Genomic DNA, 72,089 nt, shown 5'->3' with positions numbered 1-72,089 from the left:
CTGACAGTTGGCCCTTCAGAGGTATAGGTTCCTTGTCTGTGGACTCAACCAGTTTTGAATAAAACAATACCATCCCCACAACTTAGATTCTGGAAAGTTTGAAAAAGGAAAGCTTTTATTTGCTGTGTGCTGAGCACCAGCTTAAATCCATGAGACTGCAGTGTTGTCCAGGCACACCCCGCTGTAGCCTCTTGCCATCTGATGGGTCCTCAGTGTTCCCTCAGCACCCATCATGTGAGTGTTGTTTGCTTTGTGTCTCATTTGTTTACTACGTAGAGGGGCCCACGATAGTTCTGTCTGTATTGGGCATGTACAGACTTCATTTCTTGTTAGTGTTTCCTATCTAACAACTATTTACATAACATTCCGATTTTATTAGATATTGTGAGTAATCTAGAGATGATTTAAAGTACACAAGAGGGTGTGCATGGTTGCCAGATCAATAATCATAGAGCATTTGTGCTGAAATAGCATTGCTTGAAATACGTTGAAAAATATCTGCTCAAAATCTGTATCCTGGCATTTAGAGTCATCTACAATCTTCCAACTTTATTTCCCTCCATCTCTTGAGTCAAATCTACTTTCCAGCCATATTGAACAACTTGATATCCTCATATTTTGCAAAATTATCCATTGTTACTTGGGCTCTTTTCTGTAGTGGTTTTTGGTCCTCTATGATTTAATTTTCCAAATTTACCTTTCCTTCAAATTCCCCTTTATATGTCATTTTGTTCACAAAATTTAATCTCTCTCATCTCTAAATCATCACAATACTGTATTATACTTTTGTTTTGAATATTATTTTCTCTCTTAAACTCATTATCTCATCTTCCTTATTAAATGGAAAATATTTTGAGAACAATAGATGGGTTTTTAAGTTTTCATTTATTTTTTAAATGCTTTGTATGTAGCATTAAGTAAGCCATACTAGGGAAAGGAATTGGGATTGAAGGCAAAGGATATGTGATATCCTTTGACAGTTTTTTAAAAAAAGATGCATTGATTTATTTGAAAAGTAGTGAAACAGAGAGAGAGAGCGAGCGAGTGAGCTTGACTGGATCAAGGAAAACCTAGAGACCTGGAAAAGGGTTATTTGGGATACATCTGTGGGAGTGTTACCAAATGAGATTAGCAAATGAGTCTGAGTAGACTAGGTAGCAAGACCCCACCTGGGTGTGGGTGGCACCATCAATTGCCTGGCCGTCTGGAGAGAATAAATACACAAGGCAAGCTGATCTGTCTCTGAGGCCTGGGATGTGCTTGACTCCCTACTGGAAATCAATTGCCGGACTTTGGACTCCAGGACGTACACTGACTTCTCTCTCCCCCTACACACTTCAGCCCCTGGTAGTAATCAGGCTTTCAGGCTTCTGCTGAGTTACACCTTCAGGTGCCTTGGGACTGAAACCCTTGGATGTGTACTGAGCCATGCTGCCAGGATCCCAGGGGCTTCAGCCTGCAGACCACCCATCCTGAGATTTCTCAGCTGTCACAATTATGTGAGCCAATTACTCTAATAAATTCCCTTTTACATACCTATGTACATAACCTATAGACTGTCTCTCTAGAGAACGGTGACTAATGCAGGAGCAACTTATTTGAATTTATTGGGAAAGCATACCAATCAGGCATTTGTCCTTTTATAGAAAAAAACTGTCCATCGAGACAAATAGTAAGCTTATTTAAGAGGTCCAAGGACTGATACAGTTCTGTGAAATATTCTGGTTCAACTTCCACATCACCTCTGGGTCAAGACAGAGGGAGATGTTTTAGAGCTTAAAATAGAAATACATAAGTCAGTGGAAAAATATATCCCATACTATTGCTATAAATTTATAGAAAGTGGAATTAGCATTTGCCTATAATAACTCAGCCATTACTAAGGCCAAACTTAAAACTGTAGCCTTGACTCCTTTTGATCATAGATAGCTATAGAAAGTAAATATTTATTAAAAATCATAAAGCCTGTCTCTTCCTCTACTCAAAGGGTAGGTTTCAAGGTTAGGGCTTACGGTGTGAACATTCAGCCCGGCAGTTCAGACTCTTCTGCCCTACATCAGAGTGCCTGAGCTTGGTTCCCGATTTCGACTCCTGGCTGCAGCTTCTGCTAGTGTGAATTCTCAGGCAGTGGTGATGGCTCAAGTTACTGGGTTCCTGCCACTCACATGGAGAAACCTGGATTGAATTCCTGGTTCCTGGCTCCAGTCCTGGCTCAGTCCCTGTCATGGTAGGTATTTGGTGAGTGAACCGGCAGCTGAGTCTGTCTATCTTCCTCTCAAAAAAAAACATTTTTTTTAAGACTCGAGTTGCTTCTTTACAGTAGTCTTCCAGATTCCAAAATTTGTGGGCATGCATTTTATACTATCACATTGTAAACACTGTAATGTGGATTTTGTTTATTTATTCTTTTTTTTTTTTGACAGGCAGAGTTAGACAGTGAGAGAGAGTGACAGAGAGAATGGTCTTCCTTCCATTGGTTCACCCTCCCCCTCCCCCTCCAAATGGCTGCTATGGCCGGTGCACTGTGTTGATCCGAAGCCAGGAGTCAGGTGCTTCCTCCTGGTCACCATGCGAGTGCAGGGCCCAAGCACTTGGGCCATCCTCCACAGCCTTCCTGGGCCACAGCAGAGAGCTGGACTGGAAGAGGAGCAACCGGGACAGAATCCGGCGCCCCAATCAGCACTAGAACCCGGGGTGCCAGCGCCGCAGGCAGAGGATTAGCCTAGTGAGCCACGGCACTGGCCTGTTTATTTATTCTTAACCTTTCTGTCTACTGCCTTTCTGTCTACTTTCACCATTCAAATACATAAACTTCCTATTATTTGTGAGATATGCCACTGTGTTGCTAGCTCTTCTCTGATGTTTATAAAACATGATAACACCCCATAGTGAATTCGCATTGTCTTGCTATCCTACTTACTCTCTCAAAGAAATAAAACAAATGCCCCCAAGCAAACAATCTAACTTGTTGCCTCTCAATAGCATTCTGGAGACAGAAAATCTGTCAGTAAGAGCTGAGCATCAAAAAATATACTGTCTTATCCCACACTGGGGGCTCTTCTTGGGGGGTATGAGCTCAGCAGTGGCCCCATCTCCTGCCCACCCCATCACTCTCCACCTGCACCATTCATCTGAATAAATTAGCCTCACAGGGAGGGGAATGGCAGTACAGAGTGCACTTGAAATGCAGTGTGACTGTGCAGCTTAGTAAGGGGTTGCAAAAAAAGCAGTTTTTAAAAACAGAGAACTGCCAAGGTTTGGCTCCACGTGAAATTTGCCTGTCAGAAGAGATGATGCACTGGGGCATACCATGCTCCCAGTTTCTTCTTCTGGAAGACTCCAAGCCCCACCCATGTTCAAGGCTTTCACCATTTTGCTGCAGCTTAGCCTTTTAATGGGGTTTTCCTCTCTCAGGTTTCTACACGGAACATTCCCTCAGAGAGGTGAGTGAGTGTGTTCAAAATGTCCGCTCAGGACTGGTTAGCACTAGGACCAGGTCACACAGGAGAGCAAGCCCTTCGAAGCCTCTGCCCTTGTTCTTGTCGCCCTCCCCTGTTTGCAGGGTAACATCACACCCACCCTCTATGTGTGTGGAATTGGAAGGGGTTTGATGGTGTTCAATAAGCCCCGGTCAGATTTGCTCACGTGGCAGTGGGCTTTTTCTGGGGTTTTCTGGGGTTGTGCATTTTGGAGGTTCAGGAAGGGCAAGGACAGGTGATAGGGAAGTGGTCATGGTGGACTGCGTGCGGGAGTTGCCTTGTCTCTAAAATCTTGAGGGACTTTTCTGTTTTTGATGAAGAGTGAGACATTAAAGCTGGAATATGATGAAATATTCACTCAGAAGTGATCAGTGGCAATGTCCTCATCACACTGACCTCCATTGTTTAGTGCTTCTGCCCTAAACCACAACTTGAGGAAGTCAGTCTTGCCATCTGCACTCTATAATGGTGCAGTGAAAGTGTAGGGATGTCACATTGGTGATGAGAGACAGAAGGACATGAAAGCTAGAGTCCTACTCTAGTTTCTAGACTTTTCTAGCATGGAATCTCTCAAGAGGGGTGTATTAACTTGTCAGCGCTATAATTATGATACCTAAGAAAAGCTGACTAACAAAGGAAAATGTTAGGAAAAGAGGCATAGAATTGGTGCTTCCTCACATGGGGCACCAAAAATTTTAGGAAACAGAACAGATTTACTTTTTCTCCCAGTTTTGGAGGTTCACAGTCCAAGTATTGTGGGCTGCATTGGCTTTGCAATCTGGAGAGGCAGGAAGGTGGTGGATGGAGTGTGTTTGGATAAATGAACATACAGGGAACCAGGAAGCAAAGCCAGAGAGTGAATTCCTTTGCCTCTGTGGGCTCTCCTTATAAATCCATCCGAATTCATCCATGGGGCTCCCCCACAGCAACCTAATCCAATCCAATCACCTCTGACTGGCCTGACATCAGTTACCATAATTGGATCAAGCATCCATCCTTAATCCACCAAACTACGATTTTGGGGTTAAACACCCCATGAGCTGGGGAACCAAATTATGTTCGAATCACAGCAGGGGAGAAATTCTGTCCCCAAAGTATCTTTGCTTGCTTTATCTGAAATAATGGATTATAAAGGGGATATATTTATACACAGAGGGGGAGAATGCTTCTTTAGCTTTGAAGTCTCTGGTATAAGCAGAGATACTATTTCAATATTATTTCATAGCTAAATGATACTTGTGAATGAAATAAAGGCCCCAATCCAAGATCTGTTGTCTAATTCCCTGCTGTAAGCTCTAAAACAAAGGAGCCTCATCATTAGCTTTAATAGGTTGAATTATATAGGGACCCAGAGACAGCACAATTCCAATTAAAAGAATATTGATTGCTCATAAATTAATGCTTTCCTTTCAAAATCAATGTTCACTGAACTTCTTTCAGTGATTTTTATTATGATTCCTCTTGGCTCTTAGGCTTTGCTTATTAAATGTTCCACTGTAATTGTATGCCCATTTAACATGGTGATTCTTTCTCTGTTACCATAGAGTTTTCCATTTTAGTCTAGTTAGCACTATAAGTCTTTGCAAATGAAAGTCAGTGGATTCTAACAAACTCAAATGCCTTTGCTCACTTGCTCCCAGAGATAATTTATGTATCCCTTGTTCCTTGGAGCCCCAAGCAGGTAAACATCTTCAGTTAAGCAGAACAGAAAAATAGACATTTTCTGTAATAGGAAGAAAACCAAATCAACCAACCAAATAAACAAGAACTCCAGGAAAGCAAGCCTAAAAGTGTCATAGGGAAGTTATAACTGGATCCACAGTGGCTATAATTTCATTGCTTATAAAAAAATATCTAATCTAGTATCCTGAGGGCCATGTGCTCCTGTCCCTCTGTGAGGCCTGTGGAGTCATCCAGAGCATTGAACTAATTAATTCTGAAAGGGAGACCTAGCTACCAGGTGTCAGACTGGCGTCTGGCAACCAAGTAAAGGGAGCTGGGAACACTCAAGGAACACACATTTCTGAAGACAGATGTGATCACTGTGTGAGATGTGGTTGAGAGTTGTCTTCTAGTCCAATGGCTGGCATGGGACTGTGAAGTAACCTGTGGCCAATAGGATATTCTTGTGACTAATGTGACTCCTCCAGACTCCTGGGACCTCATCCCACGTCTTTCCACTCGTGTCACAGCGAGAGTCCATTAAGAATAAGCAATCATGCAGAGTCTGCCCATGTGGGCACTTCCATTCTGAAAGGAATTGCTCATTTGGCTTCTGAAAGCAGCGTTGGCATGACAAGGGCAGATTCTATAAATGAAGAGTTTGAAATGCAAACGTTCCTTCAGTACCAGCATCTTCAGGTTCGAATCCAGCTCTGTCACAAATTAATTTCAGGATGTTTATTTTCTCTGTATTATTTCCTTCTCCATAAAGAAAGTTGTACCAAATAACCATCCCTTCCAGATTAATTTTTTTCTGCTGTAGGTTCCAGAATAGGATCCTCCAACTTTTTGCTCATGTACTTGGTAACAGAATTTTAAAAAGATGTATATGTTTTTAAGTCAGCATGGCATAAATATAATTTGTTACAAAGGATGTAGTTTCCAGTAATTTGTATACTGCATTAGGGTTTTTTTTTTGTTTTGTTTTGTTTTTTTTTTTTTGACAGGCAGAGTGGACAGTGAGAGAGAGAGACAGAGGAGACAGAGAGAAAGGTCTTCCTTTTTGCCTTTGGTTTACCCTCCAATGGCCGCCGCGGTAGGGGCGCTGCGGCCGGCACACCGCGCTGATCCGATGGCAGGAGCCAGGTGCTTCTCCTGGTCTCCCACGGGGTGCAGGGCCCAAGCACTTGGGCCATCCTCCACTGCACTCCCTGGCCACAGCAGAGGGCTGGCCTGGAAGAGGGGCAACCGGGACAGGATCGGTGCCCCGACCGGGACTAGAACCTGGTGTGCCAGCGCCGCAAGGCGGAGGATTAGCCTATTGAGCCGCGGCGCTGGCCATGCATTAGGGTTTTAAATATATATGTATTTAGCACATGGATTTAGCTGGTTCAGTTCATGCTACATGTTGTCACATGAACTGATTAATAAAGTAAAATTGTTCAGCTAAATCAGACTTCCTTTTGGTTGGAAAATGTCTGCCTTTATTTATTTTATTTTTTTGTATTAAATGACCTAACGTGCACCCTGCAGACAAACGTCTAATTGGAGGATAGACACTTAGAAAATTAGTTAGCCAGCTAGCTAAAGCAGGGGGTCTTGCCATGAGTAATTTCTTCATCATTTTTTAATGTGCACTGAGACAGCAACCTTCCAGAGCAATGTATTCTCCAATTGTTCCTTTGTTTAGTGACTTTGAGGTTTTCAGACTAGAGCACAAGGCACCAGGGCACAAGGCATCAGGGCACTAGGCACTCCCAGGAGGGTAAAAGGTTTTCTTTTTTTCTGTAATGTGACAGAAGAGTGATTACAAAATGGGCAGCTGGAAAGGGAACCAGCAGCATGCAAGCATGTTGTCAGGCAAATGTTAGAATTGCACATATGGAAATTGAGAATCTGGAGAGGCATTCATTTAAAACTGCCACAATGCATATGCCCTGGGATGTCTTTATGTAGCCCTACCTAGAAGCATGAGCAAAGAGGGCAATGGGCAGAATACTTGCAATTTTTTTTTTCCATGTCAAGCATAGCAGTTGGGCCAGAATGGCAAGGAGTACCCTTTGTAAATGTTGGTAAACCCCAAACCTGATGCATTGACCAAATGACTTTCTGTGATCAGATTCCTAGGTCTGTTTGTAAGGTATTGTCACCTTATCAGCTGTCTTATTTGTAGGTGTTTCTGTAGTTATAAAAGCAACTTAAGCAATGTATGGAGATTCAAGTCTTTGCCCAGAGTAAATATAGTAGCGATTAAAAGTAATGAGTTTAGAATTATTGTCCTAGGTTTGAATTCTGCCTCTTGTGTGATGGTGGCAGCTTCGATTTTCTCTTCTATTAAAGTGGGGAAGGTGAAACCTCTCTTACCATGTTGTTGTCTCTGTTTTCCCTCTTTCCCCCACTCCCAGATCCATGTTTCATCTCTGCTAGTATCCATATCTGGAGAAGCAGATCCTAGCAGCATATCACTAGGGTGCCTTGACTGTCAGTTGGCTTCCAGTTGTCGCCAAAGACTGGCACCAGGTGAAAGAGAGGTGAGATAGCTCTTCTAGGTTCTTTTCCCTCTCTGTTCATATTTTATGGGATGAATTAAGCTTCCTTAACTTTAGCTTTTTTGATAGTCTTGCCTTTACCTTTGAAATCTACTTCTGTCTATTACCATCCCCACCTCTTATGCCTTTAGATCTAGGGGTAGTAAAGATTTTCCACTATTTCTGATCTCTGACAGTATCACAAGAAGATAGTTATGGTGTATTAGAGTGTCCCTTCCAAGGAGTAGTTCTGCCATTTACTCAATAGGTTCTGGGTCTGAAAAAGGCTCATGTCTGGGAATTGGGCATGGGATCCCCATTTTATAGTGGACTCGCTGCTGTTTCAGCTTTCTGAGCATCCTGAGTGGGAGGGAGAAGAACGACCCTCTTAGGCTGCTCATGTCTTTTGCCTCTGTGACAACATGTTTATTTGGCTTTCGAGTATGTTGATTCTCTTATGTTGATTCCGACATTTCCACTTCACCTAATGTGGGGCTACTGTTATGTCTAAGCTTCCAAGAGCCAACCCAGACTAGATGAGCATTATTTCAGAGAGTCTTTGTCAGACTGCGAAATCTGTATTCTGAGAGACTGCTCCTTTATGGATAAACTTTCTCAAGTTCAACTTCACATACCTGTCCTTGCCACCTCAGTCTAGCCCTCTCCTAGTATCTGTGTTGTAGATATACTCTCCAAGTTCCTGCCACATCTTGTAGCACCATAGGCGCTCTTTATTCAGTCATTATTATATCTTTTCATGACCCAATGGCACTCAACGGCTACCCAATTCCATCCTTATGGTTATCTTTCATGTCTCAAAAGGCATATATAGGTGTATTGAATCACCTAGTGCTTTCCTTTCCACTAGTATCCCATTCCAGGACATTTTACCATTCCATCAAGGAAATTTTGATAATTACATCACTAGAGCATGGTAGGTTCTAACACTCCACTCTGTCACTAATAGTGGGGCCTCATTGCCAATCATCAAGCAAGTGATCTAGCTTCAAAATCATGATTTAGGATTTTCTCCCAGGCATTGCTCCCAGCGTAAACTTGCTTATACTGAGTTCCTTGGGAAATTCTTCTGAGATAAGAGGTTGCAGGTAGCAATAGAAGATTTATTGGAGAGCACACACTAAAAAAGAAGTCAGACTAACAGGATTGGGAAGACCAAGAAGCTGATCTGAAATTCAGTTACAAATTAATGTTCAGCTAATGCCAAGGAGAGCTCTCGAGCTAGGATGGACTTTTAAGTTCTCCCAAATGGAAGCAGGAGGGATATGCGTTTATGGATGCACAGTAGCTAGTCATTAGCTGTGGGACCATCTGTTCCAGGAAGTGGCAGAGGCAATTTCCAGTGTGAGATAAAGCCATGAACCCCCTAACATAATTGGGGATTGGGTAGATCTGTTCTTTAGTAAGAGTCCAGAAAGCCTATAGTAGCACTGTATCTACATTGTAGCCCAACTCTCAGGCCTTAATACCATGGGTAAGATGACCTAGAGTTTATTTAACACATTTTTTTCCCTGCATGTCAGTTTTCAATACAGTCTGGAGGTTTCCAATAGCAACAAAGGCATTCCAACAGTGGTCACAGCAATGGTAAAATTGAATATTTAAATAAACGATTAATAAATACAAAATGTAAAAAAAGTTTAAAAATTGAATTTTTTGACAGTTTTATCTGCATTTAGGAAACATAATGTTTATGTTTGTTATTTGTCATAGCTCCTGCTGTTTCTCAGAGTATTTCAGAATCTGTTTATTTAATTGACTTTCTGTGCCATTTTTATTTCATTTGTTCCACCATGTTTACTTTTCTGAAATTAGCTGATAATATCAATAGAAGCAGAAGACTCAGAAATCTATCCCAAGCTCAGATTAGTGATTTCAAATACCATGACTTCTGCATTACATTTCTCTCCCTTATATTCCTAAAGAGGCTTACCTGCTTTGGATTTTGGAAATAGTCTAGGTGGAAAAATTTCAGCTACTCTCGTCTCAGAGAGTGGTGAAGCAAAAACTATTATCCATTGTCAAGTGAACACAAAGTCGACTAGATAACAGAGAAGCTGTAAGTTTCACCCAAAATGAAAGCTCTATTTGAACTAATGAACTACTGATTATATCATGCTTTTATTTTTGATTTTTTTTCTTTTTACCAATAGAAGAACACTATTTCTTGAAATAGTTTTTTGATTGAATTGGAATTTTAAATGACAGAAAATGCTTAAAATGAAAGACCAATCTTTTTCTATTGAATGTTGGTGAACCTGTTACTATTTAGGATATAACCAACTGGGAAACACTGCTGGTCTATGATCTGCGACTTCCCATTTACTTGCTCCTTTTAAAATGAATAGGATGTTTTTCCTGCCTAGGGCTTTGCTGCTTAGCTACACCACCCTCCAAAACATGTGCTGTGTGTCCCAGATGCTTCAAGACAGGTATTCTATTATACATGGCAGGTAGATCGTAGTCATTGGCATCTAAGTGAATGATGAGTTCTGCTTCATGATAAATAACTCGAATATTCATAAGCTAGCCTACTTAAGATTCTAGAAACTTCCTATTCATAGATATGATATGAATATCACCTATATCTCATGAATGTCATCTAAACCCTCTAATTTCACTCTCAGTATTATAGTTTAAAAAAAAAAACAATTTCCTCCAGTTGTATTACTCTATAATAGATAAAGAATTCTACCAACTTCTATACAACATAAATAATTTTCAAACATTCCACATAGCAACTGAAGCATGAATTTAGAAGTCAATCAGCATTGAAAAATACCTGTAAATTCATGTCTAGAACAGTGGGCAAGATCATGAAAGAAGACAAATTCGCTTCATCGTAACTTGTCAATCCTAGATAAGAATAGCTACAGTTCTACGTTTTAAAATCATTGTTAGTGGCCACCACATGTTTCTTAGGAATAGCCATAGGGGATCTCCAAAAAGTTCATGGAAAGTGTGTATGATTAAAAAAAAAAAACTATGCGTGTATTCCAATATATTTTTGCTGCAAAAATTTATCTTTTTAATTCCACTTTCTGTAAACTTTTTGAGCTATCCTAATGGTCTCTGTTTAGGAATTCTTACTTTTAAAAGAAAGTCCATAGGAGGTGGACCACAGCTGCTTTACTCCCATTAAACCAGAATTCTCACAGCCAGGGAGCACAGCGAACCCTGAAACACAAGAGGGATTGAATATAAGCAGTATTTCAGAGGCTGTTCTCAAATGCATCATTTTTGTTTTTTTCTTTACTTCAATAATTTGTAAGCAGGCTTTCTCCTTTATTAACAGACCCACAGGAAAGCAAGAAACCGTATGAGTTATTGCATTCCTACTGCCTGGGACTTGGAAGACAACATCAATTTTAATGCATTGAAATATAGTAGTAATTTTGAGGGAATTCCATTTGAAATGAGACAACTGGAAAATCCAGGGCTATTTTAGGCAATGTGGAGAGATACTCATTTCATGACACTTTAAATTGCCTGGATTCCCATGGGTGAGCATTATAGTTGCAAAGCAAATGTTATTTCTTAGATTTGAGCTGATGTTTTTCAGCAAGATTTGGGGAATAGATATGTGAATCGAAGTCAAATAAGTTGTTTAATGCTCTTACTATGAACATTACTTGTTTCATACACAATTATGGTGAAGGGTCCAGGTTGAGCCCATGCTATACTCATCCTTGGATTCCTATGTATACCATGAGTCCAGAGAGAAACATTTGAGAGGGTAATAGGGTTCCATGTAGCATGTGTCTATCACTTGTGTTCTGGATGGGATATTTGACATTATCTTAGGCCCCTTGAAGAGGTACTACAATAAAAGAACTAAATGTAAGAGAGTTATTTTCTAAAATCTTTGTTAGGTGTCCAATACACAACAGCAGTACCCTGAGAGTCTATGGTGGAGCATAGCCAGGACTCCTAGAACTTACGAGGAAATGCTGGAAAGGTGACATCCATACTGTGTAGGCAATGACACCCTGAGTGTCAGAGTGAAAGACACGGTGCCCTTTAGGCAAATGCTTGACAGCATCTGGCAGCTTTTGTGTGTTTTCTCCATGACCAGGGTTTCTCAACGAGAGGGAATTTTGCCTGCGAGGTGACATCTGGCAATGTCCAGAAACATTTTTTTTTTTTTTTTACCCAGAAACCTTTTATTTAAGCTATACAAACTTCATGCATTTCATAAAAACAACTTTAGGAACACAGTGATTTTTCCCACCCTACCTGCCCTCCCACCCGAACTCCCATCCTTAAGCATCTTTTGTCAGGCTGGGCAAGTGGTGACAAATTATTTCAATTCCTGTTTGTTTTGGAAGGTCTTTATTTCAAAATGAGAGATTTGCAGGGTACAGTGTTCTGAGTTGACAGTTTTTTTTCTCTTAAGACTTGGAATATATCTTGGCATTCAGGGACATTTTTAGTTACCACAACTTGGAATGGGTGGATGGGGATAAGTTTTGCTTTATGAAGGGTTGCATTTGCTCAGCGCTCTTGGTTTTCTTATAGCATGGAAATTGGATTTTAAGAGCAAAGTCCCAGAGTCAGTGCTGTGGTGTAGTAGGTTAAGCCTCCTCCTCTGATGCTGGCATCCCATATAGGTACCAGTTAGAGTCCCGGCTGCTCCACTTCCTATCCAGCTCTCTACTAATGGCCTGGGAAAGCAGTGAAAGATGGCCCAAGTTGTTGGGCCCCTAAACCAATGTGGAAGAGCTGAAAGAACCTCCTGGCTCCTGGCTTTGGATCAGTCCAGCCTTGGCTGTTGCCACCATTTGGGGAGTAAACCAGCAGATGGAAGACCCACAACCCACCCCCTATCCCCGTCTCTCTCTCTCTCTCTGTAGCTGTGCCTCTCAACTAACTAACTAACTAAATCTTAAAAAAGAGTAAAGTCTCAAGAGGATAAGGCCAAAGTGTATGACATTTTTGTGATGAAACCTTGAAAGGCACAATGAGTCAATTTTTGTCATACTCTTTTGAACAATTACAAGGGTCCAATGAATTTAAAAAAAAAACAGTGGACATAGATCCACATTTTATGGTGGAGGAGAGATGTTAACATAATGTTGTGAGAATAACAAATAAGAAGGCAATTTTCAGAAAATACAATCTCTTGTAATATAAAAATAAACCAACATTAATTAAAATTTAATCACTCTTCTCTTTTGAACTAAATAAAAAACTAAAGAAATGTAGAGGCAGAATTTAGGATATTAATAATGTTAAATCAACATGAGGCTGGCGCTGCAGCTCACTAGGCTAATCCTCCGCCTGCAGCGCTGGCACCCCCGGTTCTAGTCCCGGTCGGGGTGCTGGATTGCCCCTCTTCCAGGCCAGCTCTCTGCTGTGGCCCGGGAGTGCAGTGGAGGATGGCCCAAATTCTTGGGCCCTGCATGGGAGACTGGGAGAAGCACTTGGCTCCTGCCTTCAGATCAGCGTGGCGCGCCGGCCATGGCGGCCATTGGAGGGTGAACCAACAGCAAAGGAAGACCTTTCTCTCTCTCTCTCTCTCTCTGTCCACTCTGCCTGTCAAAAAAATTAAAAAAAAAATCAACATGAAGCATGTTAAAAGTTATAGATTCTAGGGAACATAGCTGGTGGATGCAATAGTAATTTTTTAATCTTAGCTTCAGACTTTGGATTCTTTGGGAAATTGTTCAAGTTCATTTAGACTTCAATTGTGTAGGTCTATCAGGATTTCATAGTTGTCTAAAAATAGTTTTCTGAAAATGGGCTTTGTTGTTAGAACAATTATATATTTTTGATCCATTTAAAAATGTTGTCTAATTGATCATTTTATTTTTCCTGTTTTAGGAAAGAACAGAACATGATCAATGTAAAGCTAGACAAGAGACTCAGGTGTTGGTTGGTAACAGAAAAAACTCCTTGCCATGGAGCATATCTTATTTTGATGTCATCCATCTCCATTTATTACAGTGAAAAGTTCTCTACATACAAATCTTTCAAAATATTTTTTCATTTATTTGGAAGGCAGAGTGACAGGGAGACAGAAAGAGTCACACAGAGGGAGGGTGAGAGGGGCAGAGAAAGAGAGATAGACATATTCACACACACACACACACACACACAGAGATACCTTTTATTTGCTAGTTTGCTGCCCAAGTGCCTGCAACAGATGAGGTTCGCCCAGGCTGAAGCCAGGAGCCATCCAGGTCTGGATGCGAGTAGGAGGGACCCATGTGCTTAAGTCATTATCTGCAGCTTCTTTACATACACATTAGCAGGAAGCTGATTTGAAGGCAGAGGTAGGACTAGAACCTGGTACTCCAATATGGGAAGTTGGAGTCCAAAGTGGGGGCTTATCCACTGTACCACAATGCCAAAATGAGGTACTCTGAAGCACATGTGTACTCCTAAAAAGTTGGGGGGAAAGCATTGTTTTCTAGAAAAATGTTATCCCAATTCACCTGGTATGAATTTTATGATTGTTGAAATAAGTGTCAATAGAACTGTTCTCAAAAGATCGTTGTAAAGAGAGTTGAATTTTGTCAGTTAAGTCAATGGTCCAGTAAAGTCATGAGAACACATTTCGTAAACTTCATTGTGTCAGAGTTAATGTTTTAGAGATTTCTTAGATGTCATCTTGTGTGCTGACGTTACAATAAAGTTCTTCAATGGCAGCCTTTGGCTAAAGCAACGTTTATAATTATATTGATCTGAGAATATATCCTTGCCACTGTGTCTGTGCCTATATATCACAGAAACACAATTATTGTTCATTATGTGAAGACAGGACTATGCCATGTTGGTCTGCAGCAGATAGGAATACCTACAGACTCCTCTTGTTAAATAATTGTAGCAGGAAAGTTCCCCAGGAAGCAGACTCTAAACAATGCTTTGTGCGCTGGTTTATTGGGGGAGTGCTCTTGGGATCAGTACCTCTGGAAGAATGAAGGAAGTGGGATTTGGCAGAGGGAAAAGTTTGACTTTGGTGCAGTTGCAAGAAAGGCCTCAGCTGATTCCTTGGGGTGTGGTGGAGCTGGAATGCAAAGGAGTCAAGGTCTTGCACCCTGACACTGACTGCCAGTGGATGTTGACTGACCCAGACAAAGGGTCAGAACCTTGGGTGAAGTGAGTCCCTTGAGGCATAGGCAGTGTCAGCAGAGGCGCTCCGCTGAGAAGTCTCAGCAATTGAGGCTTACAGTCTCCAGAGGTATAATTGCCTCAGTTCTGAAGGGGGCGCATCTTAGCATCTACCACATCTACCACCATTTTAACTACTGGGCGATACAGCATGATCAACACAGAAACTAGGTTTCAAATGAACTCGTGCAAGGTGAAGGAATACTTGTTTTGAGAGAGTAAATTACCATTCAAATCCAGCAGAATAAGTTGCTAATCAAAGCCTGTCAATTAAACATACCAATTAACATAACTAGATAATAGTTTAATTCACAACAGTTGTCCTACTTAGTGTGCGTGCAAGATAGAGATGAAAGCATTCTGGATTTTTTTGTTAATATAAAATATTAAACATTAATTTATTAAATAAATAAATAAATTATTAATTAATTTATATTAAATACTAATATAAAAATATTAAATGTTAAATCATCAAAGACGTTGGTGCTTCTTCCAGAGGCTAAACTGGCTAACCAGGAGCTAGAGCTACAAGGCTGTGTTGTGAAAGTACTGTTGTACTTCTACATGAGCAGTTCTGACCTGTCATCTCAAGAGGACCGTTGCAAATGTGTCTTAGGAAGCAGCTGGTTCTCATTTTGTAGGAATCAAAAGCTAGGCAATAGTATCGTCAGTCTGGCCTGATTACAGAATCTCATCCGTAGGAGGCACTTTCTATAGCTAAATGATGGACTGCTCTATGCATTCTTTGCTTGGAAAAATGAAGTGCTCTGTTTTCCAGTTTTCTTATTTGTAAAATATGTGCATTGATTGGCCGGCGCTGTGGCTCAATAGGCTAATCCTCCGCCTTGCGGCGCCGGCACACCGGGTTCTAGTACCGGTCAGGGCACCGATCCTGTCCCAGTTGCCCCTCTTCCAGGCCAGCTCTCTGCTGTGGCCAGGGAGTGCAGTGGAGGATGGCCCAAGTACTTGGGCCCTGCACCCCATGGGAGACCAGGAAAAACACCTGGCTCCTGCCATCGGATCAGCGCGGTGCGCCGGCTGCAGCGCGCCAGCTGCGGCGGCCATTGGAGGGTGAACCAACGGCAAAAAGGAAGACCTTTCTCTCTGTCTCTGTCTCTCACTGTCCACTCTGCCTGTCAAAAAAAAAAAACTAAAAAAAAAAAAATGTGCATTGATAATAATAGCACCTCTCTCATAGGTTGCTAAAAATTAAATGACTAACAAATGTGCATGTCAAAGAGTAAGTACTTGATGGGTATTATTATAAAGCTCAGTTTTTAAAGAAAAATATTAGGATTCAGTTTTGCACTAAATTATTGTAGCATTTTTAATGCTGGGAATGTGTCTTTTGCTGAAAGGAAAAATAAATTAAATAATGCTGATTGTAACCAAAAGCTTTGTCTTTGAATAACTTTGAAGTTGACATTGGAAGATTTCCTTCAACACTCTCCATATGGATCAGGGAGACTTAAAAGAAAAATATCTTGTTCTAGATCTTTGCTGAAAGAAGGTGAGATTGGAAATTTACTTTAAATAAAGACTTATGTTTCACATTTTGATATATTATCTTACTTAATCTTCAGAACAATCCCATGAGGTTGGCACTGTAATTGTCTCTTTCCTATATTTGGAAGAAAACAAGATCACAGGATGGTAGAAGCAGGACTCGGGTTTAGGATCTGAAAGTAAGTAAGTGACATGTTACTGCATTGCTACTGAGGTAGCCCCCTGCATTGGACTTAAAGATTGTGTGCACGTGGGATACAGATGAGCTATGTCCTTTCCACATGATGACCAGCTGCAAAGATGTTTCTCCTGGGTGACCTCAGACAGAAGAAACATTAGCTTTACTTTTTCTGAGATCTTCTGTCTTTGGTTTGGTTATTTATTTCAGTAGAAAAAAATATATGAAAGGTCCTTTGGCCATGTAATTACCAAATTACTTGGTATTTGTCTCCTCAAGAATATAAGACAAAGCCATTCTTGCAAAATAGCATGTTTTTGGTGTGTGTTTTGCTGGTTAAAGTTCTAGTTATAAGCAAGAAGAGGTATTAATATCTCGGATGGACCTCTGGGAAATGAGATCTTTTTATCGTTGGGCACACTGTGTATTGTAATTCTCTCTGAATATTTAGAGAAAGAGGAAATGACTTTGGTGGTGGAAATTGTGTTCCTAATCCATTCTGCTGTAGAACTTTATGTTGATTTAGTGCATTAGCTTTTGCTTTTTAAAAACTATGGTTTAGACTAGAACTACATTTAAATCAAAGAGAAAAAGATGTGTATGTGGTAAAATCCTACATTTGAATAGTTCTACCATTGCCCAATTACTATATTTTATTTTTCTTTAAGTCAGATAACTTGCAATATTTTTTTTTCTGTTCCAGGAAATCTCAAAACTATCTCTGAAGAGTAAATCTTGAGAGAAAAAGAAAGCAACATTTATTTCTGGGAATTTGTGAAAAAGGATATTAAATTATTTGAAAATAGGCAGATACTAAAATTTGTGTATTAGTTAGTTTTTCATTACTTTAAAATACCTTAGAGGAGCTAACTTACCAAGGAAAAAGTTTATTTAAGTTTATAGTTTTAGAGCTTCACAGTCCAAGATCAGGCAGCCCCACTGGTTCAGGTATGGGATAAAGGCAGGACAGGTGCCGATGGATGCGCATATAGAAAAACGGGAAGAAGGGAGAGTTGCTCGATTCAAATTGGTTTTTTTTTTATTTTTTTATTTTTTTATTTTTTATTTTTTTTAACTTTTATTTAATGAATATAAATTTCCAGTGTACAGCTTATGGATTACAATGGCTTCCCCCCCCCCAATAACTTCCCTCCCACCCGCAACCCTCCCCCCTCCCGCTCCCTCTCCCCTTCCATGTGCATCAAGATTCATTTTCAATTCTCTTTATATACAGAAGATCAATTTAGTATAAAGATTTCAACAGTTTGCACCCACATAGAAACACAAAGTGAAACATACTGTTGGAGTACTAGTTATAGCATTAAATCACAATGTACAGCACATTAAGGACAGAGATCCCACATGAGGAGCAAGTGCACAGTGGCTCCTGTTGTTGACCCAACAAATTGACACTCTAGTTTATGGCGCCAGTAACCATCCTAGGCTGTCGTCATGAGTTGCCAAGGCTATGGAAGCCTTCCAAGTTTACCGACTCTGATCATATTTAGACAAGGTCATAAAAGACAGAGTGAGGATAGTAACCAATGATCCTAAGAGTGGCATTTACCAGGTTTGAACAATTATACAGCATTAAGTGGGGAAGAGGACCATCAGTACACACAGGTTGGGAGTAGAGCCATTGGTGGTAGAGTAGAGGTTATGATTACAAAGGAATGAGGCCCAAGTGCACTAGACAGGGCCTAGAACAAAGGACAGAGTCATTATTAGAGGAGCTAAGAAAGGTGCTGTCTAAGCTACAATGAAGTTTTCTGATTGAGAGGCAAATAGAACCTGATAGAAGGGGCTTGATAATAATCTGGTGGGCTTTAGGCCTTGTAAATTCAGAGGCCCAGACCTATCTATCTCTTCACATGGGGTATATCCTAAGGGAGGTGTGAACCTCCTAGGGGAAGGCACTCTGTTGACTTTCATTACTTGGCTGGCCTGGGAGGAGAGCTGGCCAGGTAAAGGCAGGGGGCATCTCTAACAAGAAATTTACAGTTCTGCCTGCAATGTTGCTGACCCTACTTGACCATCCCCTCAGCTGCAGTGGTCCCTTTGGAAGTTGGGCTGAGTGAAGGGCTTTTCAGCTTCGAGCCAATAAGATCTGTGGCTCTGACCTGGGCATCCTTCGACTCCAGGGCAGGTCCATTTTCAGTGATCAAACTCTTGGCAGAGCTGCCAGGGCTCTTCATAAGCTGACTTCTGCTGAAGCCCAGGCTTACCACATTGAAAGCCACTGCAGTGGACTGGCCTGTTGGGTCTCCTTGAGGGCAGATCACTGTACAGATCAGCCATTAATAGGCCTGCCACCCATTGCTTCTGATGCCGAGCTTTCTTTTCCTCCTGGTTTGTGTTAAAGCAGACCAGAGGATGCAAGTCAAGGGAGTGCCCGTGTCCCATCTCTAATCTTCGGTGGCCTGAACTACAAGTCTATAGTCACAGGCATGTTCTGTAGTAGTTTTTCTAAGGTAGACAATGCCCATGAGGAAAATTATATTCTCACTTTAAAACTTTCTTTCCCTTTGGTCTGAAAGGGAGGTTTTTTCTACTTACTGTATACTTGGCTGATGGCGAAGTAAATCTAGCTATGAGATTATTATTTGAGTTCTTATTTTGGCTATGCTATTGCAGAAAAATGTTAGCCATCTCTTTTATAAGGTCTAAAGATTAAATTGTGCATCCTACAGATTCCTTCATAATAGAATTAGTTTCCTACCTTGAAGAGAATAGAGAAATGAAAGAACAAGTTGGGCTTAGAATAGAGAAATGAGGGAGCAAGTCCTAGATCGCTTGCTGACAATAGCAATATCACATGAATACTTAGCAAACCGTTTCAACCATTAGATAACAACTTAAGAAAACATTTACCAGAAGGTCCAATGCCTTCTATAAACTTTAAGAATCATGTATTTGAAAACACCTCTTAAATATCTAACATGGTGTAGTTTGTTTAGCCAGTAAACTTAAGCACAACCATCTAATATGTTTTTAGTTTCTTTCTACCAACAAGTCTAAAACATATGATACACAGATTCAGGTCCCACAAATTAAAATGTATCCTTGATTGATTTTAGCAGCTTAAATTTATGGACAATCTTATCTATAAGCCATTTAAAATAAAACTCTTAATAAAATTTCCCCATGTGGACATACAATATGTACACACATATAATATAGCATAATAGACCAATACATCAATTTTAATAATAGCTTTTAAAATCTTTAACTCTTTTTGTAGATTGCCAATTGATTTGAATTGCTTTTTCTTTTTAGTAACCTCAGTTAACCATACTTTCTCTCAGTTGGTACTGTTAATACATTATTGGCTTCATCTGTTTACAGAGCCATCCCAAAGTACTGAATACAATAAAAGTGGCTGGAAAAAGTCCATAGGAACCTATAGGAGGACAGCTAAACACAGAACCAACAACGCTTTAGTTTTATGAGCAGCAGATATTCAAATTTTTGAAAAAAGCACATATTTAAATAACCCATAGCTCTTAATAAAAATTCAGCTGTTTTTGAACAATTAGAATTTAACAGACATCAAGAGAACATAATAGATTACTTTAACACATTGATTTAACAGAGCATCAGAGTTTAATTCTATGTCAAAGAGAAATTGAGCTTCCTGTGATCTTTTGCTGTGAGGTTTCCTTCCTTTACCTTCTTTCATATTGGTGACCATGTTTCTGTGTTTCTGTGTGTAACACATCTTTAAGCATCTTTTGCAGGGCAGGATGAGTGGCAACAAATTCTTTCAGTTTCTGTTTGCTGTGAAAAGTCTTAATTTCACCTTCATTCACAAATGAGAGCTTTGCAGGATATAATATTCTGGGCTGGCAGTTTTTCTCTCTTAGTACCTGGGCTATGTCTCGCCATTCCCTTCTAGCTTGTAGGGTTTCTGATGAGAAGTCTGCTGTGAGTCTAATTGGAGATCCTCTAAGAGTGATCCGACGTTTCTCTCTTGCACCTTTTAGGATCTTTTCTTTATGTTTCACTGTGGTGAGTTTGATTACAACATGTCGTGGTGAGGATCTCTTTTGGTCATGTTTATTAGGGGTTCTATGAGCTTCCTGTACTAAGATGCCTCTGTCCTTCTCCAAACCTGGGAAATTTTCTGCTAGTATCTCACTGAAAATGCCTTCTAATCCTTTCTCCCTCTCCATGCCTTCAGGAACTCCTAGAACCCGAATGTTGGGTTTTTTAATAGTATCCTGTAAATTCCTGACAATATTTTTTAGATTTCTAATTTCTACTTCTTTTCTTTGGTTTGCCTGTTTCCTTTCCTGTTCTCTGTCTTCTAAGTCTGATATTCTCTCTTCTGCTTCGCCCATTCTGTTTTCAAGGCTCTCTAATGTGTTTGTCATTTGATCTATTGAGTTCTTCATTTCATTATGATTTCTAGTCACTATCAGAGTTTCTTGTTCCACTAGTTGTTTCATTTCATTTTGATTCCTCCTTAATATTTCATTTTCACGAGAGAGATTTTCTATCTTGTCCATGAAGGATTTCTGTAGTTCAAGAATTTGTTTTTGAGAACTTCTTAATGTTCTTATCAATTTTTTGAGATCCGCTTCTTGCATTTCTTTGATCTCATCATCTTCATAATCTTGAATTGGGGTGTCTTTTTCATTTGGGGGCGTCATAGTTTCTTCCTTGTTCTTGTTAGCTTGGTTTTTGCGTTTGTTGTTTGGCATGTTGGAGATATTTGGTTTCTTCACTGTGGTGTTTTTTCTTGTTACACTATGGCTCTATATTAAGTGGACTGTCTGCTTTCAGTGGAGCCTTAGAGGCTTGAGATGAGTGTGGACTGAGAGCTGTGTTTGGTTCCTCAGGGTTGAGGGTGTGTCAAGGATGACACTCCCAGGTTAGGTGTGGTAAATCTCTCTTTCTTTTTTTTGATTTAAAAGGGAAGTAATTCCGCACAGCTGAACGTAATTGGAGGTAGTTAGCAGGCAAATGATATACCCACAGGAGCCAGAGATCAGAAGCTCTTTCCCAAGGACCACACAGGGAATCTCTGCTGCCCTCAGTGTGGGCTCCAATTCTCCTGCAGTCTCCCACTGGGTTGCCAAGTTAGATGCTAATCTCCTGTTATTTCACCCCTCCCCACAGAGTCAGGTTTTTCTGCTAGGCTCAGGGCTGGTGCAGACCTGAGGTCGCCCTGCTTATGACGTATGTCCAAAATGGCGCCTGCTCTGTCTTGCTCGCCTTTGAGAGGTGAGCGGAGAGAGAGAAACTTGTGTCCGTATCAGTCACTTTTTTTATTTTTTTTTCTCTCTCTTCTAGTTAGCCTGGTGAACTTTTCCCCACGGAGTTTCAAGCCTCGTTCCCTCTAGCCTCCTCTTTCCGCTTGCCTGCTGGTATCTCGGGCTATGGAGGTTCGGCTCACCTCGCGTTCCAGCGCTGGTGCGTTGAGTCTGCCGCTGGTGTCCCGAACTTGGGCTCCCACGCTCTCCACGCAGGTCCACTGTGAATCACTAGTTCCGGAAGAGTTTCCTCTGCTGTTTCATCCCCTACTCTTCCTTGACACTGCAGTATCTCCACTTATATTGAACTTTCTCTCCCCCCGGACTAAGTGTGCTTCCTGCCTATTCCGCCATCTTGCCGCCTCCTCCTCAACTTGGTTTTTGTAAACAACGCTCAAGGGAACTGCCTTCCAAGGTCATGCCCCAATGACCTATATACTTCTCCCTGGTTCACCTCCTGGATGCCATAATTAAATTGTCTTAACCCATTAGCCATTCATATTAACTTATTAACCCTTCACATAAGACTTTGAGAACTAAGCCCACAATACATGGTCCTTTGACAGACATCCAGATGGTGAGCCAAACCATTACAGGAATGTGCCCTCCTTTGCACTTAACAGGCTCACCAGATTCAGGTAGAGGATGGCACAGTGTAATCAGAATAAAAGAAGCTGGTTACTGTGAATTAATCACGAGAAGATGAATCAGAACAAAAATGAAAAGCTCTTTTTGTATTTATGAAGCTATTTTTCAAAAAGATTGATGTGGTTAGCAGAGAAGAATCGTGAAACAGATTAAATGGGAATATACAGAAAATAGTCTAAAATATCAGAAATAGCACTCAGTATTTATAACATTTTTATATGAGATACACTAATATTTGGTTTGTTAGCTCCCTTTGAATATAAGATTAATGCAAGATATTTAAAACAAAAATTTATCCTCTCTCTCAAGTCAGTGAATTGTGACACTATTTTTCTGCTAAGTCATTTAGCTTAAGTCATGATCAGATGGTTAAAGAAGATAAATTTTTAAAGTTGATTTTCAAAATTTAGAGGAAACTGCTATTGTCTTTCAGTTTGGTTCAGTGATTTTCATACTATACATTTGCTTATGAAAAATGGCCCCATGATATTGCAGTTAATTTACTGGCAAATAGCTGGAATGTATATTTTGGGTTTATAGGGCCAAAATGACCAGTTGACTTTCTAACAGTACAAGTAAACAATGGAGGAGGCAGAAGTAATGAATCAGTTACTTGTCAACTTGCTGAACAAAGAAAACACTTGTCTACTCCCCCTCCTCCAACTGCTTTCAATTAGATGAATTTACACTGAGTAGGCAAAACGCAATTGTGTTGGTAATTGGTTATTGACTAATACTCTTAAAAATATTGTTACTTGGTACTTGGATTGATTTTTAAAAAATCGGCAGTAAAATTTTTGATATTAGACCAATATGAATAAAGTCTAAATATATAATTCATATAAAATTTAACCAATATTTGGACATCTACTCTGTTCCAAGGCATATTGTTAACGTAGTGAAACAATGATCTGATTCTCTAACAATTTTTGAAAAGTGAGTGATGGATCGATTTATTGAAAAATATCTTTTAACTTACTTACGAATATTTGCTTAAATGGATCTGTTATTTGATTGAAGGAATAGACTTTCCTGGTTTTATCTGAATGGTTGTCAGACATACACAACTTCTCTTATGTAAAGATTTATTTATTTATGTGAAGGGCAGAGTGTTAGAAAGAGAGAGAGAGAGAGATTGAAATTTTCCATCCCCTGATTCACTCACCCAATGGTCACAACTGCTAGGGCTGGTCTAGGCCAAAGCCAGGCTCTGGGAGCTCCATCCAGATCTCCCATGTGACAGGCATAGGCCAACCTCCACTACCTTCCCAGGCACATTAGCCAAAAGCTGGATCAGAAGTGGAGCTGCTGGAACTTGTACAGGCCCTTGGATATGGACTGCCAGCATGGCAGGTGGCAGCTTAGCTCACCACACCACCATGAACTTTTACTTCAATGTGAGTTTGTCAGATGCAACATTAGTGCTGTCTCTCTAGTTTGGATTCCATTGCTCCTATTTGGTAGAGCAGCCACCAATCTAGATAACTGACAGACCTGCTTCAAAACTGGGCTGTACTGTCCGTGGTGCAGTCCCCTCTTCCAAGTTCCAGTAATTGGTTCATGAGTGTCAGGATACGAGTGGTGGTGCTAATCAAAGTGAAATTGTTAGCATTTATTCAAAATTGGAGGAAAAGAAGTTATTTTGTCAGGGCTGGCGCTGTGGTGCATCGGGTTAAAGCCCTGGCCTGAAGCACTGGCATCCCATGTGGGCGCTGGTTCTAGTCCCAGCTGCTCCACTTCCGATCCAGCTCTCTGCTGTGGTCTGGGAAAGCAGTAGAAGATGGCCCAAGTTCTTAGGCCCCTGCACCCACGTGGGAGACCTGGAGGAAGCTCCTGGTTCCTGGCTTTGGATTGCTACAGCTCCAGCCATTGCGGCCATCTGAGGAGTGAACCAGCGAATGGAAGACCTCTCTCTCTGTCTCTTCCTCTCTCTGTAGCTTTGTCTTTCAAATAAATAAATCTTAAAAAAAAGAAGTTATTTTTAAATCTTAAGAAAAAGAAGTCATTTTGTCTTCTGGGTGGTATAGTGTATTGATATGACCTGGAACTGCTGCAGATACTTTGTGACCACAAGGAAATTTAACCTCAGGATAAAAATGACATATCAGGATGAGTCACACTCAGGGAACTATAGAGAAATGCATTGGTGTTCTGAGCCTAAATTTCTTTTGGACTTTATGATCCAATGCATAGAATTTATCATTTACAAGCGAAGGCGGCAAGATGGCGGAATAGGCAGGGAGCACACTTAGTCCGGGGCGAGAGAAAGTTTAATATAAGTGGAGATACTGCAGGGTCAAGGAAGAGTAGGGGATGAAACAGCAGAGGAAACTCTTCCAGAACTAGTGATTCACAGTGGACCTGCGTGGAGAGCGTGGGAGCCCGAGTTCGGGACACCAGCGGCAGACTCAACGCACCAGCGCTGGAACGCGAGGTGAGCCAAACCTCCATAGCCCGAGATACCAGCAGGCAAGCGGAAAGAGGAGGCTAGAGGGAACGAGGCTTGAAACTCCATGGGGAAAAGTTCACCAGGCTAACTAGAAGAGAGAGAAAAAAAATAAAAAAAGTGACTGATACAGACACAAGTTTCTCTCTCTCCGCTCACCTCTCAAAGGCGAGCAAGACAGAGCAGGCGCCATTTTGGACATACGTCATAAGCAGGGCGACCTCAGGTCTGCACCAGCCCTGAGCCTAGCAGAAAAACCTGACTCTGTGGGGAGGGGTGAAATAACAGGAGATTAGCATCTAACTTGGCAACCCAGTGGGAGACTGCAGGAGAATTGGAGCTCACACTGAGGGGAGCAGAGATTCCCTGTGTGGTCCTTGGGAAAGAGCTTCTGATCTCTGGCTCCTGTGGGTATATCATTTGCCTGCTAACTACCTCCAATTACGTTCAGCTGTGCGGAATTACTTCCCTTTTAAATCAAAAAAAAGAAAGAGAGATTTACCACACCTAACCTGGGAGTGTCATCTTTGACACACCCTCAACCCTGAGGAACCAAACACAGCTCTCAGTCCACACTCATCTCAAGCCTCTAAGGCTCCACTGAAAGCAGACAGTCCACTTAATATAGAGCCATAGTGTAACAAGAAAAAACACCACAGTGAAGAAACCAAATATCTCCAACATGCCAAACAACAAACGCAAAAACCAAGCTAACAAGAACAAGGAAGACACTATGACGCCCCCAAATGAAAAAGACACCCCAATTCAAGATTATGAAGATGATGAGATCGAAGAAATGCAAGAAGCGGATCTCAAAAAATTGATAAGAACATTAACAAGTTCTCAAAAACAAATTCTTGAACTACAGAAATCCTTCATGGACAAGATAGAAAATCTCTCTCGTGAAAGTGAAATATTAAGGAGGAATCAAAATGAAATGAAACAACTAGTGGAACAAGAAACTCTGATAGTGACCAGAAATCATAATGAAATGAAGAGTTCAATAGATCAAATGACAAACACATTAGAGAGCCTTAAAAACAGAATGGGCGAAGCAGAAGAGAGAATATCAGACTTAGAAGACAGAGAACAGGAAAGGAAACAGGCAAACCAAAGAAAAGAAGAAGAAATTAGAAATCTAAAAAATATTGTCGGGAATCTACAGGATACTATTAAAAAACCCAACATTCGGGTTCTAGGAGTTCCTGAAGGCATGGAGAGGGAGAAAGGATTAGAAGGCATTTTCAGTGAGATACTAGCAGAAAATTTCCCAGGTTTGGAGAAGGACAGAGGCATCTTAGTACAGGAAGCTCATAGAACCCCTAATAAACATGACCAAAAGAGATCCTCACCACGACATGTTGTAATCAAACTCACCACAGTGAAACAGAAAGAAAAGATCCTAAAAGGTGCAAGAGAGAAACGTCAGATCACTCTTAGAGGATCTCCAATTAGACTCACAGCAGACTTCTCATCAGAAACCCTACAAGCTAGAAGGGAATGGCGAGACATAGCCCAGGTACTAAGAGAGAAAAACTGCCAGCCCAGAATACTATATCCTGCAAAGCTCTCATTTGTGAATGAAGGTGAAATTAAGGCTTTTCATAGCAAACAGAAACTGAAAGAATTTGTTGCCACTCATCCTGCCCTGCAAAAGATGCTTAAAGATGTGTTACACACAGAAACACAGAAACATGGTCACCAATATGAAAGAAGGTAAAGGAAGGAAACCTCTCAGCAAAAGATCACAGGAAGCTCAATTTCTCTTTGACATAGAATTAAACTCTGATGCTCTGTTAAATCAATGTGTTAAAGTAATCTATTATGTTCTCTTGATGTCTGTTAAATTCTAATTGTTCAAAAACAGCTGAATTTTTATTAAGAGCTATGGGTTATTTAAATATGTGCTTTTTTCAAAAATTTGAATAATCACCTTGTAACAATGATCAAATTTGGTCTATGTTATGTCATGATTTTAAGAAATCTTATTTCAACCAGATATTTTGGATTTTGAGCCTTCTTGGCATTCTTGACAGGCATTCAAAAAATCAAAGTTTCAAACAATCTGGTCTCTAAAATTTCCAGTAAATCCTGGACTTTGGTTTTTCCAGTTTGGGCCCAACTGAAAAAATCGAAGGACCTATGTCTCTCATCTTATAGAGACACCAACTAATCAGTCTATTTGGAGTATATTAGAAGTACTGTCAAGATGTGATGTGGTACCAGACTTTAAGTTTCTATAATGGAAAATGCTATTAATACAAATGTTTGAGAATTAAAAAGTCTAATGATCTTGTGTTACTAGACATGATAGTTATCTTAATGAGAAAGCCCCAGAGGCCTAAAGGGTTAAATACTTGTAAAATCCTACAGGTGCTTTCAAAAATACTGTGAAGTAAGCAAGTGCCTCTTGTTGGTTGATGAGTTTATAATTTTAAACATGGCGACTTAAAGTCTTTTGTCATCCACAGTTATATATGATGTGCTGCTCATAAAACTAAAGCGTTGTTGGTTCTGTGTTTAGCTGTCCTCCTATAGGTTCCTATGGACTTTTTCCAGCCACTTCTATTGTATTCAGTACTTTGGGATGGCTCTGTAAACAGATGAAGCCAATAATGTATTAACAGTACCAACTGAGAGAAAGCATGGTTAACTGAGGTTACTAAAAACAAAAAGCAATTCAAATCAATTGGCAATCTACAAAAAGAGTTAAAGATTTTAAAAGCTATTATTAAAATTGCTATATTGGTCTACTATGCTATGTTATATGTGTGTACATATTGTATGTCCACATGGGGAAATTTTATTAAGAGTTTTATTTTAAATGGCTTATAGATAAGATTGTCCATAAATTTAAGCTGCTAAAATCAATCAAAGATACATTTTAATTTTTGGGACCTGAATCTGTGTATCATATGTTTTAGACTTGTTGGTAGAAAGAAACTAAAAACATTTTATATGGTTGTGCTTAAGTTTACTGGCTAAACAAACTACACCATGTTAGATATTTAAGAGGTGTTTTCAAATACATGATTCTTAAAATTTATAGAAGGCATTGGACCTTCTGGTAAATGTTTTCTTAAGTTGTTATCTAATGGTTGAAACGGTTTGCTAAGTATTCATGTGATATTGCTATTGTCAGCAAGCGATCTAGGACTTGCTCCCTCATTTCTCTATTCTAAGCCCAACTTGTTCTTTCATTTCTCTATTCTCTTCAAGGTAGGAAACTAATTCTATTATGAAGGAATCTGTAGGATGCACAATTTAATCTTTAGACCTTATAAAAGAGATGGCTAACATTTTTCTGCAATAGCATAGCCAAAATAAGAACTTAAATAATAATCCCATAGCTAGATTCACTTCGCCATCAGCAAAGTATACAGTAAGTAGAAAAAACCTCCCTTTCAGACCAAAGGGAAAGAAAGTTTTAAAGTGAGAATATAATTTTCCTCATGGGCATTGTCTACCTTAGAAAAACTACTACAGAACATGCCTGTGACTATAGACTTGTAGTTCAGGCCACCGAAGATTAGAGATGGGAAACGGGCACTCCCTTGACTTGCATCCTCTGGTCTGCTTTAACACAAACCAGGAGGAAATGAAAGCTCGGCATCAGAAGCAATGGGTGGCCAGCCTATTAATGGCTGATCTGTACAGTGATCAGCCCTCAAGGAGACCCAACAGGCCAGTCCACTGCAGTGGCTTTCAATGTGGTAAGCCTGGGCTTCAGCAGAAGTCAGCTTGTGAAGAGCCCTGGCAGCTCTGCCAAGAGTTGGATCACTGGAAATGGACCTGCCCTGGAGTCGAAGGATGCCCAGGTCAGAGCCACAGATCTTATTGGCTCGAAGCTGAAAAGCCCTTCACTCAGCCCAACTTCCAAAGGGACCACTGCAGCTGAGGGGATGGTCAAGTAGGGTCAGCAACATTGCAGGCAGAACTGTAAATTTCTTGTTAGAGATGCCCCCTGCCTTTACCTGGCCAGCTCTCCTCCCAGGCCAGCCAAGTAATGAAAGTCAACAGAGTGCCTTCCCCTAGGAGGTTCACACCTCCCTTAGGATATACCCCATGTGAAGAGATAGATAGGTCTGGGCCTCTGAATTTACAAGGCCTAAAGCCCACCAGATTATTATCAAGCCCCTTCTATCAGGTTCTATTTGCCTCTCAATCAGAAAACTTAATTGTAGCTTAGACAGCACCTTTCTTAGCTCCTCTAATAATGACTCTGTCCTTTGTTCTAGGCCCTGTCTAGTGCACTTGGGCCTCATTCCTTTGTAATCATAACCTCTACTCTACCACCAATGGCTCTACTCCCAACCTGTGTGTACTGATGGTCCTCTTCCCCACTTAATGCTGTATAATTGTTCAAACCTGGTAAATGCCACTCTTAGGATCATTGGTTACTATCCTCACTCTGTCTTTTATGACCTTGTCTAAATATGATCAGAGTCAGCAAACTTGGAAGGCTTCCATAGCCTTGGCAACTCATGACGACAGCCTAGGATGGTTACTGGCGCCATAAACTAGAGTGTCAATTTGTTGGGTCAACAACAGGAGCCACTGTGCACTTGCTCCTCATGTGGGATCTCTGTCCTTAATGTGCTGTACATTGTGATTTAATGCTATAACTAGTACTCAAACAGTATGTTTCACTTTGTGTTTCTATGTGGGTGCAAACTGTTGAAATCTTTATACTAAATTGATCTTCTGTATATAAAGAGAATTGAAAATGAAAAAAAAAAAAGAATTTATCATTTACACTAGCTTGCGTTGAGTCTTTCATTGGCTGTGAATGACGCATCCTAACAGCTCCAACAATTCAGTAGCACCAAGTCAAGGACTATTGTTGGTCTTCTGTCTACACTTCCTCACACACAAACATAGATGTGAGATTTCTTTACTCTTTCAGAGCTATTTCTCAGTTGTGGTTTGGGATAGAGAGAGAATTAAAGGTGAAGGGAGTTCTCCATACCTCAGCTCTGAAAAGCCTTCTAACATTTGGACGCAGTGAAGTTTATTTATTTTATTTTTTTATTTTGAAATGATTGTAGATTTATGAGAAGTTGCAAAAAAGCACATATCGTCCGTGGAATCCTTGCCCTTTTACTCACAAACAGTGAATGATAACTTATATAATTGCATTTTAATATTAAAACAAGAAAATTGACATTGATATAATACCAAATAGAGTTTATTTTTCCCAAGAATGATTTTTATCTTGAGAGAAGCTTTGGAGCAAACGTTAATGATTCATTTATTGTTATTGGAGTTGTAATACTACTTTTAGAAGATTAAATGCATTTAAACGTATTCAGAAGATTAAATGTATTTTATTGGGTTCTACATGCTTTAGAACTTTCTGCTCAGGTGAGAAAATTAGGTTCTCTGGGCCCTTTGATTTTATAATTTGTAAAGTGGTAATATAATATGTCCTCCTGTCAGGAAGAAACAAGAGGGACTGGCATTGTGGTATAGCAGGGAAAGCCGCTGTCTGTGATGCTGGCTGCTCCGCTCTAATCCAGCTCACTGCAGAGTGGCCTGAGAAAGTGGTTGGGCCCCCATCACCCATGTGGGAAACCTGGAAGGAGCTCCTGGCTGCTGGCTTCAGTCTGGTCCTTGAGACCACATGGGGAGTCAACCAGCGGATGGAAGGCTTTCCCTCCTCTCTCCTTCTATCTCTCTGTGTGTGTGTGTGTAATTTTGCCTTTCAAATAAATAAACAAATCATTTTAAAAAAGAAGATACAAGAAAATGGTTAGCATATGCCTAGTACATAGTATGTATTTCATGTTAGCACCACATACATGCATACAATAACACTTTGAAATCCGTGAATAGTTTCTTCATTATATGCGTTTCCATGAACTTTTCAAAGAGCCCTATATGCATAGATTTCAATTTTTTTGCAACAGGGTGAACTTTTCTTTTAATTCCATTTTCTCACAATTTTTGGAAATACATTTACACATGCAAGTGTATATATATATATATATATGCCTTATATTTATTATATTATGCTAGTACACCCAGCACATGTAGGCACACACACACCCACATTTCCAAGGGTTCAGGGTATTATTTAAATATTTAAGCAAACCCCTTGCTAATAGTTGTAGCTATATGTTTTTTTGAATACTGCTAAGTCTGTCTGTGACTTTGGGGTTGCAATATTATGGGAAATACAAACTGTGACTATACTTTTTTTGTGAAAAGACTTGACCTAATTTTTGTGAGAGTTGTGGGGGATGTCTGTATCAGACTTCCACTACTCTTAAAAAAGTTGCCTTCAAAAATCAAAACTCCATCAAATAGCTGGGTGCTTTACTCAAATATGGCCAAGTATCTGAATCTAAGAGAACCTTCTATACTGTAATCACTGAAATGCTTCCAACTAATTTTATGCTCTACAAATTTCCAGCTTAGTTGAGATATTTCAATGAGTGACGCCAAGTACTAAGGGTGCCCACATTTTACTGCATGTGCCGCTATGCTTTTCAGCGTGCTCAGTGGACCACGCACATGGCATTCCATGGGTTCCTACAGACCTCGTCTAGAACTCTTGCATGAGACTCTTAGGGTAAGAAATCGGGTTTTGATGTACATCTCATCAGATTTCCATGGCATAAGTTTGAAGAATGCTGCCCTGGTGTCATAATATCAGTTTTCTTTAAAACATAAGAATAAAGAGTCTTAAAGGAACACAAGAGCAAATGGCACCACAAGTAATAACAACAGGGGAAAAAAGCCAAGAATAAGAATATGAAAGAAATAAATATACTTTTCAGAGAAACATTTCATGGTGAAGTTATCTTAGAGTGGTTCACATATATTGCTATTTCTAAAATAATTTGGTTTTCAAAAAAAATTTTTTTTTTAAAAAGATCTATTTATTTGAGAGGCAGAGTTACAGAGAGAGGGAGAGAGAGAGAGAGAGAGAGAGAGAGAGAGAGAGATATTTTCCATCTGCTGGTTCACTCCTCAAATGGCCACAACAGCCTGGGCTGGGCCACAATGAAGCCAGAAGCCAGGAGCTTCTTCTGGGTCTTCCACATGGGTGCAGGGGCCCAAGCACTTGGGCCATTTTTCCACTGCTTTCTCAGGCTGTTAGCAGAGAGCTGGATCAGAAGTGGAGAAGCTGGGACTTGAACCAGTGCCCACATGGGATGCCAGCACCATAGGCAGAGGCTTAACCTACTACACCACAGCACTGGCCCCCAAAATTTTAAGTTTTAAGTTAACATGGGATAAGATTTTTGATGTATAGTTTGAAAAGCTCTAACACATGAACACATTTGTGTTACTACAGTATAATCTGAATAAAACACTTCTACCAATCTAAAAGTCATCCTCTTGCTTTCTCATAACAGCCTGAGCTTTCCAGTCCCTTTCTCCTCTCAACCCTTGGCAAATGCTAATCTGCCCACTGTCACTACAGCTTTGTCTTTTAAAGAATCTTATAGATGTGTGTAAACTTTCAGGATGGACTTCTTTCCTTGGGCAAGTCTTTGAAATGCATCCAAATGGTCACACAAATAAACAGTGCATTCTTTTTTATTATTAAGCAGTACTCCATCCAGTGAATGAATCACAATTTGTTCATTAATTTATTTGTTTGAAGGCCATTTGGGTTGTTTCCAATTTTTGGCAAGTATCATTAGGACTGCTACAAAATTATGAACAGGTTTTTGTGTGAACATAAGCTTTCAATTCTGGGCAGGGGGGAACTGCAAGGAGTGGGATTGCTTGATCATATGGTGAGTGTAGGGAACTTCATAGGAAACTGCTGAGTCGTTTTCCAGGATGCCTTCACCATTCCACACTCCTGCCGGCCCCACACAAGCGTTCCAGATGCTCTGTAGCCTTCTGGGCACTTAGTATTTTCAGTATTGTTTATTTTTAGCCATTCTGATAGACATGTGATGATAACTGACGAGATTTGAATTTGCATTTCCCCAAAGCTAATGATCATTTTGAACATCTTTTTTATTTTCTTCTAAGTCTTTTGTATACCTTCTTTGGTGGAGTGTCTGTTTGAGACTTTTGTCTGTTTTTTAATTGGATTGTTTATTTTCATACTGAGTTTGGAAGGTTCTTCATGCATTCTGGGTGTAAGTCCTTGCATTTTCTTTAAGTATGTAGCTCATCTTTTTATTCCCTTAATAATATCTTTCACAGAACAAAAAATTTAATTTTTCTGAAATCTGATTTATGAATTTTTTGTAGGGATCGTGTTTGTAATGTAATGTCTAAAGATTTTTTTGCTTCAGCAAGATAACAAGATTTCCTCCTATTTTTGAAACATTTTACATTTTTAAGTTTAGATCTGATTCATTTGGAATTAATTTTTATGCAAAGATGAGGCTTAAATTGGGGTTCTTTTTGTTTATATATGTTTATTTTTTTTCCAACCATTTGTAGAAAAGGTGATATTTTCTTCATTAATTGCTTCTGTGCCTTCATAAAAATTTCAAGTGTTTCAAGAGAACAATAAGGTAAGTTGCAGACTGAGGAAAAATATTTGCAAGAGATATTTGTGATAAAGGACTATTATTCATAATATGTAAATAATGGAAAAGAAAATAATTAGAAAATAAGTGATTCAATTTAAGAAAATGGGTAAAGACCGGAAAAGATACCTTAACAAAGAAGATAGAAAGACAGAAAACAAGCTTCCGGAAGATGTATTTAGGAAATTGCAAAAAATAAAATGCTGTTGCACACCTATTAAAATTGCAAAAATCCAGAACACTGACAACATCAAATACTGGTGAAGATGCAGAGAATTGGTATGCTTGTTTAATTGCAAAACAGTACAGCAACTTTGAGAGACAGTTGGCAGTTTCTTGTAAAACTAAACATATCTTACAGTGAAATCTAACAGTTGTATTTCTTGGTACTTATCCAAATGAGTTGGAAACTTATGCCCACATAAAAATATTTATACAGATGTGCATGGCAAGTTTATTCGTAATTTCTAAAACCTGGTAACAATCAAAATGTCTTTCAGTACTGAGTAGATTCATAAATCATGGTGTATCTGGAAAATGGAAAGTTATTCAAATACTAAAAAGAAATGAGCTATCAAACCATGAAAAGATATGGGGGAAGTGTCAGTGCATACAGCTAAGTTAGAGAAGCAGGTTTTTAAAGGCTATGTACTGTTGAGTCCAACTATAGGATATTCTTGAAAAGCCAGAAGAAGGAAGACAGTTAAAATATCAGTGGCTGCTAGGGATTGAGGGGAGAAGGGTGAATGGGGATAGCACAGAGAATTTTTAGGGAAAATATATCAACTGATTTTCTATGTGAGGATCTGTTTCTTTTCTCCATTCTGTTCCATTGAACTGTGTGTCTATCTTTCCACAAATATTGCATATTGTAGGCCTAAGATTTATGATTCCTCCAGTTTCATTTTTTTAATTGCTTTTTTGAAAAAATATTTATTTGAAAGGTTGTGTTACAGAGAGAGAAGGGAGAAACAGAGATCTTCTATCTGCTGGCTCATTCCCCAAATGTCAGCAATAGCCAGGGCTGGGCCAGGCGGAAGCTAGGAGCTATGAGCTTCTTCCAGGTCTCCCATGTGAGTGCAGGGGCCCAAGCACTTGGGCCATCCTCCGCTGCTTTCCCAGGTACACTAGCAGGGAGCTGAACTGGAAGTGGAGCAACTGGGCATGGAACTGGTGCCCATATGGGATGCTGGTGCTGCAGGCTGGAGATTAACCTGCTGAGCCACAGTGCTGCCTCCTTAAATTGCTTTAAGTTTGCTTGTCCATAAGAACTCTAGAATCAGTTTGCCTATGGAATTTCTCTGTACATCCACTTGGAGAGAACTGGTATCTTGACTATATTGGTTCTTACAATCCATGAACATAGGTGTCACTTTTTTGTAGCAATTGTAAACATATGTTTAAAAATTATTTTGGGTTGCCTGTTGTTTGTTGGTAGTTTTGGGGAATATGATTGGGTTTAATATGTTGACCCTCGCTAAATTCACTTAATAGTTCTAGGAATTTTTTTGTGTGTGTTGAATGCCTTAGGATTTTCCATGTAAAAAGATTATGTTGTGCATAAGCAGGGATCGTTTTATATTTTTCCTCATAATTATATGCACCAGTTGTTCTTGTTAGGATTTCCAGTATAACATTGAATAGAAGTAGAGAAAATTTTTCTTTGCTCACAGTAGCTCTCTTATTGGTTAAGGATTTTGTGTTCGTTCCCAAATTGGAAAAAGATCCTGCTAGGCATTAGTGCATTCTGGTGATTTGCTGTTTACTTTCAGGCTTCGCTTTGATCTCTTCGCATATTGATGTGTGTACAAATAGCATGAGACAAGCATCAAGCCTTGAATACTACATCTGAGAAAGGCCACAAGATTAAAGTCTTCAAACTTTAATAAGCAGAATCTAAGTTGGTAATATTTTGCATATGATTATGACTTCTTTCTAAAGTAGGTCTTAAGCTGCTTTCCATTTTTTTGAGAGCTTAATTTAAGAACATTATATGCTAGTAGTTAAAATTGTCACTTCATTTTTTCCTGTCTTATTTATTTACAATATTTCTTTGAATGTTGTTGTCTGTAAGGACTAGTCTGCAGGGGAAGATTAGGCAAATGAAATTATTGCATGTTATGATGTTGAAAACCAGTACTACCTTTGCGGGTATAGACTATGCAACAGGTAGTTTCCCTGATAGAAATAAGCATTTCTTCTTTTTTTAATTTTTCCTTGCTTTATTTTGAAAAGATACAGTTTTTTTAACTTTTATTTAATGAATATAAATTTCCAATGTACAGCTTATGGATTACAATGGCTTCCCCCTCCCATAACTTCCCTCCCATCCGCATCCCTCCCCTCTCCTGCTCCCTCTCCCCTTCCATTCACATCAAGATTCATTTTCAATTCTCTTTATATACAGAAGATCTATTTAGTATATATTAAGTAAAGATTTCAACAGTTTGCACCCACATAGAAACACAAAGTGAAACATACTGTTTGAGTACTAGTTATAGCATTAAATCACAATGTACAGCACATTAAGGACAGAGATCCCACATGAGGAGCAAGTGCCCAGTGACTCCTGTTGTTGACCCAACAAATTGACACTCTAGTTTATGGCGCCAGTAACCACCCTAGGCTATCGTCATGAGTTGCCAAGGCTATGGAAGCCTTCCAAGTTCACTGACTCTGATCATTTTTAGACAAGGTCATAAAAGACAGGGTGAGGATAGTAACCAATGATCCTAAGAGTGGCATTGACCAGGTCTGAACAATTATACAGCATTAAGTGGGGAAGAGGACCATCAGTACACACAGTACTCTGAAGTAGAAAAATTGAAATATATGAGGCATTATAGTCTTAAAAATTTGAAATTTTAACTTAAAAAAGCTTTATTAATTTAGTTATTTCAAAGACAGAGCATCTGGGGGGAAAGGGTGAGAGAGAAAGAGAAAGAGAGAGAGAGAGAGAGAGAGAGAGAGAGAGAGAGAGAAAGAAGAGAGAGAGAGAGAGAGAAAATATGTATCTTCCTGTTCACTCCCCAAATGACCCAAACACTAGGGCTGGATCAGGCCAAAGCCAGAGACCAGGAACTCCATCCATGTCTCCCAGGTGGGTGGCTGGGGCCCAAGCACTTGGGCTGTCATCTACTACCTTTTCACGCATACTAGCAGGGAGCTGAATCAGAAACAGAGCAGCAGGGCCTAGAAGTAGCACTTGGATAGGGGATGTTGGTGTCACAAGCAGACGCTTAACTTGCTGCACCAAAATTCTGGATCCCCTCTACTTTTTTTTTTTTTAAAGATTTTATTTATTTATTTGAGAGTTAGAGTTACAGACAGAGGGAGAGATAGAGAGAGAGGTCTTCCATCCGTTGGTTCACGCCCCAAATGGCCACAACGGCCAGAGCTGCACCGATCTGAAGGCAGGAGCCAGGAGCTTCTTCTGGGTCTCCCATGCGGATGCAAGGGCCCAAGGACTTGGGCCATCTTCTACTGCCTTCCCAGGCCATTGCAGAGAGATGGACTGGAAGAGGAGCATCTGGGTCTCCAACTGGCACCCATATGGGATGCCGGTGCCGCAGAGGGAGGATTAACCTACTGCGCCACAGCGCCCCCCCCCCCCCCCCCACCTTTTAAATACATGATATGGAACATCTTAATGTGGAATTGAAATTTTGGATGAGTAAACCTTCTGGGGAAAAATGTGTCGACAGATGTTAGCTGTCCTTCATTCACTGTGGAAACCTTGTTGCTTTCTACGTACTGACAAGACACAAATCCCTTTGTGGCATTTACAGTGCTTTGGAGTTTTATTTTTATTTTCTCCATAAATACTGTTTTATTAAGTAATACTGTTTTATTAAGATCACCATGGAAAATTTTTTTCAATTATCCAAACTTCAGTTTTTATTTCTTGTCTATTCTTCATCTAAGTCTACCTTAAATTATTTCATTCTAGTATATGTTGGACTTTTAAATACTAATTTTAATTTAAGGATGTATGTAATTTCATGTAGGAAAATTTTCAGAGGTTGGTGAAATTATTGAATAGACATTTGGAAAAAGACATATTGGTACACATTCATACGTATGCAAAATGGGAGCAGAAGTGGTTTATATGTTTGGTAAATATGATGATGCTGGGAAGTACATAGCAGTGGTATGGACTGATCCTGTGCATGATGGTTATCCTGGCTGCAAAGACAGTCAGTTTGCACGACTGTCGCAAACCTCACAGCACTGTTGCTAACCCCTGATCCCTAGTTTTCATGAGCATCATTTATAGTACAATGCAATCAATAATAAAGGAATATCAATAAAAATCACATGCACACACATACATATATTTACATCTGACTTCAGCAAAGAACTGGGCTTTATACAATATCCCTTTTGTACCAGAGAGATGAAAATTTCATTTTGAACCAAGGTTGAGAGACAAGTTATAAGTGAGCTAGCTTCTCTGATCTATGATTTTGTTTTGATTATAAAATGTGATTGCTAATAACAGAAGCATCATTACCTGGTGTAGATTTATCCTCATCCTAAAGTTTTCACCAGGGCTTTCAGCAAACATGCTTTTCTTCGTTTGATTTCCCAGTGTAAACTTGGTTCAGAAACTTAATCACACAAAATATGAATTATTTAAATTAGTAAGAATTATCAAGGCATAAGCAAGCTTGGTATTTTTCTTTTGTTCTCAAAATAACTCATATGCTTTCCCCCATGGTTTTTAAAAAAGATTTATTTATTAATTCAATTTAAAGGCAGAGTGACAGAGAGAGGAAGAGAGACCAAGAGAAAGTGGTATCTTCCATCCACTGGTCCCTTCCTCAAATGCCCACACAGCTAGAGCTGGACCATGCTGAAGCCAGGAGCCAGCAATTCCACCCAAGTCTCCCACAGAGGTGGCAAGAATTCAGGTACTTGGGTTATAATCTGCTGTCTCCTAGCCACATTAACAAGAAGCTGGATTGGAGGCACAGTGTCCAGAACTCGAACCAGGCCCTCAATATGAAATGTGGGCATCCCAAATGGCAGCTTAACCCATTGCACCACAACATCTGGCCCTCTGTTTTAAGGAGAAGATGGGAGATGTGGCTGTTTGATTCAACAATACACCCTGATAATATAAGGCATTAAATCAATAAGGATTTTTTCAAATGTGTAGATGTATTTGAATATATTTGAAATGTGTTCTATGATTTCCATTGTTTTCACCATTATTTAAATGATTCAAAACTACCTGACAGTCTGTATTATGTAATGATTTTTTTCTTTTGTTGATAATAATTGGAAAAATCAAGCCAAAATAGAAACATGGATTGGTAGATTTAAATAATTAGCAAATAGTTCAGACAACCTTTGAGTGCTTACATGGATCAGAATGTGCTAGAATGTGTCTCTATACTAGGAAAGCAAAAATGAATAAGATATGATTCCTGTCCCGAAGCAGGTTGGGAGATGGGAAGGGGGAAAGACAGATATATGAACACCTAATGTGGTAACTGTAGATATATCAAATTGTAAGGGAAGACAGAGAAATTAATTGCTAATCCATACTGGGAGGGAAAAAGAAGAAACACCATAAAGAAAAGCATAAGATGAATTGGTTCTGATAAAAATACTAAATTATCAGGACATAGCCCTATAGTAGTAAGTCAAGGGGCATCACAGATGCAGATGCTCCCTAATTTACTATGGGGTTACTTCCTGGTAAGCGCATCATAGGTAGAAAATATCATAAGTAAAAAATGCATTAAATTTTAAACCTTTATTTTTGAGAGAGAGAGAGCGAGTGAGTGTGCTGCCATCTGTTCACTCCCCAACTGTCCTTGATGGCTGTGGCTGTGCAAGAGCCAAAGTTAGGAGCTAGGAACTCAATCCAGATTCTCCCACATGGATGTTAGGAACCCAATTTCTTGAGCCATCATGAGTGCTTCACAGACTGTGCATTAACAGGAAACTGGAGCCAGGAGTTGGAGCTGGAAATTGAACCTAGGCACTCTAAAGTCGAACACTGGTGTCTTAGACAGTAGGCTGAATGCCTACTCTGAAAGTATATTGACTACCTCCAACCTGCTGATCATCCTAGCTTAGCAACCCTACGCAGTAGAGCATCAGTGGTTTCAGCTTGTGATCACAGACATTACTGTGAGTTGTGGGCACTCTGTTGCTCAACATCACAAGAGAGTATTCTACTGTATATTGGTAGCCCAAGAAACAAAGTTCAAACAGGTATAGTTGCTACTGCATGCATATTACCTTATTATTATCATGAAATCAAAAAATTGCAAGTACAGTTGTGAAAATGGGACCATCTGTAGCTACCTTAGGTGGAGCAGAGATCACATTTTATATTAGTTTACATGGGTTTTTCTGTCTTTAATATTTTGCTTTTTACTTCCAGAGTGATTTATTTAAAAAATACCCACAAATTCACTTTTCCTAACGGATTATGTGACACTTCACACACTCACTCAAGCACATACACATACATACACACACAATAAAATGTTGCTTGTGCACAAAATTTTTTTTTCACTTTACATTTTGATAGAAGATTGAAGCAAATTATTCAACAACCATATGAGAAACTGAAGCAACAAGTTGTTTTCAAACACAAAAGTTTTCTTTTATCAAGAAATGTTATACTCTTAGGGAAATGAATATATGCGTCAAAGTCACAACTTTGTCTTAAAGAGAATTTGAAGGAAGCCAGGTTTTTTTAATGATGACATTATCCAGAATCTTAATAACATCATTAAAACCCAATTTTCCATGAATTGAAAACATCACAGCATTTAGAAGAGGAGAAATTGACATTTTAACAGCAGAAGCTTCGCTAGTTATTAGGAGAATTTTGTGTGCACATGCTGAGCTTTGTAGGTCAATTTGTATAAACATGTCAAGTGGTAAACATCCTAACTTGCAAATATCAGTTTCATTCATAAAAAACACTGTTATTGTGGAAGTTTGGAACAAAATTAAATCAATTTTAAGACTAACAAACCTTTTGATTGAACAGTCGAATTTTTTTCGCTTACAACAAAAAGGGAAAAGAAAATTTGAGTATACCAGAAAAAACTAAAGCCAAAGACCATGGAGAATCACTGGGGGATATGCAGAAGGAAGATCTTTGCCACCCTCTTGCAACTGTGTACCTCTTGGCTGAATTTGGACCTTTGCTTATGGACTTGTTATGTTGCACTATATACAAACACTTGCACTGATAACTGGTGAGATTCATACTGTTGGGTTAAGTGTCACACCACTCAAGCCTAAGAGGTAAATGCAAACCTAGCAAGTAAGCAAAACTATTTGCCCTCAAAAATGACTGCCTGGGTATCTGGTCATTATTACTTTGTGTCCTCGGCAGAAAGCCCCAATACAGCTGGAACAACTGAGATTGGCTCGTTATCATTTCAATAGAATTCTGAATGACTTCTGCATTCAGCTGTAGACAGCATGGTCATGGCTCTTGCTCTCAGATAATTCACGACAGACTGTTATGGTTTGTGCAGAAATTGGCTCTCCAATTCATACATATGTTCAAACTCCTAAGTCAAAAGTTACTGATAGTAAAGAGGGTGGATACTTAATGCAATTATGGTGATTGGGAGATGGGCCTGGTGGAGGTCCTTGGGTCACTGGAGAAATGTCTTTGGAAGGAATTCTTGCCAGAGAGCTGCTTAGGTCAGCCTGGGTCAGGTCCAGCCACTCTCTCTTGTTTCCTGCCTTGATCCTTTCTCACAAGTGTTCCACCCTCTACTGCCCTCATCAGACATCAGACCAATGGAGCCACTTGATCTCCAACTGTGGCGCTCCCAAACATGGCCTAAATAAACCTGCATCCTCCACAGCTTCTCTCAGGTGTTTTAGTTGTAGTAATGAAAACCCAGCACACAGATGTTCATGAAAGAATAAAGAAAGAAATGAGATAATTATAGATTGTGAATATTGCTACAAAGAAAATTAGCAGGATGATGCCTAAGAGAATATTGTATGCTACAGAATGAATATTATTTGAACTCCTCTGAGATTCCTGATTGATTTCAATCCCCATTGTGAGATATTAAGTGGTAGGACATTGAAAAGGTGGTTAGGGCTCTGATTAACATATCCATATGGTGAATAGATTTAACGGGTCAGTGTGCCATCCCTTTGTGGGTCTCTGCTCTAAAAGCCAGTTTGGCTATGTCTCTCTTACACTCTCTGTCTCTTGCCATGTATTGTTCTGTGTACCTCCTCAGGACTCTGCCAGCAAGAAAGTTGCCACTAGATGCAACCCCACAACACTGGGCCAGAACCAAGAGCCAAAAGAGTCTCTTTTCTCCATAACTTATCCAGCAGGTGGTATTGTTTCATTAGTGACAGAAAAGGGGCTGAGATACTGGGAGGAGGGCCTGCACTAGCGAAAGTCTTAAGAAGAGCAACTGAAATGTCAGAATTGGGGTTAGACTTAGGGATGAGACTGTGCTAGACACCCAAATAGCCATGGGAAAGAATTCCAGGAGAAGGGCAGAGTTCCTGAAGGAGGAAAGGACTTTCTTCCTTCATTCCACTCCTTCCTTCCTTCCTTCCTTCCTTTCTTCCTTTCTCTCTCTTTCTTTCTCTCTCTCTCTCCCTCTCTTTCCTGTTCTCTCTCTCTTTCCTTTTCTCTTTCTTTCTTTCTTTTTTTTTTTTAGTTTATTGGTAGTTAGCGTTTGTGTTTCTATACATATAAACATTGTGACCATGACTAGTAGGCACATTTAACATATGAAAGTCTCGCAGGAAGCTACTTTATTTTGTATGTGACAAGAATCAAGGTACCAAAACTCAGTTATGACACTAAAAACAAAACAAAACAACAACAACAAAAAACCCACACAATCAACCAACTTAGCTAACAAAGTGCATTTCTTTTGGTGATTTTTCCAAACAAATAGCTGTTATCTTTACAAATAACAAATATGCGTATCTGCTAATATATATTATAGGAAGTCTCTGTAGGTAAGAATTAAAGGTCTTTCTATCTGGTGGTTTAGCTATTTGTTTTTCATTAAAATGTAAACAGCACCAATGAATTTTCATAGAACAGCTTTGCTACTTTGCCCTCATTTCCCATCATCATAATGCTTATCTGCAGTGATACCATTCTTCCTTCCTATAACCAAGACTGGAAAGCCCATGTAACACCATTCAGTTTGTAAACAAAACATTAAAGCTCACGATACATATAGGGTATCTTTTATGTTTTCATTCCACAATGCATCAGGTGTTGTTTATAATGCTTTTTTGCTCCTCCAAAATACAAAAATATATGAAAAATCATATCTTCTTTCAGCAACTAATATTAATAGAACAAGTGTCTTCTTACCAGAATTGTTTAGAGACTATGTATTGTAACTACAAACTTTTGGCTGAGTTCATCAATTGATTTCTTCATAAACCCCTATGTGTTCCCAACCATGTGCATTTTTCATTAGTCTACATACCTGTATTTATTACATGAGAGTCAATAATTTTAGGTTCTTCCAAAAAAAAAAAAAACAAAAAGCAATTCAAATCAATTGGCAATCTACAAAAAGAGTTAAAGATTTTAAAAGCTATTATTAAAATTGCTATATTGGTCTACTATGCTATATTATATGTGTGTACATATTGTATGTCCACATGGGGAAATTTTATTAAGAGTTTTATTTTAAATGGCTTATAGATAAGATTGTCCATAAATTTAAGCTGCTAAAATTAATCAAAGATACATTTTAATTTGTGGGACCTGAATCTGTGTATCATATGTTTTAGACTTGTTGGTAGAAAGAAACTAAAAACATTTTAGATGGTTGTGCTTAAGTTTACTGGCTAAACAAACTACACCATGTTAGATATTTAAGAGGTGTTTTCAAATACATGATTCTTAAAATTTATAGAAGGCATTGGACCTTCTGGTAAATGTTTTCTTAAGTTGTTATCTAATGGTTGAAACGGTTTGCTAAGTATTCATGTGATATTGCTATTGTCAGCAAGCGATCTAGGACTTGCTCCCTCATTTCTCTATTCTAAGCCCAACTTATTCTTTCATTTCTCTATTCTCTTCAAGGTAGGAAACTAATTCTATTATGAAGGAATCTGTAGGATGCACAATTTAATCTTTAGACCTTATAAAAGAGATGGCTAACATTTTTCTGCAATAGCATAGCCAAAATAAGAACTTAAATAATAATCTCATAGCTAGATTCACTTCGCCATCAGCCAAGTATACAGTAAGTAGAAAAAACCTCCCTTTCAGACCAAAGGGAAAGAAAGTTTTAAAGTGAGAATATAATTTTCCTCATGGACATTGTCTACCTTAGAAAAACTACTACAGAACATGCCTGTGACTATAGACTTGTAGTTCAGGCCACCGAAGATTAGAGATGGGACCCGGGCACTCCCTTGACTTGCATCCTCTGGTCTGCTTTAACACAAACCAGGAGGAAAAGAAAGCTCGGCATCAGAAGCAATGGGTGGCAGGCCTATTAATGGCTGATCTGTACAGTGATCTGCCCTCAAGGAGACCCAACAGGCCAGTCCACTGCAGTGGCTTTCAATGTGGTAAGCCTGGGCTTCAGCAGAAGTCAGCTTGTGAAGAGCCCTGGCAGCTCTGCCAAGAGTTGGATCACTGGAAATGGACCTGCCCTGGAGTCAAAGGATGCCCAGGTCAGAGCCACAGATCTTATTGGCTCTAAGCTGAAAAGCCCTTCACTCAGCCCAACGTCCAAAGTGACCACTGCAGCTGAGGGGATGGTCAAGTAGGGTCAGCAACATTGCAGGCAGAACTGTAAATTTCTTGTTAGAGATGCCACCTGCCTTTACCTGGCCAGCTCTCCTCCCAGGCCAGCCAAGTAATGAAAGTCAACAGAGTGCCTTCTCCTAGGAGGTTCACACCTCCCTTAGGATATACCCCATGTGAAGCGATAGATAGGTCTGGGCCTCTGAATTTACAAGGCCTAAAGCCCACCAGATTATTATCAAGCCCCTTCTATCAGGTTCTATTTGCCTCTCAATCAGAAAAATTACTTGTAGCTTAGACAGCACCTTTCTTAGCTCCTCTAATAATGACTCTGTCCTTTGTTCTAGGCCCTGTCTAGTGCACTTGGGCCTCATTCCTTTGTAATCATAACCTCTACTCTACCACCAATGGCTCTACTCCCAACCTGTGTGTACTGATGGTCCTCTTCCCCACTTAATGCTGTATAATTGTTCAAACCTGGTAAATGCCACTCTTAGGGTCATTGGTTACTATCCTCACTCTGTCTTTTATGACCTTGTCTAAATATGATCAGAGTTGGCAAACTTGGAAGGCTTCCATAGCCTTGGCAACTCATGACGACAGCCTAGGATGGTTACTGGCGCCATAAACTAGAGTGTCAATTTGTTGGGTCAACAACAGGAGTCACTGTGCACTTGCTCCTCATGTGGGATCTCTGTCCTTAATGTGCTGTACATTGTGATTTAATGCTATAACTAGTACTCCAACAGTATGTTTCACTTTGTGTTTCTATGTGGGTGCAAACTGTTGAAACCTTTATACTAAATTGATCTTCTGTATATAAAGAGAATTGAAAATGAATCTTGATGTGAATGGAAGGGGAGAGGGAGCGGGAGAGGGGAGGGTTGAGGGTGGGAGGGAAGTTATGGGAAGGGGAAGCCATTGTAATCCATAAGCTGTACACTGGAAATTTATATTCATTAAATAAAAGTTAAAAAAAAAAGTGCTTCTGACAACAATCTATTTTCTATAATGGCCCTACATCCCCAAAATGTTATTTTAAACCTGTATAAAAAGATCCATAGCTATTTCTAAAGAGTCTACACAACAAAACAAGCTTAGTCAGGAAAATTAATTCATGCACTGGAATATCTATTTGTTTATTAAAGTTAGGCCAACTTAAAATCATCTAGAATTAAGATATAGGATGAGATTCCAGAAAATATCAAAATATCATTTGGCCAAAACTTTTAAAAAGCAAATGTTTCCTTATCATTCTTTACATCAAAAAAGGACTGGTTGGGCCAATGTGACCAATATAACCATGGGTTTCTTAATCTACTTTAACATTTCCATTCATTTGCTTTTCATCTTAACATACACAGCCTTGAATGCAATTTCTTTGCAAAGGCTTTTCCCAAAAGGATACTAGCACAAAACACTAAGAAGACACTCTTCAAAGTTTTATTTCACTAACTTTGGGTCAATTTCCACAAGTATTTTCTGGTCAGTTTACTATTCTTACTTGGCTTCCCAAAGCGGTAGTTCCAAAAGATTTGTGGGGAAGGGAGAAGAGACCAGTTTAAGAAGCACTGCATTTATTCTTCTTCCACAAGGCAACAGAGTTGGACATCTGATTGTTCAACAAAACAAAGCTTTAAATAGCAAGCAGGAGGGCAGACAGGCAAACCAGGCTGTAGAATACCTCCAGTTGTCAAAATCAGCCTGCAGAAACCTACTCCATATAGATATAAAAGGTACTGGGATTCATCTTTCCCTTTTCTGTTGTCACAACATTTTCCCCCTTTTAATTATCGTATCATGCAGTTTCTCAAGTCCTTCCTTCAGTCCACCTCCTATGATTGCACAGGTAGGCGGCAAATGCTGTAGAGTTGATGAGCTCAATTCATCCGTTGCTAACAATTTCTCAATTTCTGAGAGAGACAGTGAGTTCCTCAGGTCTTGTTTGCTGGCAACTGTAAGTGCAGGAACTCTTTGATTTTTCTGATATCCTTGTCATTTTATGAAGTTCAGTTTTTGCTTCTTCTATCCTTTCAACATCAACTGAGTCTACAACAAACACAATGCCATCTGTGTGTCTCATATAAGACTTCACAGTGGCCTTAATTTCTTCTGTCCCTCTATATCCCAGAAGTGAAAAGTGACTATTGTAGAATTTCCCAAGGTTACCTTAATTCTCTCAGTGTTAAATCACTTGGTAGGTGCAGTATTTACAAGTGCATTGAACTGTAGTCTGTATAAGTCAGTTGTCTTTCCTGCACAGTTCAAAGCTGGAATAATGATGTGGAAGGACTGAAATGAAGGCAGGCTGACCTCTCTCTGTGTCTCTCCTCTCTCTCTGTAACACACTACCTTTCAAATAAATAAATAAATCTTTTATTTAAAAAAAGAGTAATTGGGGTGGCCTGGTGTGTGGCACCCACCCAGCATCCCAGGAAACCGGGTCAGTCCCTCCGCCAGTGCTGCTGTCCCTGGCCTCTCTGGTGCCACCAACCACCATCAGTGGGCCTTTCGAGCGACTGGGCAGACTCAGTCTTGTGGTTGATTCACCAGGAGGAGAAATTTTAAAGCCTTAAGAAGAGAGCATTTCCATTTGGGACAATTACTTGGAGTGGAAATGGGGAATGGAATATCAGACAAGACTTCTATCCTGTTCAGCCTGCCTTCACTCCCCTAATGGCCCCAATAGCGGGGTGGGTGGTGGGGTGGATGGGTGGTGGGCCAGGCCAAAGCCAGGAGCCAGTTTCTTTCAGCTTTCCCGTGTGGTGCAGGGGCCCAAGTACTTGGGTCATCTGCTGCTTTCCTGGGCACATTAGCAGTGCGTTGGAATAGAAGTAGAGCAGCCAGAGCTCGAACCAACATCCATGTGGGATGCTGGCACTAAGCCACAACACTGGCCAGCTTGCTTGATTGCTTCCTTCCTTCCTCCCTCTTTCTTTCCTTCCTTTGTTCCTTCTCTCTCTCTCTCTCTCCCTCCCTCCATAGATTCATTCATTTGAAGGGCAGAGCAACACAGGGAGTGGAAGAGATAGACAGAGGTTTTCCATCTGCTGTTTGATTCCTTAAATGGCCCCAACAGTTAGGCTTGGGCTAGACCAAAGACAGGAGCTAGGAACTCTATCCTGGTCTCCAACATGAATGACAGGGACCCTTCTTCTGCTGCTTTCTCAGGTGCATTAACAGGAAGTTCTGAAGTTGAGTAGCAGGGACTCCAATGAGCACTCAGCATGGGGTGCCAGAGTCACAAGCAGTGGCTTATCCCATTCTGCCACAACACCGGCCCAGGACAAGGGACTTTCAGTTATCAACAGATATTGCTACACAAACTCCAAATAAGTGAAATGACTAAGAACAAAGAAGTTTGGAACAAGATGGCTTTTGCTCAGTAACTTGCCTAGGAAAAACCTTGGTCCTGCCAGAACTCAGTATTTTGAACATGTTCTTAAACTATAGCATAGCACCGATAACACCAGTATTTCACCTTAGCTTCTATAGCCCACACCTTCTTAGAGATAGCTTGCTTTTGGAAAATCAGATGAAATTGGCTAGAGCCCCTTTCCACTGGTAGTAGAAGATCAGAACCAGAAGAAGCTTATAGGGCGCCTAGGTAGAAAAGTATCTTACATTTTTTCTAATCTTCTCTGGTTCACGGTCTCCAATTTTGCAGTAGACCTGCAGGATATGACTCATTTAGCAATTTAAGAATTCCCATCCTTTTCTTCACTGAGCTGCTTCCAATGAAGACCATCAAGCACACTCACAGGTGTGAGCTGAAACATTAATGAGGATGAGAGGTAACAGAAAGAAGGCCATACTTTAGCTTTGGGGCAGGTGACCTGTTGAATATTAAAAATCCTCTTTCTGTAGAATCCTATAGGCACTTTCATGAGCTCAGATTCTGGGTTTCTTTATCATTTCTTGTTTCTTTTTCTCATCTTTCCTTTTAAAAAATTTTAAAAAAATTAATTGACAAGTAAGAGTGGTATATGTTTATGGGGAATAGTGTAATGTTTTGAACGTGTCTGCATTGTGGAATGATTCGATCAACCTAATCATCACCTCACCTACAGATTCGCATTGGTTTTTTTTGGGGGCGGTGAAGACATTTAAAGCCTACTGTCTTAGCAATTTTGATATATGAGGAGTCTTCAGAAAGTTCATAGAAAGTGTATATTATGAAAACAGTTGGACCTCAAAAATTATTTATACCAAAATAAACATCTTTTAATTTCATTTTTTTCCATGAGTATGTTATTATAGTATGATATTATTTTTTGAATTTTTCAAAATTTAAAAAATTTATCTGAGAGAGAGAGAGAGAGAACTCCTATCCACTGGTTCACTACCCAAATAGCTTTATAGCCTATGCCAGGCTGGGGCCAGAGGCAGGAGCCAGCGACTCCATCCATGTCTCCTACATCGGTGGCAGAAGCCCAAAGAGCTGTCATTGCTGCTTCCCTGAGTCTGCTTTGGCAGGAAGTAGAGTCAGGAGACGGAGCTGGGAACTGAATCCAGGCATTCCAGTGTGGGATGTAATGTCTTAACTGCTGGGTTAAAAGCCTGCTTCCATACATGGTTATTAACCATGGTTACCAAGCCAGGCTAAAATTTCAGACAGACAGGAGGAATACATTTTAATGATCTTCCACCCTTTTTACCACTTTCAGCACATCCAGTAGGATGTTGCTCAGGTGTCATTAAAGTTGTCCACACAGACTCCACGCATCAGTGACTGGCACTGCTAGTCAGAGCGGGTGGTTGCTGACTCAGAACACCTGCCTGACTCAGTTCCCACCCAGCTTGGACAACATCCGCAGTTCTGAACACCACAGGCATTCTGCTGTCTTACTCAGGGCCTCTGACGGGGCTCTGAGTCGGCTGCCTGAAGGGAAGCTCCATAACCCGTTTTCGTGCCCCATCAGCCACTGTAATTTTTTCTAAAGGGCAAAGTAGTTCTTCAGATGAATTGATAATTGGAAAATTAAACCGAGCTCCGACCAGAAATTCAGCATGACCCATGATGAATCAGCCCTCACACCGCACACCTGGGATGGGGGTAGGTGTGTTCAGATACAGGACAGGCTGGCAGAGGCAAGAACTCCAGTGAAGAAAGATGTACTCCTGTGTGGTGCATACAGCACAAAGGATAGACGTTGTCGGCTTCCCAGTGGTACTTACAGCTGACTCTGTAACCCTGACTGATTCAGTGACCTGCTTGACTTTGGAGGAATCTTATAGACAGATCCCTGCTCCGCCATGACCTTGCAGAAACCAAGTTGTTAGGATATTTCTGTGTTCTAGCTAGAGGCAAGAATCTGCACTAAATGTATAGGTTTGCTCTCTTGCTCTTCATTTGCCCTCAAGAATTTTCATAATCAATATAATCTATAGTTTTATTTTTTTCTGAAGGGACTCAGTAGATCACCTTACCTCCTTAATATTGACTTATTTAAAGTCCAGTTTTAGCTGAGAGTGGTTTGTCATTGGTCTTTCCAAATGCAGCAAAATCACTGCTTTAAAAATGTAAGGGGTCCAAAATGAAAGGAATATAAATTATTCAATATCTTTTTTATCTTCAGAATATTCAGCAATTCGCTTTCTTTAAACAAAGAACTGCCGAATCATTAGGATAGGGTATAACACTTTGTGTATAAATTTCTGATTCTGCTTTTATAGTTTTTAAAATTGTAGTGATTTTATCATGATTCCCCCCATAGGTCACAAATTTTGGAAACTCTGGTACTTACTTTCTCATATATTTAAAAAAGCAATAATTTCTTAATCTATGTCTAACAATTTAAACTATATTGAATATGGGTGGGTATTTGACTCAGTGGAACCAATTGGAATGCTTGTAGCTTCTGTCAGAATTCCTGATTCAAAACATGGATCTGCTTCCAATTCCAGGTATCTGATATTTGTACTTTTCTGATAATTTGTTTCTGATAATTTGTACATTATTTCTGATAACGTCTCAAGTACTTAGATCACTGCTACCCACATGGGTGTCCAGGATGGAGTTCCAGGCTCCTGGCTTCAAGAATGAGCCAGCATATGGGAGATTCATTCTCTCTCTCTCTCCCTCAAATAAAATTGAAAATAAATAATATACATACATATAACAGTATAGAAACATAATTGTTAAGTCAATAACAGGAGTCATTGTGTACTTACTCCTCATGTAGGATCTCTGTCCTTAATGTGTTGTTCAATGTGAATTAATAACTAGTACTGAAACAATATTTTACACTTTATATTCTGTGTGGGTGCAAACTGATGAAATCTTTACTTAATATATACTAAATCAACCTTCTGTACATAAAGATAATTGAAAATGAATCTCGATGTGAATGGAATGGGAGAGGGAGCAGGAGATGGGAGGGTTGCGGGTGGGAGGGAAGTTATGGTGGGGGAAAGCCATTATAATCCATAAACTGTACTTTGGAAATTTATATTTACTAATAAAAGTTTTTTTAAAAAGAAACATAATAAAAAGTACTTTCAATCCTACTACCACTGTCTAGAATTATCTATTATGAATCCATTTCAAAGAGTTTGTGGAGGACTGGGCATTTGACAGGGTGATATCATCATCCCACGTTGGATTACCTGGGTTTGTTACACAGCTCCACTCCTGACTCCAGTTTCCTGCTAATTCAGAAACTGGGAAGCAGTGGTGATGGCTCAAGTGGTTGAGTTCCTGCCACTCATGTGGGATATGTAGACTGAGTTCACAACTTCCAGGTTCTGGGAGTGAACCAGCAGATGGGAGCTCTGTCTCCCTCCATTGCTCGCTCTCTCCATTTTCTGCCCCTTAATCAAAAGAGTTCATAGAAAAGTGGAATTAAAATATGTTTATTTTTGTGCAAACAATTTTGAAACCAATGCATACCCATGTAAATATATTGACTACTTCCACCTAGTGTTTTTTGTATCCAGATATATTAGTGCATATATAATATACTGAAAATATGTATATGTTTATGCCTAAATCAAATTTATAATATTCTGAGTAGCTTATCTTATTTTTAAAAATTATTATTTTTAAAAAAATTATTTGCGAGGGGGACACACACACACACACATACAGTTAGAGAGCTCCCCTTTTCTGGTTCAGTCCCAAATGTCTGCAACAACCCAGACCAGGAACAGAAGTTAGGAGCCAGGATCACAATATATTCCTGCATAGATGGCAGAGACTCAACCACTGAGCCATTCCCTGGCCCCTTCCAGGATCTTCACTCAGAGGAAGCTGGAGTTGAAAGCAGAGCTAAAGTCAAAGCCAGGAATTCCAATCCAGGACGTGGGCATTCCCAGTAGTGTCTTAGCTGCCACTGCAAACACGTGCTCTTGAATAGGTTTTTTTTTTTTGTTTGTTTTTTGTTTTTTGGCAGGCAGAGTGGACGGTGAGAGAGAGAGAGAGACAGAGAGAAAGGTCTTCCTTTTCCGTTGGTTCACCCTCCAATGGCCGCCGTGGCTAGCGCACTGCAGCCGGCGCACCGCGCTGATCCGAAGGCAGGAGCCAGGTGCTTCTCCTGGTCTCCCATGGGGTGCAGGGCCCAAGGACTTGGGCCATCCTCCACTGCACTCCCTGGCCACAGCAGAGAGCTGGACAGGAAGAGGAGTGACTGGGACAGAATCCGGCGGCCCGACGGGGACTAGAACCTGGTGTGCCAGCGCCGCAGGTGGAGGATTAGCCTATTGAGCCGCGGCTCTGGCCACTCATGAATAGTTTTAAAGGATACAACATTGTCTAACAATTGCCTTCGAGTTTTCCTTAAAACATGGATTTTTAAAATCCATGCATAAAAACATATGGATACACTGTGCTTTATGTTACCATTCCAGGCTGTTGCGCATTATAAATAAATTATGATGAATATTTTTGTGTATAAATTTTCTATTCACCCTTGAAAGGATCACAGGGTCAAAGTGCATGAAATAGTGTTTTTAAAAAAGATATCTGATGCATATTTTCAAGCTTAAAACTGGAAGGAGTATGCCAGTTTCTCCCTTCATGGTGCACCAGCGTATAATTTCATTGTATTCTCAGAGCCAGAGTAATAAGATGCTGGAGAACAACTTTGCCATTGTGTTGGACAAAGCTATCTCTGATTGTTGTATTAATTATTTTTACCTTCTTATGTTTAATTGCCATATTGGCAGCTCCATAGGACATATTCTTTTTCCTTTCTCTTTTTTTAACCTTCAAATAATCATAATATTTGTTGCTTGGGGAAATTGAGAAACACAAATGTGTGATAGTGCTATGTAAATATTAGGAATTCTTGTTTTTAATCATGAGAAATTGTAGGTGCTAGTCAACTGCAAATGGCATGCTCCTATTTTGCTGTCCTCCTGTTAGACCAATGCTCCTGGTGTCACACTGCACTCGTTCAATGCTGTTGATTTCAACCACAGCACTGAAGGCCGGTCTGTAAAAGTTCAGACTCCACTCTCTACCAGGATCTTGCTGCAAGCTCTCGCCAGTATCTCTCTGCATTCTATTCCGGTGCCTTCTCCAGCACACACATCTCCCAGTTTGCTTGCATGGGGCAGCTCAAAGGTGCAGGGACAGGGGAGGGATTAATACCCAGGGGATACCTCTCAAAATTTCCAATCTCCCATCTTTTGGGTGGATCATTCTGCTAGGCATTCCACTTAGACTTCTTAGAGTTCTGGCAAAATCCCACACTTGTTGCCTGTAGCAGAGAGCTCAGAAAAGTGTGGTATACTGTTTCTCCTCCTTCTTCATCTGACTCTCTGTCCCCTGCTACTTTTTTCCCCTTGCTTCTTTATCTGACTTTCTGACTCTTAGAATCAGCTTCCAAATAAACTAGTTGCATTCAGGTCCTTATTCTAGGAAACAGAATCTTAACTAAGATATCATCCTTTTTTTTTTCTTTTTGGACTGGCATATTTAATATCAGACAAAGTGTATTTTAATACAAACTTTTTTGGGGGGGCAAAAAATAGTATATGGTGATAAAAGGGTCATTACAAAGCAATAACATAAAAATCATAAACACATACTTCTAACAGAATACCAAAATACGTGATGCTAAAACTTACAGAATTAAAGTAACATATAGACAATTCACAATCATATTAGCAGACTTTATGACACTACTGCCATAGTCTGAATGTTCATGGACCTTCAAAACTCAGGTGTTAGTGTCGAAGTTTCATTACCGATGAGACAGTATTAATAGGTGGGGTCTTAGACATTGATTAAGTCCTAAGGTTAGAACCCTTATCAGTTGGATTAGTCACTTCATAAAAGAAATGTGGCAGAGCTGTTTCACTTTCTGCTGTGTGAAGATATCATCCTTTTCCCTTGTTCCCCAAAGGTGCTAAGTGCATCCCCTTCCCTTTGTAGAACACTCAGTTACCTAAGTTAGCCATTGTGTAGCAGTGCTGGTCATGTGCTGGGCAGCACTGTTGTAGGGGGATTTTTACCACCATAGAGCCACATTCTAGCGGAGGAGACAGAAAATAAGCTCAATAAATAAGTAGAATATTGGACTTCATAGGTTCTAAGGAGAAGAATTCAGGGCAGATGAGAAATAGGTTGGAGAAGAGGAGGATGCAAGTTCTGATCGTGTGGCCTGGCAAGCCCTAACTGAAAAGTTCTTATTTGGATAAAGATCTGAAGAAGGTGAGGGCATAAGCCACTCCAATACCTATCTGTAGGAAAAAAATGTTCCACCTGAGGAATTACCACATGCATGGTGGGCACAGTCCTGGAGCGTTAGGGATGCTGAGCAGACCGGTGTGACTGAACAAGGTGAGCAGGTGGGGGGAGAAGGAGACATGGTCAGAGAGGGAACAAGGTACGAGCTGACACAGGGACTTGGATGTCTTTGTTATTTACAATGAGTTTGATGGGTGATGGCTGGAGAATTTTCAGCACAAGGATCTCAGCTTCAACAAGATTGTTCTGATAGCTATATTGAGTAGACTTAGAAGGACAAGGTTGGAAGCAGATATCAGTAAGTTGTTGCAATAGTTCAGGAGTAATACAAAGGCAGTTTGTTCCTGAGTCTTAGCAGTGGAGGTGTTGAGAAGCATTTGACTCTGAATATATACTGAAGCTGAAGTTGATGGAATTTGCTGATGGATGGGATGTGAGGTGTGACAGAAGTGAGGAATCATGGACAATTCTGACACATCTGGGAGAGAAATTGGAAGAATTGGACTTGCCATTTGCTAAGATGGAAAAGTGACAAGAAGGGAAGATTTGAGGGGATGGATCTATCATTCTAAGACAGCACGGGTTAGGATGTCAACATATAAATTTTAAGAGTACACAGTTCTTGCTCTAACAGATGGATATCTTGGACATTCTGCAGTTGGGGTGGTGGGGAAATGAGAAGAAATAGACCAATGAGACTGAGATGGAAAGAGCAGATACAAGCGAAAAAGAAGATGTATGAAGCAAAGGAAATACATTAGGAAGGAATGAAAGGGGTCAGAGAGGTAACAAGGGGCAAAAGAGTGCTGACAGGTCAAGCAAGAAGACGACTGAGGGCTGAGTATTGAATTTAGAAAGGTACTTTTGTTCAGTGTAGTGAAGTAGAGTCATGGGGGGACTTGACTGGAGTGAATTTAAGATTAAATAAAGGAAGGGAAGTCAGAGACAGAAAATATAGACAACGCAAAGTGTGTTCTCAAGATGTCTGAGGAATGTTTGCATAGCAAGCTGGGAGGTCAGATTCAAGTTGAATATTCTCATTCGTCTTGAGACAACTCCAGCAAAGAGTCATCTTTATTTCCTGCCTCAGACTTCCCTTCCTTTATTTAATCTTTATTCTAATCCAGTGAGGTGCTCAACCCATCACTCATTAAAGGGTGATGGGGTATGCAGAATTCCTACTGTGATCATATTAATCTCCATCCATTCAATTCAGTCTTATGAATTGCCTTTGTTCAGATCCACATGCACTGTAGTAACTGTTTTCCCTTGGTTGCTTTCCATATCCTGAGGGTCTGTGGCAAACGTGCTAGGAAGTAATCACACTTTCATAGAAAGGACACATCTCCCAGCTGTTTAGCTCCTTTAGGATAATAGAGGAGCAGGCCTTGCTCAGATGGAGAAACCTTGGAGACATCTGCCTTGGATGCAAATGACCCATTCCCTTCCACTCAGCAGAGGCCAATCTAAAGTAAGTGGGTTATTCCCTTTTATTGTTGAACACTGACTACAACACTTGTTCACTTGCTCTTGGTCTGCTTTTTGTCTGCCCTAAAATATTATGGGTATCTTTGCTGTCTATTCTGTGGATCTGAGATAGGTGCTTTCCTTCCCCTAGTCACAGAAGGAGTGGTGTGGGTGGATGGGGCATGTGACTCTAGACCATTTAGAAGATCCTTGCTAAATCTTAGCTTCTGAGTGGAGAAACACTTAAGCTCAAGGTGGTGTGGCCTGATTTGTTCTAAAGGAAGCACCCAAAAAAGACGTGTCCCTGCTACTTAGCTCTAAGGGGGAACTGTTTATCCCGTCCTTGCCAGGGCCTGTTGAATTGGCTTTCTTTTTGTTCCTGTGAGCTAACCAGAATCTTTCCAATGAGTTCTTTTGTTTACCAAAGTTGGCAAGAATTGCTTGTTAAGAAAGAATCTTTTTTTTTTTAAAGATTTTTACTTATTTACTTAAAAGTTAGAGTTACAGAGAGAGAGAGAAGGAGAGGCAAAGAGACAGAGAGAGAGAGATCTTCCATCTGCTGGTTCACTACCCAGTTGGTCACAATGGCCGGAGCTGCACTGATCCAAAGCCAGGAGCCAGCAGCTTCTTCCAGGTCTCCTACCAGGGTGCAGGAGCCCAAGGATTTGGGCCATCTTCTATGGCTTTCCCAGGCTGTAGCAGAGATCTGGATCAGAAGTGGAGCAGCTGGGACTTGAACCAGCGCCCATATGGGATACTGGCACTGGAGGTGGCAGCTTTATCTGCTGTGCCACAGTGCTGTCCCCCAAAATAATCTTAAGTGACATACTGCTCCTTCCATTAGGAATGCGTTCCTCCAACCCATTCCTGTTTCCAGCTTCCCTTCCTATCTCTAGCCCATTTTGCCTTGCTGACTTGATGGAAGACTGTATTTCTTTTCTTTCTTTCTTTTTTTTTTTTTTTTAAATTTTTTCCTTGCTGATTGCCTGGGAAGCAAATTAGAAATTGTTCTCATCTATCATAATGAACTTTCACTGTGAGAGCCACAGTTGTGTTTGCCTCTCTTAGTTCTGTTGTAGAAATGTGCTCCTCAGTTTTTATTCCAAGTCCTTAGCCCCATGCTAGAAAATTCAATGCAGAGATATAGATAAGGTACCATAATGAGAACAAAAATTATTTAGAATGAGAGAGTGTGAGCAAGTCTATGAGTCAGCCAGAGAGAAAAAGAGGGCTGCCCACAAAGAGAAAACATGAGAGCAGGTCAGAAAGGGTCACCCCCAAGTCTAGTTGTCCCTTTTACAGTGTATAGATGGTGCATTAATTGAATATACAAAAGGGGTGGACTTGAGTGGAGTTGTGTTCATGTGAAATCTTTTGAGAGTTTCATGACATCTTTACATGAAGCTCTGTCTGCATGTACTCAACATTGTGTCCTCTCATTCATCATGGAGGAGACTCAGGTGCATGATGGGAGAGTAGGAGTACTGGATTGGCAGGTAAGGGGTGGAGTTAAGATGCAGGGTTAGAGATAGAAATTGTGGAAAAATTTTCCAGCTCATTTTTTCCTAAAATGTCCTGGAAACTGTTTTGGAACCCATAGCAGTTTCTCCTCTAGTCCTAGGGGGTAGATTAAACCCAGAAAATCATAGCCTTATATCTTGTCCTGTATTGATATGGATAGCAATCCTTAACCTTTCAGAAGGCTATAAATTGGGGGCTGGCATTGTGGCCGTGAAGTTAAGCTGCTGCCGGCAATGTCCGTGTCCCATTTCAAAGCACAGTTAGAGTCATGGCTGCTGTGCTTCTGATTCCCAGCTAGTGCATCTAACAGAACAGCGGGTGATGGCCAAGTAATTGGGCCTCTGCCACCTTTGTGGGAGACCTGGGTACAGTTCCAGATATCTGGCTTTGGCCTGGTCCAGTACTGGACATTGCAGGCATTTGGGGAGTGATCCAATGGATGGGAGGTCTTTCTCTCTTTCTGTCTCTGTCTCTCTGCCTTTCAAATAAATAAATAAATAAATCTTTAAATAAATTCCATACATTGGACACAGTGCTAAAATAAAATGAGAACAATTTTAAACTGTTCTGTATCAGAGTTATCAGAAGTGAACTTTTAAAATAATTCTCATTAATAAACAACTACAAACCTAAGTGTTGGCAACAAGTGTTTATATAGACTGTGTGAGTAGCTACTCAGGATGGGGGCTATTTCTTTTCATAGATTTGCTGTGAAATGTCATTGCTGGCTCTGCTGATCTTGGTAGGCTCTCGTACAAGTCTTGGTAACATCTAGGATGGCTTTGCCTAGGTCATAGTGCTAACTCAGCTCTGGTTCTTGGATCCCTTATCCTTCTTCAGGAACAGGAAGGATAGCCTGGGCATACTCCTTTTAAAAATTTTTTTAAGGTGAACAGATTTCATGTATTTCATTTCTACAGATTTAGGAGCATAGTATACTTCTCATGCTATCTTCCCTTCCACCTGCACTCCCACTCTCCCTCATCCTTTCTTTCTTATTCTTTCTTTTTAATTTTTTCAGTGATCTACTTTCAGTTTATTTTATCCTCATAAGATTAACCCTATTCTAAGTAAATAATTCAACGCATAGTAAGAAGAAAAAAAAAAAACACTGTCTCTCAACAGTAGAGACAAGGCTATAAATGATCATCAAATCTCAAAATGTCAATTTCACTCATATACATTATGTTTTTTAGTACTCTATTAGTTACTGCAGATCAGGGAAAACATATGGTATTTGTCTTTTTGGTACTGGCTTATTTCACTAAGTATACTGGTTTCCAGTTGCATCCATTTTGTTGCCAAAGGCAGGATTTCATTTTTTTACAGCTGAGTAGTCTTCCTTCCTTCCTTCCTTCCTTCCTTCCTTCCTTCCTTCCTTCCTTCCTTCCTTCCTTCCTTCTTCCCTTCCCTTCCCTTCCCCTTCCTTCCTTCTTTCCTTCCTTCCTTCCTTCCTTCCTTCCTTCCTCTCTTTCTCTCTCTCTCTTTCTTTCTTTCATATCTATCTATCTATCTATCTATCTATCTCACTATTTCTTTACCTATTTATCAGTTGATGGACATCTGGGTTGGTTACACATCTTAGCTATTGAGAATTGAGCTGCAACAAACATGAGGGTATAGATAACTCTTTTGTATGCTGATTTTATTTCTCTTGGATGAATTCCCAGGAGTGAGATTGCTGGGTCATATGGTATATCTATTTTCAGCGTTCTGAGGTATCTCACTGGATAGGCAGTAAGATTTATTTACTTGATTTCTTCTATGACTCACTGTTCATTCAGGAGCATGTGGCTGATTCTTCATGTGTTTGCATAATTTCTAGAGGGTCTTGAGTTGTTAATTTCCATCTGCATTTCATGTGGTCAGAAATGATTCATGGCATGTTTTCAGCTTTTTTGAATTTGCTGAGACTTGTTTTATGGCTTAGCATATCGTCTATCCTAGAGAAAGTTCCATGCATTGATGAAAAGAATGTGTATTCTTCAATTATGGGATGAAATGTTCTGTAGATATCAGTCAAGCCCATTTGGTCCATAGTGTAAATTAGCTCTGATGTTTCTTTGTTGATTTTCTGTCTAGTTGATCTGTCCCTTGATGATAGTGGGGTGTTCAGGTCCCCCATTACTATTGTATTGGAGTCTCTGTTTCACTTTAACTCCATTAACATTTGTTTTAAATAGCCAGGATCCCTATAATTGGGTGTATATACATTTATTTTAGTCATAGCTTCCTGTGAATTGATCCTTTAATCATTACATAATACCCTTTTTTGTCTCTTTTGACAGCTTTTGTGTTAAAGTCTATTTTGTCTGATATTAGGATGGCTATTCCTGCTTGTTTTTGCTTCCTGTTTGTATGGAATATCTTTTTCCATCCTTTCACTTTCAGTCTGTGTATTTTTGTTGGTGACGTGTTTCTCTTGTAGGCAGCAAATAAATGGGTCTGATTTTCAATCCAGTCAGGCAGTCTGTATCTTCTAACTGGAGAGTTGAGGACATTCACATTCAAGGTGGCTAGTGATAAATGACAACTTGGCCCTGCCATTTTACCATAAATATTCCTATTATTTGCTTTCATTTCCTTTGCATTTTACTTGAAGATTTTCTGCCTTCACATTCTTTCATAAAGATGACTATCTTTTTATGTTTCTGTGTGTAGCACCTCCTTAATCATTATTTGTAAGGCTGGCTGACTGGTGACAAATTCAATTTCTGTTTGTTATGGAAGGTCTATATTTCACCTTCATTAATAAATGAGAACTTCAAATGGTACAGTATTCTGGGTTGACAGTTTTTTCTTTTAAGACTTGGACTACGTCTTTCCATTTTCTACTAGCCTATAGACTTTCTGATGAGAAGTCAGCTATGAGTCTCGTTAGAGATCTTCTGACCGTCATCTGGCGTTTCTTTCTAAAAAGATTTTATAATTTTTTCTTTATCTTTTACTGCCAGAAGTTTGACTACAATGTGTTGTGAAGATCTTTTCTGGTTCTGTCCATAAAAAATTCTATATACTTCATGTACTTCAAAGTCTTTTTCTTTCTCCAAATTAGGGAAGTGTTCTGCAATAATTTCACTGAATAGGCCTTCTAATCCATTCTGTCTTTCCACACCTCTATGAACTCTAAAGATCTGTATGTTGAGTTGTTTGATATTATCTTATTATCTAACAATGTTTTCAAATTTTCTAATTTCTTCTTTTTTTTTTCTATCTCCAAAAGTTGTCTCCTACTCAGATATTCTTTCTTCTACTTCACCAAGTCTGTTGTTAAAACTTTCCACTCTATTTTTTATTTGACATGTTGAATTCTTCATTTCTAGTATTTCAGTTTGGTTTGTCTTCAAAATCCTAATCTTATGAGAAAATTTCCACCCATGTCATTTATGGATTTCTTTAACTCATGAATTTGCTTCTCATTGGTTCTGAATATTCCTATAATCATTCTTTTAATTCATTTTCAGGCATTTCACCAACCTCTTCATCTTAACATTCTAATATTGAAGTATTGCTGTGTTCCTTTGGGAGAGTGATATTGTCTTCCTTATTCTTCTTTCTTGAATTAATGCATTTATTTTTAAGCATTTTTGGAAATATGTGTTAATTTTCTCTTCTGATGAATTTTATCTTTGAATATTGCCTCTTTGGCTTAGTAGAGTGTCTGCTCTCTCAGTGAATACCCAGAGACAGGTACTGGCTTTGGCATGTGTAGGAGTTCTGGTCAGTTCTCCAGGGTAGGGCAAGAATCCAGGATGACACCCAAGTTGGATGTGGTAGATTTCCTCTATTGTCAGCAGGGGAGAGGATGTGATCACACCTATTTCTATAATCACCACCTTACCTCCTCTCTCCCAATGTGTTAATCAATGCCCAGGGTTAGCCCACAGTGGGTACATCCCTCATCCACACTGGTGCATGAACCAAGCAAATGATCTGTGTGGTCCTCAGTGTGAGGAAGGAACCCTCTGCAATGACCCATCCCAGGCTGTCAGGGAATTCTGAGCCTGTGACGCCAGATGTCATGGTTGCCCAGAGACCCAGCTACGCTCTACACCCTATCATGCAGTCACAGAATTCCCACTGTCAGCGTATGCAAGGCCTCCCCCAGTCATGGGGTGTAGAGGATCTGCTCAACCCCTTGAACCTGACCCATTCTCAGAGAGAGCAGACATGTTCCCATAGCCAGCTGCCTGTGGGTCTTTTGCCTTGGCAATTTGAGGCCCAGAGCTTGTGATGTGTTGAGAGAATGGGGGCACATCACAGAACTGTGTGGATGCCCAGCCCCCTGGCAAGCCTCCCAGCCAGACTGAAATTCTGGGAATGCAGATTTTTCCCCTTGGTAAAATCCCCTGGTCACACATGCACACGAGAGTCACTACAGCCTCTACTTGTGTTAAAATGGTGCCTTCTCCCTGCCAGCTGCCAGGTGCCTCTTTGAGGGGATGGGGAGATAGAAACCATGCTTTTCTTTCCCTAGATTATGTGGGTACCCCACCCCGTGCTAGGGCTCAGGCTAGACTCAAAGACAGTGTGGTCTGAAAGACTCTTATGCAATATCACCAGTGGCAGGGGCTGCCACAGCCTGCTCTCACCTTGCTATCCATAGCTCACATCTCCTCCAGCTCCTCGCTGTGGGGGTCATGTGTGGTTTCTCTGCTTGTTGCTAAGACACCCCTCTTCCTTCTGTAGAATACCCCTTACTAGCTTCCCTCCAGCTCTCCCATTGGAATGCACTTCTTTCACTTTTCTTCTGCTATTTTCCCCTTGTCAAAAGCAGCACGTCTTTTCCCTATTCAGTCATCTTGGAATCCGGACATGCTCCTCTGGAAGCAGCAGAAGGTTAAAAATAAAAATAAGCTCAATCACGCAAGTGTCTTTTATGCCTCTGCTGTGTCACAGTTATTGGAATCTCATTGACCTAAAACAAGTTGTGGAACTGAGCCCAGAGTGGGAGAGAATTCTATATGATCACAAAAGGCATAGAGATAGAGATCAAGAGGAGTGGCAAACTGGCACATTATTAGCAAAAGGATAGTTTAAAAAATTGTTTTCTTCTGCATTTTTATACTTTGTGATTATTATACAGTAAACATCTATAGCTTATTTAATAAAGGAAAATTTCTAGCCTGTAGTAGACTGAAATAATTGAAAATTTAGGATGAATATCATGTACTGTGTACATTTGGCCATCATATATCTTGAAGTTCTTACTAATTTATTAAAAATTACCAAAGCAGCCAATCTGCTTGAGCTCTCAGGTTACTCTCCTACCAGGTAAATGCACCTTCACATTTTTTCTGTTCACTGTGTCTGGATCTGATAATTGAATACTGAAATTTCTTTCTCTTGTAGACTTGGATGTAAATGTAGCTCTCTGGCTGGGGTTAAATGCCATGTGCTGTCCTGCCAGGAACTCAAACTAGTGAATTGTCTGATTCTGTAAGTTGTTTACAGGGACTTTGGAATTCCACAGAACTCCAACACAATAGAGTCTACTCACTTATTTTCCTCATTTTGTATGAAATTTTTAGGGATTATAGCACCTTCATGCTTTTAGAGTGATATGGAACGTGTGACTTGACAAATATAGGTATTTGTTTGAAGATATTTTTCATTTTTGCCCTGTAATTAAAAATATTTTTTATTTTAATTTTGTAATGTGAAAGAGAGACATACAGAGAGAGAGAGAGAGAGAAGAGAGAGAGGAAGTTCCCACCCACTGGTTTACTCCCCAGATACCTACAATAGTCAAGGTTGGGCCAAGCCAAAGCCAGGAGCTGGGAAACCAGTCCAGGTCTCTCCTGTGTGTGGCAGGAATACAACTACTTGAGCTTTCACCTACTGCCACTCAGAGTGTGCATTAGCAGGAAGTTGGAATTAGAAGTGGAGTTGAAGGGCGGGCGTGGCGGCAAAGTAGATTATTCAGCCATCTCAACACCGGCATCCCATACTGGTTTGAGTTCTGGCTTCTTCACTTCTGATCCAGGTCTCTACTAATTTGCCTAGAGACGCAGCAGAACATGGCCTAGGTACTTGGTTCCTGCCATTCACTCCAGAGACCTTAACAAAGCTCCTGGCTCCTGGCCTTGCCCTGGCCAGTTCTGACCATTGCAGCCATTTGGGGGAGTGAAACAGCAGATGGAGGATATCTACTCTGTCTGTTTGTGTCCCTCCCTATCTCTCTCTCTGTAATTCTTTCAAATAAATAAATAAATCTTTAAAAAAGAAGTGGATCTGAAGGTGCACTCTTACCCTAATACCCTTGATGTAGACTTTACCAGGTTGTAATATAGTTTATTTAACTCAAAGTTCCTTTATAAAGAGTAACTTATTAAATTAAGGATATGACAGAAATGTTCAGTCAGAATCAAGATCCTTAACCACAACTACTGAAATCTCAAATAGACCTTATACTTAGCATAATTAACATCTCAATGGTAGCTGCTGCTCACAGGCCCAAACCAAACAAAGCAGTAGCCCAATCTACCCTCAGATTCCGATACACTGGATCTCAGCTTTACCATCTCAGAACAAGCACACTGTCCCCTATAACTTGCCAAACAAAGGAAGACACATGCACTGTGGACCAATGAGAGACTCACATCTGAGCTGATTCTGCAATGCATATCCCCAAATTCTCAGCTATAAGATTCAATGTCTTTAATCCCTTTGGAGTCTGAGAATTGAACTTTAGCTGCCCTTTCCCTTGTTCTGTGCAATGCAAATAGACACCTGGTTTCTTCCACCCATCCTGTGTCAGTAACTGGCCTGCTGGAGTCTGGCAAGCTGACCCAGTTTTGAGAGTTGTAGGGCAATTCCTCCAACTAGCTTTGAGGATGTTCTGTAACAGAGCCGGGCTTGAACTCAGATACCCTGATATGAATCAAGGTAACACAAGCAGAGGCTTAACTGCTGCATAAAATGCCTACCCTTGCCCTGTAACTCATGGCTAAAGCATTCAGATTTTGGTCATGACACAGAATTTACTGTGATAATGGTTCAATAGTCAAGAATGAAAGAAATGCCACTGCTTTTTCCAGATGACCCATCTAAAATAGGTACCCTTTTCATGCCATCACTCTGTCTCACTCTTGTTTCTTTCACATAGTTAATGCTATGTACAGCTATTTAATTATTTGACTGTTAGTTCATTTACTATTTTTCTTTCTGTTTCACTTGAGAATAAATGCTTTAATAGCAGAGACTAAACCTGTTCTGGTCACTGTGTTACTATTAATGTGGCATGGTGACTATTTGTCACATGAATGAAGAGCCAACATAACTTAAATATTTACATTTAAGAAACACATACGATAATTTCCTATCCTGGGAAGTGACCAATTGAGGCCGATGTTGATGGTGTTGAAGGAATTCACCAGCTCAGTAAGATAGAGTGAACAGAGTCAGATTTATTAAACACACTGCAAGGAGAGGTAACCATGTAGGACAGCTAGACGCTGACTATTGCTGTAACATGGACTACAGTCTGTTGGTTATCCCTGTAACTGCATTATCTTCTCAGTTGGAGTGAGTTTTTCCCATGATCCAGTGCATTTTCCCAGGTAGGTAATTTGCATTTCTGGGGAGCTTGTACTGCGTTTAGCTTTGGGATGTTCCCAATGCTCTGGGTCAACCTTCCACATTCACTCCTGATTGATCAAAAAAGACAAATCTTTGACATTTTGAGTGAAGCTCTTGGCTTCTTTTTAAAAAATATTTATTTATTTATTTGAAAGTCAGAGTTACACAGAGAGGAGAGGCAGAGAGAGAGAGAGAGAGAGCGAGAGAGAGGTCTTCCATCAGCTGGTTCACTCCCCAGTTGGCCACAATGGCCGGTGCTGCTCCGATCCGAAGCCAGGAGCCAGAAGCTTCTTCTGGGTCTCCCACGTGGGTACAGGGACCCAAGGACTTGGGCTATCTTCCACTGATTTCCCCGGCCATAGCAGAGAGTTGGATTGGAAATGGAGCAGCCGAATCTCTAACCGGTGCCCATATGGGATGCCAGCGCTTTAGGCCAGGGCATTATTGCACTGCGCCATAGCACTGGCCCCAGTCTTGTCTTCTGTAACTGTTTCGTGCTGGGTGAGACTGTTGTGTTGGACCTGCTTTTGAGTGTTGATTTGCCAGGTTTTTGAGATGTCCCACAGACCCTGCTGTAGAGATTTAGTAGGTAATGGAACCTCATGGAGGAGGAGCTGACCCATTTTGGAAATGTCTGCCATGTTATACAGGGGACAGTCAGTGGTCTCATCTGGAGGAATTTGATGTTAAAGGAGTTGCATTTCCATGTGGAAATGGGTTTGCTATATTCAGGAGGAGGAAATAAATTGAATCAGTTCGTTCAAAAGAGGAGATCCAACAATTAGGGTGAAGAGGAGAGAAATTATAGGAATCACTAGGGACAGGACAGAAAATAGAAGTCAATTTTCCACCCTGGGAGTTGAGATTCCAAGCTTAGGATCTCTAATTTATTTCTAATCTTAATCAATCTCACAATCTCACAAAATCTTCAACTTCCATGAGCCTTTTGCAATATTTGAATATTCCTTTGGTTATTTGGTTATTTGCCCTATCTTTGCTTTTCCAATCCAGAATAACCTAGCCTTTCTTCTTTAGGACAAAAATTTCATACATATTATACTTCTTTATCCAAAAATGCTCTTTTCTTAGCCTTCCCTACCAGGAATACATTCTCATGCATATGGCATTCTCTCTCTCTCTCTCTCTCTCTCTCTCTCTCTATTGGTTCATTTAGTTTATGTTTTGAAATGATCCTTTAAAAAAATCTCTCTTTTGAAATACGGTTCCTTTCTAGAGGGTGTAGTTCTAGCAGAGTAATTTGCAACAGTTACTGTTAGGTAATCAGGCGTAAGAACACTTCCTTCAGAGCCTCTGAGTTTTATCTGCTTTTGTTTAGGGTTGACATTGGGAGTCCATCTTGATTTCTGTTCCCTCCTGTGATAAAGATCTTTTTCTGAAAACATTGCTGGTCAATCATTCTGTAGCTAGCTTCTGTTCATTCCAGGTTGCGTAGACCTGGTTGTTGCCAGGTTGGACTTGACCTGGTTGTTCACCTGATAATTGATAATCAGGAGTCAGTGTAAATAACCAGTTCAGCCACATATGAACAATAAAGAGGTATTAAGAGTGGTTCTTAGACTAATCAACTTGGAAATCATTGTACGTCAATTTGGGAAACTTTCACAGCTAAGTGCTCATGCAAGGCAATCCTATTTTTTAAACGACAGTGCTTAATCATTTGAAATTTTGGGGCTTACTAAGAAGTAGCAACTCCATTTACTCATTGAAAAGCTTTTTTTTTAACTTTTATTTAATGAATATAAATTTCCAAAGTACAGCTTATGGATTACAATGGATTTATCATTGAAAAGCTTTAACACAGGTGTTCTATGCATAATTTTTAGTATGCCAATGTTCCCAATTATATACTGTTATGAGAACAGAATCTTACTGAACTTGTGCAAACAACTACACTACCATAAAAGTCCAAAAATCCTTTTAAAAGTTTTATATTTTACAGAAACCAAGTAGAGTGAGAATGGTAAAGACTTCTATCTTGTTTACAAAACTATTCTTTACCAAAATGTTGTAAACTATAGATGCCACAGGAAAAAAATTTTCCTGAAACTAGAAGATATTCAAATATATAATTTAAAAAAAATAAAAGATAGAAATCTACAAATTACAACCTCATGTAACTAATTCTTGTTTTATCTCCATTTGCTGTCTCATGGATTTTCCATGTTTTTTTCCTCCAGAGTTCTGGAAATTCTTATCTAGTTTATTGATCTTAAAGCTGTCATAAGCTTATGATTCCTTGAATATTTATTAGAGTTTTCTCTAATATGAATGAATCTGATTGTAAATGTTTTCAGAGAAGAACCAGAATTATGGATGACAAAAACTTGAAATAGCCATGGTTAAAATTATAAAATCCAGCAATTGACAAGGAGGCTCAGTTTATAATCATGTTAAAGATTGCATATAGCATTTTAGAAAGCACCCCTGGGCCTGTGATAAGAGGGGTAGCTTAAAAGATCTTTCAGAGACACCTGGAGGTAGTTTGGTAGGACAAGAAAGGTATGAGTAGAGATATTTTCTCAAAGTGTGCATGAAAGAGGAGGTGAAGCAGCCAGGATTTGGATTGGCTCTGTGTGCCTGTCTGGAGGACCAAGGACGAAAAGATGGGTCCAGAGAAAATATTAAGGAGAGAGAATGCCAACCCTGTGTGTACAAAGAGCTCTGTTTTGTGATCTGAGTTTCAACCACGGAGATGGACAACACAAGAGCTAGTGTAGCCTCTGGGCCCATCAGTTGAGATGAAGGGAGTACCCCACCCACTATGTTTCATTGGGTTCCTCATAGTCAAGGGCTAGCGTTGGGGCATTTGCTCTTCTCCTGGATTACCTCACTTTTGGGGTCCTTGGTTGTGGATGAGCCTCTCATAGGACGGAGAAAGGGATCATTCTGTTTGTAGTGCCCCTGCTGCTTGCAGACTGGGCAGAATCCAGGAGATAATGTTTGGTAATTCCAATTATGCATCCCAGAGAGTGGCAGTGGAAACAAGTGTGAGGTGTCCTGGCAGGCACTGGTCCCATAACCATTGGCTGCCCCGTGAGTCCTCGGGTAGGTAAGGAACTAGTGATGGCAGTTGACACGTACTGGGGCTATCTGTCCATCTCTCTCTCTCTCTCTTTTTCTCTTTTAGTCCTTGATGTCTCCTCCTGGTTGTTAAATACCTTGCAGGCCATGTCTAACAAAGTGGAGAAAAGAGTCTGTGATCCCTGGTCTACTTTTTGAAGTTTTTGTCTGATGTCTGGTGAGGTCTGACTTGTGAAATGGACAGCCAGGATGTCAAGGTCTTCCTGACTTTCTAAATTAATATATTTGCACAGGGCCTGAGCAAGTCTAGATGGGAATGGGCCAGGGTTTTGGGAAAGGGTCACTAAGTCTTGAACATAAGGGACCTCAGGCCACTTGGAAAGATTGTTAGAGGAGAGAAAGCTGAAGAACAGTGTTATAATTCTTAGTTCCATGCAGGAGTCAGATCTCCCATTCTGAAAATATGCACTGGGCACAGACAAAGGAAAACTAGATGTTCTTTTTCAAGGTATGGAGATTAAGCTTACCCCAGTTCATTAGAGTACACCCCAGTGGTGAATAAGACGTGTTCCTATTTTTTGAAATAGTTTGACTTAGGGGCTACCAGTGCAAACCCTTCTGTGTCTCTCAGTTCAAATGGGTGTTCACTTCAATAGGTCATTCAGTGCTTCTTTGGCAAAGAAGGTCCAATACTTCACTTTGAAGAGGGAAGGGAGCCTGTACTGCTCTTAGCTTTGGGACTTTCCTGGTATCCAGGGGCAACCCTTCACATTACTCAACTCATCTCTTATTAAAATCTGATACTTATAAAAGAACAAGTAACAAGTCGCTTTTTTTTTTAACTGATGTTGGGGAGCCAATCTACCAATCTAGATGTGGAAGCAAGAGGCAAGAAGTATTCACCCTCGAGGAGTCAAGTCTTTTAGTCCAAGATAATCCCTAATGGGGTGGTTGGCTGAAAAGGAAGAATTCATCAGAGCAGGCAGAATGAGCAGAGTCAGATTTATGGAACAGTGCAAGTAGAACAGCTAGAAGACGACTACTGCTGCAACACAGGTGCATTGGTAACTGCAGTATCTTAGGGAGAGTGAGTTTTTCCCATGACCCGACAGGTTTCCCCAGGTAGGTTATTTGCATTTCTGGGTAAGATTGGGAAGCCTATACTGCTCTTAGCTTTGGGACTTTCCTGGTATCCAGGGGCAACCCTTCACATTACTCAACTCATTTCTTATTAAAATCTGATACTTATAAAAGAACAAGTAACAAGTTTTTTTTTTTTTTTCTTACTGATAAAAATAGATGGTTGCATCTCTGCTAAAGGCCCCGCTCCTAAGTACCTTCAATACACAGCTGGTTAATTATAAGAACATTAAATTTGCAGCAGTGGTGGGAGTTGTAAGATTAGCATCAGAAATGCAGATGACTGTAAAATGCTCATGGTAAAACAACTGTCTAGTCCCCAAGGTGGTTGATAAAGAGGCACAGTGAACTTTCCTGAGATTTCCAACAAAACACTGCTCTAGTGTATGTGCTGAAGTGTGAAGATGTGTTAGTGTGCATGTGGTGTTTGCCTGTGCTTGTGTGGGTACATTAGTGTGGTTGAGAAGATGGTGATGCAGACAGAAAGCGTTAGAAAAACTCAGTCATCTTTTTTTTTTTTTTAATCCAATGGGAAAAACAACTTTCTGCTGTTTCAAGCTAATTCATTTTAGGTCCTTGTCTCCTATTCAAGAGCAAGCTAAGCATCTAGAGGCAATTTAGATGAGTTTTTTCTTTCTCTTAATTTTGATCTGTGATTGCTGAATTCTTGTGATCAACAGTGCCCAAATAAAGTTCAAGGCAGTGTAGTGGCCCAAAGGACCCTCACCGGAGGCTTGGGTAGCCAACTACCTAGGGCAACCTGTATTAGATTCCACAATTGTATGCCACAGTTCCTTCTTGAATTTCCACTTTTATCACCTTGTTTGTCTCTTTTGACCTCTTACGAACAGAAGGCACTGTCTTTCATCTCAACACATCCATATAGGCCATTGTTTCCCATTTTGCTGCTGTCAGAACTTGAGCATTTGTACCAGTTTGCTAGGGCCACCATAACACAGCACCACAGGCTGAGCCCCGTAATCACAGACAGCGCCTGGCTCACGGTTCTAAAAGCTGCTGGAAGTCTGAGCGTTCCTGATCTGTCTCAGGTTTCCCTCCTTGGATTGTAATTGTGTATTCACACCTTCTCTCCCTGCCACATATTTCTGTATTCAAATTTTCTTTTCTATTAAGGACACCAGTCAGATCAGGGCTCATCCTAAGGACCTTGTTTTGATCTAGATACCTCTAAAAATCCTATCTCCAGTATGGTTCCAATCTGAATTTCTAGGGGTTAGAACTTCCATAAATGAATTTTGGGAGGAAGGGACACAATTCAGCCCTTGACAATCTGTCTCCAGTAGAATCTGTGCTCTTTGATTTTGTGCAGCTAATCTCAAGAATCCTGGAGATAGAGTAAGAGCCATGGTCTCATTGGCATGAAGGGTTTGCCTAAGTATGAGGCTGTAGTTATGACTCCAAGATCTGCTTATCCCGCAGGGATAGGATCTTCTCAAAAGATGACTGAATTTTCTAAATCTGCATATCTGGTCCTTTCTACTCTTCTCTGAAAGCATGCTCCAGCTACCCTATATATTAATCTGCACTGGGGTAGGTGGTGACTTAGCTCTTGAAAACTTGTTTCTTTATAGTGGAGACCATCACCTGGGGTTGAGCATCAGAATTACTATAGAGCTTCATGAGAAAATAAGGAAAAGATGTATTTTGATTAAGGCAACCCTATAAATGATATTCTGATGCAAATCTTTAATTAAGAACTGGTTTCTCCCCTGCTAACAAGTGTTGCCTGAGATCTCACACTAAAATGGTTGGCTAACAGCTCCGCTGCTGTGTTAACAGACAGTACCACCTTACAGAAACCGCTGTTTGTGCAAAAGTCACGGCTCAGATGACAATGAAATATGAACAAGTAAAACTGAGTCTTATTTCACCACCTTTCCATGTAATAGAAATACTAATACCATCTAATGGCAATCACTAAAGGCCAGTCAAACATTTATAAGGTAGATGTTTACCCATTTTAAATGGAAAGATAACATTGAATGTATTTATTGTGTACAACATGATGTTTTGAAGCATATGTACATAGATGCTATTTTTATTCCTGTTTTTTGGATTAAAAAACATCATTTTAGCACATCTGCCTTAATCCATTTGTGTTGACATAGCAAAATACCATAGAGTGGGTAATTTATTAAAAAAAAACAGAAATTGCTCATTTATAAACAACACAACAATTGCACATAGTTTTCGAGGCTGGGAAATCCAAGATCAAGGTACTGACAGATACAGTGTCTGGTGAGGGCTTGTTCTTTCTTCATAGATCGTGCCTACTTCATGTCTACTTGCTATGGTTTTACATGGTGGAAAGAGTCAGCAATTCCCTGGGTTTCTTTTATAAGAATAGTAGTTCCATTTATGAAGACTTTTCCAGTGTAACCTAATCATACACTAAGTATCCCGTCTCTTAAACTATTATCCTGCGCTTAGATTTCAACATATCAATTTTGAGGGGACACAATCACACTATAATAATGTATAAAGTAGAAAATTTAACTCATTAATGAATAAATACTTCACCTGATATTTGAATTTAGGAATGCATGAACCTTAAACATATTCTTAAACTACTTTGCTGTACTGCTAGCTATTCCCTACTGACTAGCATTGATAGCCAATGGTCCCTTTTAACCCAGGTAGGCTAATTCCTGGCATCTGACCTTATCTTGTAGGGTATTTGAAAACCAGGAAGCCTTGAGGAAAATGCTTCCATGATATGGCACAGCTCCTGGCTTCTGTAAAATGTATGACTCTCAGATTCTGCTCTTCATGTTCTTGTAAGAAGGTCTTCTAAAATACCTACCAACTTCTCAAGAGAACTAAAATTTGCACTTGCAAATTAGTCAATGAGTATTTTGTGCCATTATCTAAAATGTTTTCAATAGTCAACTCTTAGAAAAAACTGGCTCATAATGTGGACATGGTATATGCATTAGACATCTGCTCAATTATAGTATTGGTAATAGAAAAACCCTTTTAAATCTACACCTCATAATGTGTTATTACGGGGAATTTCTTCTTAACAGTTTTCATAGAGTCTCGTCTTTTGCACAACAATAAAGGCAACCCTCCATTTCTATGCAGTTATGGAGCAAATTGAAATTGCCTTTGTAAGTTTGCAAGGACAAAAATGTAGTTAAGTGTATTTGGCTTGAGATAATTACTTATACTGCTGGTGAAAGCCAAAGCTTTTCCTTATAAAGCAATAACCACTGCATTTTAAATAAGTAACACAGATGGGTTTTACTCTATGCTTAGATGAATAGCTGTATGGATATTGAATTCTTGTAAATGAAATATCAATTTTAATATACAGTACCCATAAATTGCTTGCAAGATTTTTTGTTAGTAACATGTTTTCTATAAATAGTTACCCGATATTCACTGATATAATTTCAGCGATTTAATTACACTAGTGAATTTGTTTTAAAAAGGAGCGTATTATTACACATGAGAAAGTAAGCACATTTGTCTTATATAAGTTTGAGGAAAAACAGTGTATTTTCCTTAAATTATAAATATAGTATCTCTAGACATTA

The 72,089-nt window shown here is 39.9% G+C and overlaps 1 pseudogene; it reads right to left on the bottom strand.

The window, feature by feature from the left end:
• Nucleotides 1-45,830: 45,830 nt before the first annotated feature.
• Nucleotides 45,831-49,103, bottom strand: LOC133750473 (ADP-ribosylation factor-like protein 4A; annotated as a pseudogene).
• Nucleotides 49,104-72,089: the final 22,986 nt, after the last annotated feature.

This window comes from Lepus europaeus, chromosome 2, assembly GCF_033115175.1.
Source record: "Lepus europaeus isolate LE1 chromosome 2, mLepTim1.pri, whole genome shotgun sequence".
In the NCBI taxonomy this organism is placed as follows: Eukaryota; Metazoa; Chordata; class Mammalia; order Lagomorpha; family Leporidae; genus Lepus; species Lepus europaeus.
Note: the sequence above shows the minus strand (reverse complement) of the source record. Positions and strands in the feature narration are given on the sequence as shown.